This window comes from Microcaecilia unicolor, chromosome 3, assembly GCF_901765095.1.
Source record: "Microcaecilia unicolor chromosome 3, aMicUni1.1, whole genome shotgun sequence".
Classification (NCBI taxonomy): Eukaryota; Metazoa; Chordata; class Amphibia; order Gymnophiona; family Siphonopidae; genus Microcaecilia; species Microcaecilia unicolor.
In genome coordinates, this window is record NC_044033.1 from 490,153,072 (window position 1) to 490,225,160 (window position 72,089).

The 72,089-nt window shown below is 42.7% G+C and overlaps 1 long non-coding RNA gene across 1 annotated transcript; it reads right to left on the minus strand.

Annotated features, from left to right (window-relative positions):
• Positions 1-21,490: 21,490 nt before the first annotated feature.
• LOC115465229 lies at positions 21,491-41,074 on the minus strand. The gene is made up of 3 exons (XR_003941365.1): positions 41,065-41,074; positions 33,463-33,465; positions 21,491-21,564 (listed from the first exon to the last, which is right to left on the minus strand). It is a non-coding gene; the product is annotated as an uncharacterized LOC115465229 (long non-coding RNA).
• Positions 41,075-72,089: the final 31,015 nt, after the last annotated feature.

Consider the following 72,089-nt stretch of genomic DNA (forward strand, 5'->3'; position numbering starts at 1 on the left):
CCACCTCCTGCTTGTGCAGTGATAGGAGTTCATAGGAGCTCTGCTAGACATGGTTCAAGCCCGGGCTTTCCTTCTGTTAGACTATCGCCCTTAAGGTCTGGCAGAACCAGCAGGCATCGGCTTGGTGCGCAGATGTTAAAGCTGTTAGGCCACATTGCCTCCACAGTACGTATAAATGACTCATCCATTCAAGAGAAGCTGAGTGGACCTCAACTTCCCAGTGGTCTCGGGGCCTGAGGAACCTAGCAGATGTCATCTCAGGTCACTCCCAATCTTCCAGAGTCGCTGTTGTGGAAAATTCTGTCCAATATGGCTTTTGGGACTTCCATTCCAAATTCCTCCCCTGCATAGTAATCCCATGAAACCTGCGGGATTTCTTCGGGAATGGAAGAAGTTCCACAGGATTCCCATGGGCGTGTACTCAAGTCACTGGTGACTCCAGAATGAGACTTGGAAAGCACTGAAAGAGGCAATTGGAGCACCAGAATGGGGCTTGAAACATACGGAGAGAGGCAGTTGGCGTGCCAGAATGAGGCTTGAAATGCCCAAAGAGGCGTGCCAGAGTGAGGCTTGGAATACTTATTGGTTGAATGGTGAATACCATCCAAAAAAAAACACAGGAGGCTGCTTGGGATTCAGAAGAAAGAGGGTTGCAAGCAAGTAAATAATACTATTGTCTCCTGCTGGTACGGTTGGGGATGGAATGGATCTTGGGTATGGGTTAAATTCCCTTGAGAATGGGTAAAATTTCTGTCCCTGTGAAACTTAAATTCTCCGAGGATGAGCAGGCTCATACTGCTCACATGTGGGTAACATCCGTGTTGCCTGGTCCAGAGCTTATAACAAGCTTTTATAGAGCTCTTTGAAGTATGAGTTGTGCTTCACCACGCATGCTCCAGTTCCACGCTCAGTAGGCCACATTTAAGCCTTTCCCCTTTTTCGGCACTATCTAGTCCTTTTCATTTAGACACAACTGTTTCTCCATCCATGTCATTGAAGATTCCAGCGGCTTTAAGCGCTGTACTGGGTGCAATGGGGGCATCTCTGGCAAAGACACCCATTCTTGAGGCCTTATGTTTTGAGGCCTAAGCATACTCCTTCTAACTGTCTTCGAGAAACCTTTTGGAGCCAGGTCCCTAGGACAACTCTTCATTTTTAGTCAGTTATTGTAATTAGGATAAGAAACAAGACGTGCTCTTACAGATTTTTAAATACATTTCATTACCATCTAAGAAGAAACACTAAATAACTCGCACAATACATCATACAAACTAAAAGACATTTTTATATTAGGCTACGTTCCTTAATACTTTAGCAAGTTTAAAATTATTGAAAAACTCAAAAATACTAAGCTGGAGTCAGCAGTCCAGCAGCAAGAGGGGTGCTATCCAGTATTTTGCATTTAGTGTCACATGTATGATTATCTTCCAGTTGGGAAGCGGTTATATGTATGTTCCCAATGCAAAGAGCTCCTAGCTCTCAGAGAACGGGTCCATTCTCTTGAGGCTAGAGTAGCAGACTTGGTGGACCTGAGGGAGACAAGAGAGGTACATAGAGAAGACCTATAGAGATTTTGTAGAGAAGTCCCACCTCCAGTCTGGTAGTCCCTGCGCTACTTTGGAGGAGGGAGGTTTAGAAGGAGAGCATCACCCTGGTGAAGTAGGAAGTAATCCTGTAGCCAGGACCTGCCCACCAGAGGATGTTCTATCCTCTCGCACTGAGTATGTCTCCCAAGTGCTGCCCAGGAGGGAAGGGTTAGGACAGCTGTTGTAGTTGGTGATTCGATCATTAGGCATATAGATAGCTGGGTGGCTGGTGGATGTGAGGCTCGCCTGGTGACTTCCCTGCCTGGTGCGAAGGTGGCGGACCTCACGCGTCACCTAGATAGGATTTTAGATAGTTCTGGGGAGGAGCCGACTGTCTTGGTACATGTCGGTACTAATGACATAGGAAAATGTGGGAGAGAGGTTCTGGAAGCCAAATTTAGGCTCTTAGGTAGAAAGCTCAAATCCAGAACATCTAGGGAAGCATTTTCTGAAATTTACCCGTTCCACGCGCAGGGCCCAAGAGATAGCAGAGGGCTGGAGTCTCAATGCGTGGATGAGATGATGGTGCAGGGAGAGGAGGGTTTTAGATTTGTTAGGAACTAGGCAACATTCTGGGGAAGGGAGAGCCTATTCCGAAAGGATGGGCTCCACCTTAACCAGGGTGGGACCAGGCTGCTGGTATCAGCATTTAAAAAGGAGATAGAGCAGCTTTTAAACTAGAAACAGGGGCAAGACTGATAGTCGCTCAAAAGTGCATGGTTCGGGATAAGGTATCTTTCAAAGATATCACCAAAACATGGAAGATAGGGTATCCTGACAGTGAGATTGCAAAAGAGATCATAGTAGATCAGTAGGCATATTTTCAAAGCACTTAGCCTTCCAAAGTTCCATAGAAACCTATGGAACTTTGGAGGGCTAAGCGCTTTGTAAATGAGCTCCCAGGTGTCCTAAAATAAAAATCAGACAAAAGTACTGAGCATGATGTAAATAGGAATAACAAACATAGTTTGAAATGTCTATATGTGAATGCCAGGAACCTAAAAAATAAGATGGGGGAGTTAGAATATATTGCACTAAATGAAAAATTAGATATAATAGGCATCTCTGAGACCTGGTGGAAGGAGGATAACCAGTGGGACACTGTCATACCAGGGTACAAATTATATCGTAGTGATAGAGTGAATCAAATTGGTGGAGGGGTAGCATTGAGGGGCATAATCGAACGGGGCCGGCCATGTATAAGGGCGGCCATCTCTAATAACGGCCCCGTAAAGCGGCATACCCGACCGTATTATCAAAACAAGATGGCCGGCCATCTTTCGTTTCGATAATACAGTCAGGGCCGACTAAATCTCAACATTTGTGCCGGCCTTAGAGATGGCCGCCATTGGTTTTCGCCGATAATGGAAACTAATGGCGGCCATCTCAAAACCGGCCAAATCTAAGCCATTTGGTCGTGGGGGGAGCCAGCATTTGTAGTGCACTGGTCCCCATCACATGCCAGGACACCAACCGGGCACCCTAGGGGGCACTGCAGTGGACTTCAGAAATTGCTCCCAGGTGCATAGCTCCCTTACCTTTGGTGCTGAGCCCCCCCCCCCCCCAAACCCATTCCCCACAACTGTACAACACTACCATAGCTCTTAAAAGGGTAACAGGGAGCACCTATATGTGGGTACAGTGGGTTTCGGGTGGGTTTTGGAGGGCTCCCATTTACCAGCACAAGTGTAACAGGTGGGGGGGTGGGCCTGGGTCCGCCTGCCTGAAGTGCACTGTAGTACCCACTAAAAACTGCTCCAGGGAGCGGGGTACGACATTTGAGGCTGGCAAAAACAATTGGGGGGGGGTGGGGTGGGAGGGGGTTGGTGACCACTGGGGGAGTAAGGGGAGGTCATCCCCGATTTCCCTCCAGTGGTCATCTGGTCAGTTCGTGCACCTTTTCAAGGCTTGGTCCTGAACAAAAAAAGGACCAAGTAAAGCCGGCCAAATGCTCGTCAGAGCCGGCCTTTTTTTCCATTATCGGCCAAGGCTGGTCATCTCTTAACCACACCCCCGTCCCACCTTCGGTACACTGCTGACACGCCCTGCGACGGAAAGCAGTTGAAGCCGGCCAACATCGGCTTTCGATTATACCGATTTGGCTGGCTTTAGGAGAAGGCCGGCCATCTCCCGATTTGTGTCGGAAGATGGCCACCCTTCTTCGAAAATAAGCAGGATTGTATATTATGGAGAGCCTTGAATCAAATAGATTGAAAATTCTGCAAGAAACAAAACACATCTTGGAATTACTATGGATTGAAATTCCATGTGTAAAGGGGAAAAGGATAGTGATAGGAGTGTGCTACTGTCCGCCTGGCCAGGATGAACAGACTGATGCAGAAATGTTAAAGGAAATTAGGACGCAAGCAAACTGGGCAACAATAATAATGAGTGATTTCAATTACACTGATATTGACTGGGTAAATGTAACAGGGCATGCTAGGGAGGTAAAATTCCTTGACAAAATCAAGGACTGCTTTATGGAGGTACAGGAGCCGACAAGAGAAGGAAAAATTCTAGACCTAGTCCTTAGTGGAGTGCATTATCTGGTGCTGGAAGTAATGGTGCTGGGGCCGCTTGATAAACGGTTATTATAATATGATCATGAAGTAAGTATACATAGGAAATCAAATACGTTAGCAGCTGTGAGGGTCAAAAATTTACATCAGGCGTGGATGCTGTTCAAAAACACCATCCTGGAAGCCCAGGCCAAATATATTCCACGTGTTTAAAAAAGGAGGACGGAAGACCAAATGACAGCCGGCATGGTTAAAAAGAGAGGTGAAGGAAGCTATTAGAGCTAAAAGAAAATCCTTCAGAAAATGGAAGAAGGAACCAGCTGAAAATAATAAGAAACAGCATAAGGAATGTCAAGTCAAATGCAGAGCACTGATAAGGCAAAGAGGGGCGATCAGGGAAGACAAAGCCATAGCGGAGAGATTAAATGAATTTTTTCCTTAGGCCTTCACCAAGGAAGATTGGGAGAGATACAGGTGCCAGAAATGGTATTTGAAGCTAACGAGTCGGAGATACTGAATGAATTCTCTGTGAGGATGTAATGGGGCAGTTCTACAAATTGAAGAGTAGCAAATCTGGACCGGATGGTATTCATCACAGAGCACTGATAGAGCTGAAGAATGAACTTGTGGAGCTGTTGTTAGTAATATGTAATTTAGCCTTAAAATCGAGCGTGGTACCGGAAGATTGGAGGGTGGCCAATGTAAAGCTGAGTTTTTTTTTTTTTTGTGTGTGTTTTTAAAGGTTCCAGTGGAGATCCGAGAAATTATAGACCGGTGAGTCTGACGTCAATGGCGGGCAAAATGGTAGAGACTATTATAAAGAACAAAATAACAGAGCATGGATATAATATTTAAAAGCATGGATTAATGAGACAAAGCTAACATGGATTTAGTGAAGGGAAATCTTGCCTCACCAGTCTATTACATTTCTTTGAAGGGGTGAACAAACATGTGGATAAAGGTGAGCCAGTTGATATTGTGTATCTGGATTTTCAGAAGGCGTTTGACAAAGTACCTCATGAAAGACTTCAGAAGAAATTGAAGAGTCATGGGATAGGAGGTAGTGTTCTGTTGTGGATTAAAAACTGGTTAAAAGATAGAAAACAGACAGGGTTAAATGGTCAGTATTCTCAATGGAGAAGGGTAGTTAGTGGGGTTCCCCAGGGGTCTGTGCTGGGGCTGCTGCTTTTTAACATATTTATAAATGACCTAGAGATGGGAGTAACTAGTGAGGTAATTAAATTTGCTGACACAGTTATTCAGAGTCGTTAAATCGCAGGAGAATTGTGAAAAATTACAAGAGGACCTTATGAGACTGAGAAACTGGGCGTCTAAATGGCAGATAACATTTAATGTGAGCAAATGCAAAGTGATGCATGTGGGAAAGAGGAACTGATCCATGTGGGAAAGAGGAACCTGAATTACAGCTACATCATTCAAGGTTCCACATTAGGAGTCACAGACCAAGAAAGGGATCTAGGTGTCGTTGTTGATAAGTTGAAACCTTCTCAGTGTGTTGCTGCAGCTAAGAAAGAATTTTAGGTATTATTAGGAAAGGAATGGAAAACAAAAATGAGGATGTTATAATGCCTTTGTATCGCTCCATGGTGCGACCGCACCTTGAATATTGTATTCAGTTCTGGTCGCCGCATCTCAAAAAAGATATATTGGAATTAGAAAAGGTGCAGAGAAGGGGATGGGACGATTTCCCTATGAGGAAAGGCTAAAGTGGCTAGGGCTCTTCAGCTTGGAGAAAAGGCAGCTGAGGGGAATATGATAGAGGTCTATAAAATAATGAGTGGAGTTGAATGGGTTGACGTGAAGTGTCTGTTTATGCTTTCCAAAAATACTAGGACTAGGGGGCATGCGATGAAGCTACAAAGTAGTAAATTTAAAATGAATCGGAGAACATTTTTCTTCACTCAACATGTAATTAAACTCTGGAGTTCGTTGCCAGAGAATGTGGTAAAGGCAGTTAGCAGAGTTTTAATAAAGGTTTGGACGGCTTCCTAAAGGACTTGGGGAAAATCCACTATTTCTAGGATAAGCAGTTTAAAATGTTTTGTATTTTGGGGGGAATCTTGCCAGGTATTTGTGATCTGGATTGGCCACTGTTGGAAACAGGATGCTGGGCTTGATGGACCTTTGGTCTGTCCCAGTATGGCAATATTTATGTACTTATGGGTGCATCGGTCATTATGGTTGCTAAACACTGGGAGTGACTATGCATTGAGTAGTTTTCCACTTCCATACAGGAGGTGCCAATGTTTGGGTCTCCAGGCAGCCTGGACCAGACACCCACTTTGACCCCAGAAGTTCAGCAGCCTGCTTCTACACAGATGCCGCAGCTTGTCGCGATGTTGGCCCTCTATGATCGCCTCTGGGCCTTGCTCTCTTGAGCTGTTGGTGGGGTTTATACAACAGAGTACGTTGGCGTCTGGGGTGCTTGCACCTGGCATTCTGCTGTCCTGAATGGCCATTAGCCTGGGGTGAGGTCTTCCACGCCAGCACCGCTTAGTCGAGGTTGAAGGCAACACCTCGTCTCCCCCCCTCGAGGATGTGGTTCCTCTTCGTCAAAGCAGGCTATGTCTCGGCCCTCCTATGAGGAGTTCCTGGCTGATATCAATGAGGAGTACTCATGGGAGTTGGAGGAGGATTTACAGTACTACTTTGAGGAGTCTTATGGCATCCCATCTGGTCCCACCCCTCTTCAGGAAAGGAGAGAGTCTCCACCTGACAGCCTTTCCTTTCCATCTTTTGTGAGGAAATGGCGAATGCCATTCCAATTCCTTTGGATGTGGAGGTCAAGCCCAGGGGCTAAGATACTTGAGGTCCTGGACTAATAATCTCCTCCTAGAGAGGCTGTGATGAACCTGCTTCATGAGATCTTACGGGACGTTCAAGTGAAGAACTGGGAGTTCCCTCTGTCGGTCCCAGGAAGATTACACTATGTACTGTATTCAGTCTTCCGATGAGTTTGATAGGCCTCATTTGCCTCATCATTCCCTAGTGGTGGAATCTGCGCTCATTTGCCTCATCATTCCCTAGTGGTGGAATCCGTGCTCAAAGGGCTACGCCCACTGGCAGAAAAGCTAGAACAGTGGATTCTTTTGGGCGGAAGATATATCAGGCCTCTATGTTCATCTCCTGTATCTAATTGTGCCAGCTCTACAGGAGCCTGTACTTGCTATTCTTGGTGTGTAGTATGTCTGATTTTAGCAGACTCCCACTAGAGCAAGCTGAATCTGTTCACCAGCTAGTCAAGCAGGAGAAGGCGTGTTGTAAGTTCTTGGCCTGGTCTGCCTATGATTTAGCATCCAGGATCTCTTAGTATAGTGATATGCAGACTATTGTAGCTGCTTGTATCTGACTTGGACCCGTTGGTGGATACTACATGCTGGGGGGATAATCTTTTTGAAGAGAAGGTAGAAGAGGTCCCTGGGCACCTTCTTCAACTACCTCCTCACCTAGGAGAGTTTTCGGCAAGTTGAAGTGGAGTACTTACTACTCACAGAGGTGTAGGTACACCACTTGTTCTCGCCAGCTCTGCAGGCACAAACCCAGCACACTCATTTTCATCTACAGTATGTGCCTAAGACCTATACTGCTCCCTAGTCAAAGCAAGAGGTGAGCTTTTGACTGACTCTAGCAGAGCATACTTCTGTAAAAGTGACTGTCCTGTATGACTTGCTGGTCAGGGGTGGCTGAAGCTTTTTCAAGAAAGGTGGCCCTTTGTAACCTCCAACTGATGGGTTCTTTTAAATAGTCCTCCTCGGTGATGCCTTGCATTGGTGAAAGAGATCTCCAGATTGCCCACCGAGAGCAAATCACTTGAGATCTCGGCACTAACAGGTACTTGCAGAGAAACTCTCCACCCTTCTAAAGGCCCATGCAGTCGAGTCTATTCCACCAGGGGAAGAAGGGAAGGGATGCGTCCTATCCTAGACCTAAGGGCCCTGAACCAATTCCTGGTCAAAGGAAAGATCGGGATGGTTCTCTTCTCCCCATGATTCAGGAAAATGATTGGCTATGTTCTCTGGACTTATGCTTATAATCACATCCAGATACTTCCAGCTCACAGGAGATATCTTCGATTCCAGCTGGGGATACGTCACTTCCAGTACTGTGTGTTGCCTTTGGGCTCACATCGGCTTCCTGGGTTTTCACCAAGTGTCTTGCTGTAGTCACAGCATCACTACGCAGATTGCGTGACCATCTGTACCCCTATCTTGGTGATTGGCTGTGAAGAGCATGTCCAAGGCCGGTGTTCAAGAGTCTATGCAGATGACTATTCAGGTGTTAAAGCTACTAGGGTTGGTTTTAAACTATTTGGAGTCCCTTCTGCTTCCTATCCAGCAATTTTGGAGTTCATTGACACCCTGATAGATACTCAGCGGGCTCAGGCTTTCCTCCCTGTGTCACAGGCAGACACACTTATTGTCCTTACCACTGAGTCTGAACAGGTCACAACTCGGTAGATATTGAGGTTGTTGGGCCACATGGCTTCTACTGTTCATGTGTGACACCCATGGCACGTCTTCCATGAGAGCTTCCCAGTAATTTTAGGCTACGGGGAACCTGGTGGATGTCATCCGATTGTCACCAGAGCTGGTTCAGTAGTTGCTTTGGTGGACGATTCGATCCAGTTGACTGGGATTCCCATTCCAAATTCCACAGCCCACGACTGTGCTGACGGACACATGGGTGGGGAGCTCATGTAGATGGGCTTCACACTCAATATTCTTGTTCAACCCAGTAGTAGAGGCTGACCAAAGAACAAATCCAACGCTGGAGATTGTTCTTAAAAGTGCTCTTTATTACTTGCTCATACAGGAGGACCCAACACAGTCCGTGTTTCAGCTTCACAAAACGCCTGCGTCGGGTCTCGTTAATATTAGAGGATAGACGCTGTGTGAACCAAGCTGCCTGAAGGCATTCACTCAGAAAGATATATGGGGCAAACAAAACTGCTCAAAGTCTGGTGCCTTTACTCAAGTGGATGCCTTTGGATAAGCCAAGTGGATGTAAAAGATCTTGGACTATTCAAACTATACACCAGATTCTCAGAGGTCAGGCTATATAGCGACTTAAAAACAAGGCATGACACTTTAAATTTTATCCTCGTTCTAATAGGTAGCCAATGCAACTTCACCAACAAAGGGGAGGCAGTCCTAAACTTTCCTAATAGAAAAATAAGTCTAGCACCAGTATTCTGCAATAATTGCAACCTCCTTAATGATTTATCTGAGTCCACAGTACAGCGAGTTACAATCGTCCAGATCGGGAAACAGTATATGCGGAGCAATACTAAAACGCCTGAGGACTCAACACTGATCAACTTGTACACAACAGTCTCAAGCAAAAGAATTGTTTCACCAGAGCATTAATTTGAGGGTCAAAAGTTTGATTAGAAGCAATTTTAGATTTATCTTCGATCATGATCTCGCCGGAAGGCAATGTAAAATCCCTGACAGGAAGGAGTTCATATTGACCAAACCAGACTATCTTTGTTTTGTGCTTGTTTAACTTTAAGAAATTTTCTTATGCCCACAAATCTCTTTACATTAACATCTTTAAAGCAAATTATTGCATCTTCAAACTTATCTAAAGCAGGACAAAGAAGAAAAATATCAGCATATGAGAGGCACTCAACCCAGATAAATCAACTTCCAAAGTTCTCAAATAAATATCAAACAATAGGGGTGAAAGCAACAAGCCCTGGTGACACCACAGTGGGACTACCATAATGCTGAAATAGTTCCTTTCTGCACACTATATATTCTCTCTTTTCACCCAAATTGGATGGGGGCAGCCATCAGTAAATGTACTCTGTGAAATTGGCTGGCAGATTGTACTACTTTTGCTTTATGCCCAGATTGGGCTTACTCTTGAGGGTCATGTCACGGCTCACAATGTCAGAGAATTGGCTGCAGTGGGAGCCCACTTGAGGTTGGAGTCCACACATTCACCTGTCATTACTGCCTAGAGCAGAATACCCAACATGACAGTTGGGTTCAGTCAGACAGTCCTGCAGAACTTCTTAGTGTCTAGAATCCAACTCTACTCTCTTAGGCCCATTTGTATTCTGGTCCAGGCTGCACCCTCACTACAAGCGTATATAAGCTCAGATCGATTAGTTCCTGGTTGGCCTTGCCATTGCAAGTCCTATTGGCCTTGAATTGTTTTCGGTGAGCCTGGTAGCTAGAGAGCCCCATATGTGAGAATACATGTCCTGCTTGCCCTTGGAAAAAGTGAAGTCACTCACCTGTAGAAGGTGTTCTCCAAGGACAGCAGAACATGTATTCTCACATCCCCTCCCACCTCTTCTAGGAGTTGAAATACCTTTTGATACTATACTGCTGATTCCGCATGCTCGCTGGGTGGGAAGGCACTTACGAATGTGCTATGCGTTGCTATGAAAAGCTTCTTGAAGAATGCTGTGTACATAATTACATAAGCACTGCCACGCTGGGAAATGACCAAAGGTCCATCAAGCCCAGCACTCTGTCTCCGACAGCGGCCAATCCAGGCCCCAAGAACCTGGCAAAAACCCAGAATTTAATAACGATCAATGGACTTTTCCTTCAGGAATCTGTCCAGCATCCACATGGGCTTCATTCATCGGGTGTTGCCACCCATTTTTGAGAATATATGTCCTAGGTCCGGAGAACAGCTGCTACACTTTTTGTTTAAAAGCTCTCATGTGGTCTCACCACTGCTCTGAATTTACAAGCAGCAGCTGTCCTGCACTGAGCTTTGGTGTAAATTTGGTAGGCTAACGTAATAAGTAATTTTATTCTAAAAGATGTAAAATGGGTATGTTTATCCTTTTACCACAGAAAGAGTTAAGGGTTTTATGTCCTGTTCCCAATGAAGTATGCCTCCTATTCATGTTATCCTCTAACTATATCAGGATTGCTTAATGTTTAGACTGAGAGCCATGTTGGACCTCAAATTATTGAGAGGGCTGGTGGTGGTCCCTTGGAATTAGACGCTGAGTGAGGGTCTGTTCCCCTTGCAGATTTCTAACCAAATACAACTTAAAAGTACAATTGTTTAGGCTTGGCTTAACTTCTTGGTTAGGGGCACCACGACAATATGATGATTCTCCAAAAAAGTCAGTTTCTGGGTATAGATGAGAGAATAGAAAAGGAGATACTAGGCATCGGTGGTAAGAAGATATATGAGAAGGTGATGACTGGCTTTTCTAGGGAATGGTCACCATATTAATGGAGCAGCTGGGGTGAGGGGCAAAAGAGGGGGGAATCTTGAGCAGTAGGTAGAAAAGGGGTTGCTACTTCTGCTCTGCTGAAGGGCAAAGTCCTTTTGCCACTCAGCCCTACCCAATAACTCTCTTTACCTTCCCACTTACAGTCAGCAGCATCCTCTTTCACCCCATACTCAGGTACTCGTTTTACCTGTAGTGGCTCCTGCTGATCTCATGGCGCATCAGGTCCACCTTTCCCTTGTTCAGCAGCAGCTCACCCTAGCATGGCTCTTTGCTGTGATGTTAGCTGCAACAGAAAAGAAATTAAGTCAAGGTTCCTGGCATTAAGGCAACAACAGAAGATGAAACGAGGTGGATTCTTAGGAAGGCTGGTTTTGTCCCATAGCTCCTCACCTTGCATTCCCTTGTGCTGCCGATGTAGATGTGGCTAAGTTTCTTCAGGGGGCATTTTGCAGTAGTGACTGAAGTGTAGAAGTAGTTGTGTGTTCAGTAAATTTTCAGTCCTGATTCATTATACTGTAACTTATTCCTCCCTCTAATCCATTCCCCCATTTGGATGAACAAGTCATATGAGACAGCAGTTGGGGGAACAGGGGTCCTATGGTGCCCCCTCATGACACTTGTTCACTTGTCGGGGAGGAGAGAGAGCTGCTATTAACAGGACCATTGTGTGGCATGTGCTAGACAAAGTAGGCTGGAGAAAGTGTGTAGGGATGGACCAGATTTGGTCTGCCAGCCCTAGTTTGAGGTCCTCTGCCTTAGGCACTTAGTGCAATAGGAGATATCGGCATCTCCAAACTAGTGTGCCATTAAATTTTCCATTCAGTAGCCAGAGCCACCAGAAGTGAGAGAGTTGGCACAAGGAAAAGCTGCAGTAGCTTGTCTTTAGATATCCCTCTGGCTCTGCCTGTTACCTCACCTTGAGTATTGTGTGCAATGCTGATGGCTGTATCTCAAAAAAGATATCGTGGAGTTAGAAAATGTTCAAAAGCAACCAAAATTATTAAGGAGATGGAACTCCTCGTGGAAAGTTTTAAGAGGTTAAGGCTCTTTAGCATGGAAAAGAGATGGTTGAAAGGGGATATGATAGTGTTGTAGAACAGGTAAAAGTGAGTTTTAAAATATTGGGTTGTTTTTTTTTTTAACTCTTCCAAACAGTACAAAGACTAGGGGACATTTAATGAAGATACTTGGTAATATTTTAAAATGAATATGAGGAAATATTTTTTTCTCTCAACGAACAGTTAAGATTAACATTGCCAGAGGATGTGGTAACAGCGGTTATCGTACCTTTTTAAAAAAGCGGTTAAAAAAACAGCGGTTACCGTACTTTTTAATAAAAAGACTTGGACAAGTTCTGGGATGAAAAGTTCATAGTCCACTATGGAGAGAGAGAGAGACATGGTGGAAGCCACTACATGACCCCAGGATTTGTAGCATGTGACTTGATTGGTCACTTCAGGATACTAGGCAGGATGGATTATTGGTCTGAGCCAATATGACTATTTCTGTGTTCTTATGAAGGGGAGTCTGCAAGCATCATTTTGTGCTTCTACTTCTGCAGTTTCATAAAGGGCCCCATGCAGTTTTAATGGCAGAGGAATGCTGGCAGAAGAGGAAGAAGTGACAGGAACTAAGTACTGCTCACAGATTTGTGCCAGTTGTTAATATAGGGGTAGGGAGTAGAGGGAAAGAGAAGAAAGAAGGAAAAGTGAAGCCATTAGGTTTTGTGGGTGGGATGGGCTTTGCAGTGATGGAGAGTGGATTTGATTATTGAGTATAGGGCCAGTCTTAGGTAGGGGCAACAGGAGCAGTCACACAGGGCCTTCACCTCCAGGGGCCCCATGGTGCTCCCTCCTCCCCACCATTGTTGTGATCTGTCTCCTTGCCTCCCCGGGTTGCAGGGTGCCCTCCTGGCACCTGCCTGAAGCCACCCTGGTGGTCTAGTGGAGTCTTCAGGCAGGAAAGATCCCCAATCTTTGCTGATGGTACTGACCCCTCTGTTGCAACATCACTCTTTAAAAATGGCTGCCGAGACTTCCAGCAGCAGCCTCGTGAGACTTCCACTGCAGCCATTTTAAAGAAGATGCGGCAACAGAAGGGTCAGCAGCGGGCAGGAAAGATGGGGGATCCACTAGACCACCAGGGTTGCTTCAGGTAGGTGCTGGGAGGGCACCCTGCTGCTTGGGGGAGCAGGGATGAGGTCTGGAATAAGGTAGGTGGGTGGAGAGGGGGAGCATACTGTTTAAAAAAAAAAAAAAAGGTAATATCTGTTTGAAGGGGCTGGTTAAAGGGACAGGGAGGGGAAGATACTGTAAAAAAAAAAAAAAGTCAAAGTAATGATCTGTGTCATTTGGAGGGGCTGGTTAAAGGGACGGGGGAGGATACTGTTAAAAAAAAAAAAAAAAAAGTAATATCTGTGTGATTTGGAGGGACACCCTAGTACTATTATATTCGGGCAGAGATTTTTTTTTTCTCCTGGTAAAAGGCCACTAAACAGACGTTATGAGAATTAGGTGCTCAGCATTCAGAGTTTCTATTTATGGCATTTTATCCCACACTAAAAATGAATTAGATTGAAACCTGGGAGCATTTAAAATCTTTTTTTTTTTTTTTTTTTTTTTTTTTTCCTGTGCATACATCAAAAGAAAAAAACGATGGCATGTGTGAACAGAAATGAAACAGGCACTAGCAAGGTTCCAGGGCCCCCTCCCTCCCTCCCTCCCTCTCTCTCTCCTTCGAGTTCCCCCTCTGAGTTTCATGCCCCCCAACCTGCCTCCCTCCGAGTTCCAGGTCCCTCTTCCCCCCCCCCCCCCTCATCCCTTGCCCTTCAAGTTCCACAACCCCACGCCTCCCTCCCTCTCTGTCTGTGGCCTCCCAGTGGAAGCAGGACGTGTGTGGCTGCCCCTCCCATTCGTAAGTGCCGGCTGTTCTGTAAAACGTTTTACCTTCTGGTCCGCCGGCAACAGTGAAGTCGAGCAGGCACGGCGCTTCAAACTGCCTTCGCTTTTGCTTCTGTTTCACCTGTGCCTCTGGTCCCGCCCTTCTGCAAACAGGAAATGAGGGCGGGACCAGAGGCAGAGCTGAAACAGAAGCGAAAGTGAAGGCAGTCTGAAGTGCTGTGCCTGCTCCACTTCACTGTTGCCGGCGGACCAGGAGGTAAAAGGTTTTATAGCCGGCACTTAGCATTTATGAAGGGGAGGGGCTGCCGCACACATCCTGATTGCACTCGGAGGCCTCAGAGAGAGAGAGAGGGGGGCGTGGAACTCGGACGGCAGTTGAGGGAGGTAGGGGGGCATTGAACTCGGGGCCCGATTCTGTACTCACCTCCGGTGGCTGGTGCTTGCTTGCTTCCCTCCCCTCTCACTTCCCATTGGTCCGCCCTGTGACGTCATCCCCAGGGCAGACCAGTGGGAACTGTGTTACAAACCCAGGCATCCAGACGGAGGTGCAAATTATTATATAGGACTATTTCACAGAGAAGGTATTGATTAATGAGAGAAGGGTTTCCTTTGTGCAGAACTGTCCAGAGTCAGTCTAAATGTGCCAATATTGTCCAGTTCAGCACACTATTAGCAGCCAAGTTTGTACAAAGTTAATTATGTTCAGTGGAAAATAAATCTGTTGGCTCAGGCTGCTTGCTATGTGTATATTCAATCACTGTTTCATCATTGCTACCCAGTATTACATATTAAGAGGATTCATTTTAATTCATTTATTCAGTCCTTACATGCACATAATTTTGCTTTTTAAACCCAAAGGTTTTCTATGGTAGCATTTTACATATTTGAATTAGTTTTTTTGTACAAGTTTTGCTTGATTTGTCTTTATTTGAAATAAAAAAAAGTTTAAAACGCATCTTGTCAACAAGGGGCAGGGCTAGGTGGGATGGGGGGCCCACTGAGCTGGTCTGCACAGTGCCCCGCAGTTGCTAAGACCAGCCTTGATTGAGTATACCCAAAACCAGGAATGATCTTATTCCATAAAATGGATTTTGAGGCAGTGATTGTTATGCATGAGTTTGTCTATCTTGATTTTGTTGCTTTATTTTTGCCATGGAAAGTGGGGGTGTGCATTTTAGTGTGTATTCAGTTCATGTTGCTGTAAGATCTGAGGGGGGAAAGTACATGTAGCTCTAGACACAAAATGTGAATGGCTGGCGGTTTGACTCCTGAGGAAGCAAGCTGTGAAATGGAGTTGCTCTGTTGAGCAAACCAATGTGAATCATATAAAAATCAAATTGTGCCCTTGAATTTTAGGGTTCAAGATATGGAAGATACTAGAAACATGTTATAAAGAAAAGATAGAAAAATAATAAAATTCACTGAACGGAGCTTTTTATAACTGATGAGGAAGTTTGTACAGCAGTTATAGTTGAAAATTCACAGCAACATGCTGAGCAGCTGAAGTCTTTTCTTCCTGTTAAAGAGAGAAGTAAGATCTGGTATACTTGCTGTATTTTATGACCAGAGGTTTCTCACTAGCAAGATTCTAGCCATATAGTTAATACAATATAACCATCCTCTGGACCTATCCCCAACCTGTTTATATCTTTTTGATGGTGAGGGCTCCAGAACTGTACATAGAACTCCAAATGGGGTCTCACCATAGACTTATACAAAGGTATTATCACTTACTTTTTCCTTTTAGCAATTCCTCTCTCTCTCTGCACACAATCATCCTAGCTTTTGTCATCACATTTTCTACCTGTTTGCCCACCTTAAGATCGTCAGATACATTCACATTCACTCCCAGAGGTTTACATAATAATCCTTAAACTGATATAAAATATCACTATCCCAATAAAAGGGTTTACCCTTTCCATCTGTATGATTTTATTTCTTTATTTTCATATATACTGCTTGGAGGCTTGAAATATGTTGAAGTCTACATTCAGGTACATTAGTTATTTTTCTGTCCTTAGAAGGCTCACAGGAAGATTTTCACTGACCCCTTTGGATGCATTTGTATCATTTATTGAAGATAAGTGCTTTAAAGAGGAAATCTTTCAATATTTTGAAGCATTTATCACAATTTATGATTATATTGGACACTGAGGGGTCCTTTTACTAAGGTATACTAACAGACTTGGCATACACTAATGAATTAGTGTTTGTTAAATGCCATAAACACAAAGGAATCCTGTTTAGAAGGAATGGTTCCATGGAATCTTAGCGGAGATTGGGTGGCGACGCCGGTAATTTGGAAACAAAACAGGAGCTGGGCAGACTTCTGCGGTCTACGCCCTGATCGTGACTGAATAGATGGGGATGGGCTGGAGTGTAAATTTTAACGGGCTTTGACGTTAGCTTCAGAACTTAGTACAAGAACAGTACTGGGCAGACTTCTATGTTTTGTGCCCTGAGAAAGGCAAGGACAAATCAAACTCGGGTATACATATAAAGTATCACATACCATGTAAAATGAGTTTATCTTGTTGGGCAGACTGGATGGACTGTACAGGTCTTTATCTGCCGTCATTTACTATGTTACTATGCTGTCCATAGGTATACAATTGTGCGGCAATTACCATGTGCTAAGTTCACTAGTGCGCCTTTAGTAAAAGGACCCCGTGTGTGCAGTGATTAAAACTTGAAAGGGAGGAGACATAGTAGATCTGTTAATTGATGGTAGCCCCTCCATTATCTAAATGTATTAACATAGTAAATGTTAGCAGATAAAAGCCTGCATGGTCCATCCAGTTTGCCCAACAAGGTGGCCAGAATTGAATCTTGCACACTGCACAGGTCCTGCTTCATGATGTAACACTGGTATACTTAGACATCATATCGAAAATGCCCTTCTAAGTTGGACTTTGGACATTTTGCGCTAAACTTTCCAAATATCAAATGCAACCATTTCTGAAAAAAGTAAAGCATCTTTTTTTTTTTTTTTTTTTTTCTTTTCAAAAATACCATTTTGAACAAGGTTTTGTGCTTTGGCATTTATCATTTTAGGCCATTTGCGGGGGAAAAACACGCATAAGTTAAAAATGCACAAAATCAAGCCATTGGGATCTAGGAGGGACCAGCATTTTTAGCAGACTGGTCCCCCAGCCATCCCAGGAGAGTAATGGGGCAACCTTGGGGGGGCACTGCTGCGGAGTTCATATAAATGCTCCCGAGTGCACATCTCATCGTTGCTCCCTTATCTTGTACAGCGGCACCCTTCAAACCCCCCCCCCCCCCAACTGTATACCACTACAGTAATCCTTATGGGTGAAGGCATCTATATGTGGGCACAGTGGATTTTTAGTGAGTTTTGTAGGGCTCACACTTTCCACCACAAGTGTAAGAGGTAGGGGGAGGTATGGGCCTGGGTGCACCTGTCTACAGTGCAATGCACCGCACCCACCACTATCCTGCTCCAGGGACCTGCATGCTATAACATCTGAGGCTGTCATAGAGGCTGGTGATAATTATTTTTGTTCAGATTTTTGGGGGGTTGGAGGGGGCAGTGATCACTGGGGGAGTAAAGGGGGGTCATCCCTGAAGCCCTCCAGTGGTTATTTGGTCATTTAGGGTACCTTTTTGTGTCTTTGTTAGAAAAACAGGTCTAGACCAAAACGTTGAATTTTTTGCCCTAGATATTTTGGTTTTGTTCCATTATGGCTGTAAAATGTCCGATTGTTAGGCATGACTAATCCTGGCTTTGAAATGCCTCTGACATGTCCCCTTGTGATTTGGATGCACTGCAGATGAATTGCATAGATAAACACCTGCAAAATATGTTTTGAAAATATCGATTTGGATGTTTTGAGAAGAAATTTGTTCAAATGGTGCTTTGAGACACTTTCTGGATGTTTTTCTCTTTCTAAATGACCACCTTAATCTCTATAGAAGTCTGCCCGGTGCCGGTCCTACTTCCCAACTACTGGAAGTGTTGTCAAAGCTCATTGCAGCCTTGATCCTGATCTGTTTTTGCCATTTACAAGATCCAGACTCGAAGTCTGCCTGGCATTGGTCATACTTCCAACCTCTGAAGCTGCTATCCAAGCTCACTCCAGTTATCAGGCCATTTAAGTTTTGCTTTAATTGGGTTCCATCTTTTTTTCTGTATAGTGTTCCTCTGTGTTTATATGAGCACACTCCACAAAAATTTATAGAGTACTGTTTTGGTTCATATTTTGTTGGTATAATTATACTTTGGGGATCGTGAGTGTTCATTTTTGCATATTTTTGTTATATCATATTACATTCAGGGGTAGGTTTAATTTGCCTGCCAATAACAGCGGACTATCCTCACATCTCAACCAATTTTGCCCCAAAGTTTGAAACAATCTTAGGTTGTCTATACGGGTGCAGAAAACCACCGAAAAATTATCTAGTATTAAATTGAGCCCAACACTCTTGCTCATCCCTGGCCTGTTGATCCAGTGAATAAGTCGAGGTTCTCCAAAGGAGAATAGTAACTCCATTATTCTTGTTATGAACAGGAGAAAATGCTACAGTAATAGAGGAGAGAAGTCCATAAATGGTGCTAATAATTTGGAGCTGTAAAAAAATCATGATTAATGCTAATTCCTGTTCTTAACTATAGGTGCCAGACTTACACCTGCTGCAGCTTGGTGTGGATGCTGGTGCTCAAATTAGGTGCGCTATGGTCGTATTCTATAACTCGAACACCCCTGTCATGCCATGGCCATGCCCCCCTTTGAGTTACATGCCACTAGAGTTAGGCACCATGTGTTGTAGAGTAGCATGCAGCCAGCTGTGTGTGCAAATTTGAGTGCCAATTAGCTTCAATAATTGGTGGTTAGTACCTGATTGTTAAGGGCTTGTTCAACAAATTTGCAAACACAAATCTGGGCACTGTCTATAGAAGCCAGGAGCTAGTGCTGACCACCAATCCTCTCAGACTGCACATGATCTAAATGGGTCTACTGTAAATATATTACATCTCATTACTTTTTGAGGTAAAACAAGATGTTACTCTGGCGGTTATCGAGTACCTCTGCATTAAACGAGATAAATTTCTATTTAGACACCATTACAGTGACAGGGATACAGTAAAATTAGCCTCAAATAATAATGAATACAAACAGAGGAAGCATATGGCAATTATATAGGCATTTTACTCAATCAAAAATGGAAAATAGAGTAGTACATCCATATGTTGAGCAGTTTGATACTGCATTCCTTGGACACTTAGCCAAATCACATACAGACAACCACCAGCCACACACAAAACAACAATAACATGCATATCACATGATACTCCTCAAAGTTTTTCCAGGTTTGTTAGCAGTGCATCTGCTTGCGTTGTGTTAAGAGTCGCATCATTTTAGGCATCTGCTGTATGCGCTGGTTTTTTCCAATCTATTATACACCACAAGTTTTCCGTTTTTAGAGTTCCTCCTTTCAGAAGGTTTCAAATTAGCCCCTGACGCAGCCCTTGGTGGGCGAAATGCGGCCTGTGTCGGGCAATTTGTTTACATGCGGTATCTTCAATAAAATCTTTCTGATGTTATATTGATCTGCTGGCTTCTTTTTCCATATTGGATTTTGCAGATCGCTTGCCTTGTTGTTTTTTTAGGTAAGATTCAATGCCAGGAATACCAAATTTCACAGATTCAGATTGGGAACACCTTGAGGTATCCATACTTGTCACTGCTCACCAGCACCTCCCTTAAGGGGATGTTTTACTAATGTGCGCTAGCATTTTTAGCGTGAGCTAAAAATCAGCTGGTGCTAAATGCTGAGATGCCCATAGGAATATAATGGGTGTCTCACTGTTTCACTCCAGCTGATTTAGAGCATGAGCTAAAAACGCTAGTAAAAGAGCCCCTAAGTGAAAAATCAAGCTTCTAAATATATGAATGCTGTACAGTATTGCTTATAGTGTTAGCACAATACATATTTATCATACATCTGTTGTTACTATGATTTAATTTGCCTATTCCCAAGTTTACCTTGTAGTTCTAACTGTGCACTAAACTGATACTTGAGTATTTTTATTATGGTTATACTGTCTGATTGCAAATTGCCTATGCCAAGTTACATTTAATTTAGATTGCCTTGGGTGAATTTTTTCAAAAAGATGGCAACTACATCTTAATAAATGTTCAATAGCAGTGATATTGAACTGCATATGTTTATTGTGCTCAACTTTTTATATAGAGATGCAAGGTTGCATTATAGAACAAATCTTACTTCATACAAGTCAGGGAAGTGCAGAATTCACTATTAAAGAAATCTACTCCAAACACAGTTTATGTTACGTGGAGGGGCATGTTCGATAGGACATCTTAAGTCCGACTTTGAAATGTACAAAATCTGAATGGGAATCAAGGTCATTTTCAAAAAAGAAAGACGTTTTAATTTTTTTCTTTTCAAATATACTGTTTTCGAACAAGGTTTTGTGCTTTGGGCGTTTTGTTTTGTGGTCCGTTTTTAAAAAAAACAAATGCAAAATATAGAAAATCAAGCCATTGGGAGGTAGGAGGAGCCAGTATTTTTAGAAAACTGGTCCCTAGAAATCCCAGGAGAGCAATGGGGCATCCTAGAGGGCACTTCTGTGCACGTCATAAAAATGCTCGCAGTTACACATCTCACCTTTGCTCCCTTATCTTGTCCCCTGAGCTCTCCAAAACCTACTGCCATCCACTGCACAGCACTACACTAGCCCTTATGGCTGAAGGGGGCACATATATGTGGGTACAGTAGGGTTTTGGTGACTTTGGGAGGGGTCACAGCTTCTACCACAAGTGTGACAGGTAGAGGGAGATAGGGACCTGAGACCCCCACTCCATAGTGCACTGCACCAACCACTACACTACTCAATGAACCTGCATGCTTCTATATTAGACCTGGCGTATAACATCTGAGGCTTTTATTCACATTTTTTTTTGGGGGGGGGGTCATTGACCACTGGGGGGGTGTCTGAGTCATCTCTGATTCCCTCCAGTGGTTATCTGGTAATTTAAGACACCTTTTTTTGCCTTATTCATTATAAAAATAGGTATAGCTCAAAACATCTTAGGTTTAGTTTTGTTCCATTATGGCTGAAAAAACGGCTGTCTTAAGAATGCCCAAATCCTGCGCTTAACACCCTCCTGACATGCCCCCTGAGATCTGGATGCACTGCAGACAAACAGCATAGAAAAACATATGGAAAAATAGGTTTCAAAAATACTGATATGGACGTTTCTTTTTTTTTTTTTGTGAGAAAAACGTCCAACTGCTGCTTTACGCCACTTTTCAGATGCTTTTTTTCCTTTCAAAAATGAGCTCTACAGTGTATTATATACATGCACGGTGTCATGAGCAGGCACAACAGCTTTAGCACTGCCAGATGCAGCAGGCCCAACTATGCCCACAGTCAGTTGCAGTTTCACAGCAGATGGCACTACAGCCAGGGTCGTGTCTGTGTTGTGCAAATTGTGCTCTGACAATTAATCATGTACTTAAGTCCCCAGGAGTGCCTAAAGGATGACTAGTATAAATAACTGCGTTCAGACTGCTAAATTGTGCTGGAAAAGAGCGGCTGACAATGTGGCACATTCCACCGTGGAAAAATTCCAGCAGGGGGTGAAGGGTGACACCAGGCGTCAAAGCAGCCTTCATTTAAGCAATGATAGTACATTTTTCTATTTTTATTCTCAGTGTGCTAACATATGGCACAAAAATTTCCATCACATCAACAAATTTATAGAACATATCTAACACAGGTGAAGAGCCAGACATGTACAATAGAAAGAAATATAGGCAAATGATCTGAAAGTTTTGTAGTAAGATTATTTCAAAGACAAGACATACTCCAATACACTGTAGTCTCTTTTTTTTTTTTTTCTTACTTTTTCTGGTAGTATTAAAACATGGCCAAATGTGGGTTAAAAGGTTTCACTACATCTCAAAAGGACATGGTTATGCCTTCAGTGTCTTATTCTGCAACGTATACTGGAGCCTTTAAAAAAGCAATCCAGAGTTGTATAGCTCCAGATTGCATTTAGCACAAAGCTTAAACCACTGGAATAATTTAGTATATCTCTCAGGTTTTGCCAGCATGGTACTGCTCAGAAGTGGTAATTGTGAAATACATATGGGAAGTGTCTAGATTACCAGGAGTAAAGATAAAATGAACTTGCAGGTGAAGTAGTATGCAGACATTTTCCCTTTAATCAGGGACAAGTGAAGGAGTCTGACCCAGGAAAGATAGCAGAGTAACTATGGAACTTCTCCTCCTGGTGCAGTATGTTAGCAATGGCAGGAATATCAGAGACTGTTATGAGAACTGAAATTATTAAAGTATCAAAACAGCCAGATGCCAGAATTGTGAGTTTGATCTGACCCCCCCCCCCCCCACCACCACCACACACACACGCGCGCCTCCAAGCCCAACATCTACACAAAAGATTCTGGTGGTCTAGTGCCCCCTCCATAAATATCTATTTATTTACTTATTTATGGCATTTTATCCCACATTAAACATGAAATAGATTGAAACCTGGGAGCACTTAAAATCTTGTTGTTTTTTTTCCTGTGCCAACATCAAAAGAAAAAAAGATGGCATGTGGGAACTTGCTCCTTTTGCTTTGTGGAATACAATGGTATATTATAAAAATGCACTTGCCTTTTCTTTATTATTATTACTATTTCACAGAGAAGGTATTGATTAATGAGTGAAGGGTTTCCTTTGTGCAGAACTGTCCAGTGTCAGTCTAAATGTGCCAACATTGTCCAGTTCAGCACACTATTAGCAGCCAAGTTCATACAAAGTTAATTATGTTCAGTGGAAAGTAAATCTGTTGGCTCAGGCTGTTTGCTATGTGAATATTCAATCACTGTTTCACTATTACTACCAAGTATTGCGTATTAAGGGGATTTGTTTTAATTCATTTATCCAGTCCTTACATGCACATGGTTTTGCTTTTTAAACCCAAAGGTTTCCTATGATAGCGTTGTGCATATTTGAATTAGTTTTTCTGTGCAAGTTTTGCTTGGTTTGTCTTTATTTGAAATAAAAAAAAATTGTCAACAAAGGGCGGGGCTAGGTGGGACAGGGGGCTCCACTGAACTGGGCTGCAAAGGGCCCTGGTGAGCCAGTTGATGTGTATCTTTCAGAAAGCTTTTGATAGAGTTCCTCATGAGAGACTCCTGAGAAAATTAAAGAGTCATGGGATAGGAGGAAAGGTTCTAGTGTGGATTAGGAATTGGTTATTGGACAGAAAACAGAGGGTAGGGTTAAATAGTCATTTATCTCAATGGAAGAGGGTGAACAGTGGAGTGCGGCAGGGATCAGTACTGGGACTGATGCTATTTAACATATTTATAAATGATATGGAAATCAGAAGAGTGAGGTGATTATATTTGCAGATGACTCAAAACTATTCAAGGTTGTTAACACTTGCAGACTGTGAAGTATTGCAGGAAGACCTTGGAAGACAGGGCATCTAAATGGCAGAAGAAATTTAATGTGGACAAATGCAATGTGATGCACATTGGAAAGAATAATCCAAATCATAGTCCACCTTGGGGGGGGGGGGGTCAGCACTCAAGAAAAAGATCTAGGTGTTGTCGTAGATAATACGTTGAAATCTTCTGCCCAGTGTGCGGCAGCGGCCAGAAAAGCAAGCAGGATGCTAGGAATTATTAGAAAAAGGGATGATGAATAAGACTGAAAATACTATAATGCCTCTATCACTCCATGGTGCGACCTCACCTTGAGTATTACGTTCAGTTCTGGTCACCGTATCTCAAAAAAGATATAGCGGAATTAGAAAAGGTTCAAAGAAGTGCGACTAAAATGATAAAGGGGATGGAACTCCTCTCGAATGAGAAAAGGCTAAAGAGGTTAGGGCTCTTCAGCTTGGACAAGAGACAGATGAGGGGAGATACAATTGAGGTCAACAAATCCTGAGTGGTGTAGAACGAGTAGAAATAAATTTTTTACTTATTCCAAAAGTACAAAGACTAGGGGACACTCTAGGAAGTTACATGGAAATACTTTTAAAACAAATAGGAGGAAATATTTTTTTCAGCCAATGTATAGTTAAGCTCTGGAACTCTTTGCCCAAGGATGGTGGTAACCGTCGTTAGCAAAAGGTTTGTACAAGTTCCTGGAGGAAAAGTCCATAGTCTGCTATTGAGACAGACATGGGGAAGCAACTGCTTATCCTTGGATTTGTAACATGGAATGTTGCCACGATTGGGATTTTTTCCATGTACTTGTGACCTGACTTGGCCACTGTTGGAAATGGGATACTGGGCTAGAAGGACCATTGGTCTGACCCAGAATGGCTACTCACATGTTCTTATGAGATTTCACCAGTCTTCTATAGGGGCATCATCACCTCCTTTTTCCTACTGGCCATTCCTCTCTCTATCCACCTAAGAATCCTTTTAGCTTTTGCCATTGCCTTTTGTACCTGTTTGACCACCTTAAGATCATCACATACGATCACACTTGAGTTCCGCTCCTCTTTCATGCACAAAATCCCCTAAACTGTACCGTTCCCTTGGATATTTGTAGCCCAATGACCCTGCATTTTTTAGCATTTAATCTTAGCTACTACTACTACTTAACATTTCTAAAGCGCTACTAGGGTTACGCAGCGCTGTACAGTTTAACATAGAAGGACAGTCCCTGCTCAAGGAGCTTACAATCTAAAGGACAAATGTACAGTCAGTCAAATAGGGGCAGTCAAATTGGGCAGTCTAGATTTCCTGATTAGAGGTATAAAGGTTAGGTGCCGAAGGCGACATTGAAGAGGTGGGCTTTGAGCAAGGATTTGAAGATGGGGAGGGGGCTTGGCGTAAGGGCTCAGGAAGTTTATTCCAAGCATAGGGTGAAGTGAGGCAGAAAGGGCGGAGCCTGGAGTTGGTGGTGGAGAAGGGTATTGAGAGGAGGGATTTGTCCTGTGAGCGGAGGTTTCGGGTGGGAACGTAAGGGGAGATGAGGGTAGAAAGGTAATGAGGGGCTGCAGACTGAGTGCATTTGTAGGTTAGAAGGAGGAGCTTGAACTGTATGCGGTACCTGATCGGAAGCCAGTGAAGTGACTTGAGGAGAGGGGTGATAAGAGTATATCGGTCCAGGCGGAATATAAGACGTGCAGCAGAGTTCTGAATGGATTGAAGGGGGATAGATGGTTAAGTGGGAGGCCAGTGAGGAATAGGTTACAGTAGTCAAGGAGAGAGGTAATGAGAGAGTGGATGGGAGTTCGGGTGGTGTGCTTAGAGAGGAAAGGGCAAATTTTGCTGCTGATAAAGAGAAAGAAGCGACAGATCTTGGCTATCTGCTGCCAAATTCTGCTTAGCTGCCAAATTCCAGACCATTCCTCTAGCTTCACTAAGTCCTTCCTTATGTTATCCATACCATCGGGGGTGTCTACCCTATAGCAGATTATGGTATCATCAGCAAAGAGGCAAACCTTACCAGATCACACACTTCAGCAATATCGCTTACAAAAATGTTTAAAAGGACCAGCGCAAGAATCGAACCTTCTGGCACCATACTGGTAACATTATTTTCCTCTGAATGATTACATTTACCACTACCCTCTGTCGCCTTTCATTAATTCAGTTCCTAACCTAGTCTGTCACGTGTCAAAGGCTTTGCTAAAATCTAAATACACCTCAATCCAACTCTCTGGTTACCCAATCAAATAAATTAATTAGATTTTTCTGGAAATACCTGCCTCTAGTGCAACCATGTTGCCCTGGGTCCTGTAATCCACTGGATTCTAAGCATTTTACTATTCTCTGATTTAAGTGTTTCTATTAATTTACTTATTATAGAAATCAGATTTACAAAGACTAGGAGGCACACAATGAAGCTACTAAGTAAATTTAAAACAAATTGGAGAAAATATTTTTCACTTGATGTATAATTTAAAATCTGGAATTTATTGCCAGAGAATGTGGTAAAAGCAGTTAGCTTAGGGTTTTAAAAAGGTTTGGACAATTTACTAAAAGAAAAGTCCTTAAACTATTATTAAGATGAACTTGGTGAAATCCACTGCTTATTCCTGGAATAAATAACATAAAATCTCTTATCTTTTGGGATCTTGCCAGGTACTTGTGACCTGGTTTGGCCACTGTGAGAAACAGATAGTGGGCTTGATGGACCTTTGGTCTGTCCCACTATAGCAACGCTTATGATCTTAGTCTGGAGAGTCCTGACCAGTGCTTGCTCCATAAACCAGTGGAGGCAAGTACTCAACTATCAGCTTAGAAGGGCTGGTGACCACAGCCTTGTCACAGTAGACACCAGTAAAGTAATAGAACCAGACACTTATGTAAATTACTAGCTGAGGGAAAAAAGACTCTGGTGCTACAGTTTGACCTTTCTGGTGCATTTGATCTGGTCAACTGTGATATTAAACTAGATCCTGCAGTGCCTGCTAGAGGCTATCTGTTAATGCTGTGGTACAAAGTTCAAGTTTTAAAACTAAGGGGAAAAGAGTATAGAGATTAGTTGATAAAGTTTACTTTTTATATTGTTATTCTACCTATCACTAACCTACAATTCCTACTTTAAACCCCAATCTTTAAGTTCCCAAAGCACAAAGCAAAATAGTGTTCATTTACCAGAGAAATGTCCTCTTCTCTCAGAACTTCTCAGAAAGAAAGTTCAGTGGGACCTTTCTTCTTTATATAGTTATGAATTTAAAAGGACTTTTTCAGAGCATAATGTTCATCTTGGCATGTACAATTTCAATATCATAGTGACATAATCAGGTACGTCAGCATATAAATCCTTAAAGACTAACATGAGAATCTTAAACTGCACCCTGTATGTGACAGGCAACCAATGTAAACTTTTTAATACAGCCGTAATATGAACAGGTCGAACAACACCTGTAATTAGCCAGGCAACAGCATTCTGGACCATCTGCAGAGCCCGGACATGGGCTGATAACATCCCTAAATATAAAGAGTTACAATTGATATGTCACCTAAAGTATAACATACTAATGGGGATGTTGTATAGATTGGAATTAAAAAGGGCAAGTCTATAAACAAGGTGCTAACATTGTGCCCAATGGCCACATACGCATTTACCCCCCAAATTTCAAAACTATTTAACCGATCACAAATGGCTCCTGCCCGGTTAAATAGTATTAACGTGCCTAACTGGATATTCAGTAGGATATAACCAATTATCTTCCGCTGAATATCCCGGTTAGCGGCTATATCATGCAACATAGCTGGTTAGGCATGGATATTTAGTGCCTAAATGACTATGTTGAGCAGTCAAAATAGGCCGCTTAAATAATAGGCCTTTCTTTGCTAAAAAGTTTACCAGATAGCGCTGAATATCAGCATAGCTCATTAACTTTTTAGCAGCCATAATAAACCCAGATATTCAACGATGGTCACCAGATACAGCCCAGCACTGAATATTCAGGTTTAACGCTGGTGGCAGACAGAAAACACACTGCTCACTACTGGCAAAGTATCAGGCCCTCAGAACATGTGTGTACATGCCAATGTGCTACCTAAGCACTATTCTGTATATACCCACTTAACTTAAATAGCACATATTTGCAAGGAGGCATAAACAGGTGCAGAGCAGGGTGGGACATAGGTGGGGCTTCCAATTACATGAGTAACTTATAGCATATGCTCTCAGTTGATTTTCAGATGGTGGTGCAGAGTTTAGTGTTGTCAAAGTTTGATTATTGTACTCCTATATATCTTGGTTTGTCACAAACCCAGTGTAAAACCTTGCAAATTATACAAAATGCAGCAGTAAGATTGGCGGTGGAGATAGGTCAGTTTTAATCATGTCACCCCAGTGTTGAAGTCATTACATTGGCTCCCTGTATATTATAGAATTCATTTTAAATTGGTTCTTATTTCTAAAGCCCTTACTATATTTATATGACACAGGCTTAGGAAGTTTATCCCTGGATTCTATACATGGTGTCCAAATTTGGGTGCTGAAATTTTGGTGTGGATTGACTAGCAATTAAATGGATATTAGAAATCATTTATTGCAATAAATTACGTGTGATTACAGAGCTGTCCATTTTTAAGAAGCAGTTGAAAACATATATTTCTCTCGGGCATTTCTACTGTAAAATGTTCATAATGGAGTGTTAAGCTATAGGATATGGAGAAAATGATATTGTTTGTGTTGTTACATAGTAAATGATGGCAGATAAAGATGTGAATGGTCCATCCAGTCTGCCCAACAGTCACCCTCATTATCAATTCATGATTAAATCAACAATGAATGTGATATTATATACTTTTATCACAAGTCTTTGGCGTTTCTGGGACAGAGTGTAGAAGTCCACTCGGCTCTATCCTTATGTTCCACCTATTGGAGTTGCCATCATTATTTATTTTTTTTATTTTGCATGTTTTATTGAGCCTGCCTAGTTAATAGGCAGGCTAGAAATGAATAAATAAAATACTGTAAGTTATGCATGTCCCTGCTGTATGTAGATGCCCACATTTATGCCTGGTGTAAATGTGGGAACCTAAATGTTAGGCACACCAGTACCGGGTTATGTTAATGTTCTATAATGGAACTTAGGTGCCCCTAGGCTCCATTATAGAATAGGCTCCTACCAGGGGCGCCCAAGACAATCTGCTGCCTGAGGCAGAAAATGAGCTGTTGCCCCAGCTCCTCTGCCGCCACCCCCGCCCTTCCCTACCCAATCCTCTTCCCTGAAATTAGCTTTTCTATTCTTTTCTTGTTTCTTAAAAGAAGGTGGGGCAGTGACTCCCATAGGCTGCCCTGCCACTGGTCCAGCTCATTCTCTCTACTGCAAGCAGCCCATGTCTCTGATGTAATTTCCTGTTTCCTCAGAGGTGGGCCGCCCGCAGTAGAGAGAAGGGGCCTGGGTTGGTGGCAGGGCAGCCTAGGGGAGTCGCTGCCGCCGCTGCCTTTTGAAAAACAAGAAAAGCAAAAGGTGATTTCAGGGAAGGGGGTTGGGGAGGGAAGTTCTGGGAGTGATGCTGTAACATGGTGTCAGAATTATTGAGCAGTATGTCAATTGATTGTGCTGAATCAGATTCAAATATATAATAATATAAATATACAATTTTAAAAGACTTCTTGAAACTGCAGCAGAAACTGGCTTTCAGTTCAAGCCCCTCTTCCCACTCCCTTTGGAAACATTTAAAAGGACAAAAGGCACTACTTCAGAAGTCTTCAAATGTCCTCTCCCCCTCCCACTTGAAGGACTGGTAACAAAAGCATGACTAAGGTGGGTACCTGAAGGCTCATCAAGACATCTCCACCAGCAGACAGAGTCTGGAAAAGTGTAAATCCAGATACTGAAAACAAAGGAAAACCAACAAGGCATTTGCTTGGTAATTGCCTCAGATATGTATATCTACCCCCTCCCATCAGCTATCAGACATGAAGGCGCCAAGACATGTGCAGAAAGGAAAGACTTATAATGTGATCATGTGAACAGACTACAATAACCATAATGCCTTGCAAAATATTCAGTGCAAACCAGGAAGCAAATGATCCAGGACATGCACTAACTATAAAAAGCCTTTAAATAGCCCAGCTCGTGTCTTGGAGCCTGCCTCTTACTTTGGGATCTGCTCTGGGAACCTGTATCTTGCCTCCCTGCTGGGAAGACATCCCTGCAACCATGTGCTCATCAATCTGCTGGACCACAGCATGCTTGTAACAAGGACTGTAAGTCAACCTAAAAACCTTTGATTTGAACCTGTTGCTTTGTTTTATGCACAAATTCTCTGTAACGATCCTTGAAGCTATCTCGCTGCAATATTTGTATTTTGAATAAATCCTTTTGAAGCTAAAAATATAGACTTTGTGTTCTGAGCATATGGTATCTTTTAAAGTTATATTGATAGCGCATGGACACTCTTAAAACTTAGTGCCGTGCTCTGAGCACATACTTTTAAATCTTGCAGTACATGCTAGTGAAATTACAGAAATATAGCATTTAATTCCTTTGTATTCTTGCAATTGTAAATCATTCTTACCTTATAGGTAAGTGTTGGAGAAATATTAGCGAGTGCTCTTAAAATATTCCCTGCTCTTTGTTCTTAAATATCATATTAGGACTGTGACAATTTTGTAACATTTTTAATGGATATTAAGAACATTTCAATTATTTCATGTAACAATGCCGCTTCACAAGAGTGCTTACTGAAGTCCCCGCCTCAGGTGGCCTAATGGTAGTCTCACCACTGGCTCCTACTGTCCACCTTTAAGGTGTCTAAATGGAGGCACCCAATTCTAGAATTGTCCCCGTAGTTTTGGATGTGAGAAAGGTAATGTGTACATGCAGTTTGTCATTTGTTTCATAAGAACAGCCAAGCTGGGTCAAACCAGTGGTCCATCTAACCCAACATCCTGGCATCCTGAATGACTAGCAACATCCACAGGCCCATACCAGTGTTCATCTGAGTGAAGTGTAAGTATGAGCAACTGGGCCCCCATCCAATCTCATACTTGTCTGTATCTTTGTCATCTAGGAATGCATCCGGACTCTTCTTGAGCCCTTCTAAGTTATTACATCCTGCAACAGCATATTCTACAATTTAACTACCTCTCTTTTTGTATGTTTCAAATACTACTACTACTACTACTAGTTAACATTTCTAGAGCGCTACTAGGGTTACGCAGCGCTGTACAAATTAACAATTAAGGACGGTCCCTGCTCAGAAGAGCTTACAATCTAATCATGAAGTGTTAAACGCTGAGGATGTATTTCTGTGCAGATAGTCATCTCTTTTCCTCAAGTTCCTACCTTTCCTGTTCTAGGTTTTTAAGTATAAAACATTTCTGAGCTGTAAAGATTGTGAGCTCTTTGAGTAGGGACTGTCTTTTTATGTATGGTGTACAGCGCTGCGTATGCCTTGTAGCGCTATAGGTAGTAGTAGTAGTAAAGGGATATTATCCTAGAAGGAGTTGAATGGAGGTTCAAGTGTCAGATTGAAAACAGTAGATATGTATATGTAAAAAGAATGTTATTTATAGGGTAGTATGGGCAAGATAATATACACTGTACATAATAACTTCATTTGTTATGTGGTAGACTTCCCCTTAGTGCAATTTTCCTTACTCTTGTGCATCAGGCGTTGAGACCAACGTAGTGTACTAATCTGCAGAATTTCCTATGGGTTATGCAACTCTGCTACTTATGGAAATGAGCTGGGTAGCAAAATGGCAAAAGTTGGCTTGCAAAGATGTTCGTACATACTGATTTTCATGAACCTCAGAATTAATGAACTGCTTTGCATTCTTTTGTGTTGCAGCAGCTCATTAATTTTGATTTTAAATAAACTTTCACATACAGCAACCTATATGCAATGGTTTAATATCAACAAAGCAGCAAACTTGCAAATGATTTCAGAAATGGGACTTTGTGTGGAAAACAGCAACTCCCCTCCCCCCACCGCCCATCACCACCACCACCACCACACACACACACACCCTTCCAAATATTGTTGTTTTGCATATTTCAGGATAGTTTCACATATTTTTCTGAATGAAGCCCCACTCGCAAAAGAATTTGGAAGTTAATCGATTGCCCTCACTTGTCTTACTCGATTTTACTACAGTAATTCATAATTGGATGACCGCTAATTATGAATGTGAATGTGGCTAAAATGCAGATTCTGTTCTTGACAAGAACTCAGGTTGTAGACTGTCCTTCAAGTTTTTTTGTTGAATGAATGCTCTATACCAATACATGAGGGAATTCGATACTTGGAAGTATTATTAGACACCACGTTATCCATGCATGATTATCTGAAACATGTCATTAAAACTATATTCTTCAAGTTAAGACTTCTTCATAAATTGTGATCTGTTAAGAATTTCCAATTAGTGCCACAAAGCATTATTTTATCACATTTTGACTATTGTAATTACTGCCACTTGGTTTACTAACTTATGCTCTCAGAAGGTCTGAGAGATGCCTATTATATCTAATTTTTCATTTAGTGCAATATATTCTAACACTCCCATCTTATTTCTTAGGCTTCTGGCATTCGCATATAGACATTTCAAACTATGTTTGATGTTCCTATTTACATCATGCTCAGTACTTGACAGTCTTTTGTCTGATTTTTATTTTTATTTAAGGACACCTTCCTGCTTATTTTCGAAAGGAGAAAAACGCCCATGTTCGGGAGATGGCCGTCCGTTTCCCGTGGGCGGCCAAATCGGTATAATCGAAAGCTGATTTTGGTCGTCTTCAACTGCACTCCGTCGCGGGAACGAATAAAGTTGATGGGGCGTGGTGAAGGCGGGACTGGGGCGTGGTTATCGGCCGAACAGAGATGGGCGCACTCGGCCGATAATGGAAAAAAGAAAGGCGTTTTTAGTGAGAATTTAGGAGACTCTTTTTTGGACACTTTTTTTCTCACGAACAGGTCCCAAAAAAGTGCCCTAAATGACCAGATGACCACCAGAGGGAATCGGGAATCACCTCCCCTGACTCCCCCAATGGTCACTAACCCCCTCCCACCAAAAAAAACCGACTTGCAAAAACTTATTTCCCAGCCTCTATGCCACCCTCCAAGTCCGTACCCACCTCCATGACAGCAGAATGTGTTCGATCCTCTCACAGCTATTCCCTGGTTCAGATGTGGCTCTCGGGTGCACTGCAGGGTCACATCAGCATTGCATTGTGGTGGGTGTAGGATATTGGGCTCCGTGATTTCACTAGCTTGTGTTACAGTCTCACAATGTTGGTAGTTGGTAAGCTCTTCTCCCATGGTGCTTTTCCCTCTGCTTACTGGGTCAGAGTGTGTCCTGTTTTGTTTCCGGTAGTCCACGAGATAGTGACCATTTTTGTAAGTTCGTTTTAGATCCCTTTCGTGTGTTAGCCACGTTACTGAACTTAGTTCTTACCTTGAATGTTGCTGAAAGAGGGCATTGTACACCATTCTGCCAGCTCTGAGCTACTGCTAATCTTAGTACCAGGGAGACTCGTTGCCAGTGGGGCACAACCTCTGATCTGCAGTTAACTGTGAGTAAACGCGGTTATTGAAATAAAGGACGTTTTCAGCGAGATTAGTCTTACGGTGTGAACTGCTGTGCCAAGGTTATACAGCAGCAACAAGTCCTGTCCCTGGATCAGTTTTAGTGGGTAATGCAGTGCACTTCAGGCAGGCGGACCCAGGGCCATCCCCCTCTACCCAAGTGGTGGTAAATGGGAGCCCTCTAACCCCCCCCCCCAAACCCACTGTACCCACATGTAGGTGCCCCCCGTCACCATTAAGTGCTATAGTATTGGTGTTGGGTTTTTTTTTTTTGGGGGGGGGGGATTTGGGGGTCTTAGCACCCAAGGTAAAGGAGCTATGCACCTGGGAGGTAATTTAATGTTTTTTCCTATTTTTTAAAAATTCCCCCTAAGGTGCCCGGTTGGTGTCCTGGCATGTGAGGGGGACCAGTGCACTAAGAATCCTGGCCCCTCCCACTACCCAAAGCCTTGGATTTGGTCGTTTTTGAGCTGGGACGCTTCGGTTTTGATTATCGCTGAAAAACGAAAATGCCCAGCTCAAACAAACGCCCACATCTCAAAAACGCCCACATCCAATGCATTTGCCTGGCACAAACCGTATTTGCGAAACTAAAGATAAACGTCCATATTTTTCGAAAATACGATTCGGCCCACCCCTTCACGTACCCTTTCTCAGAGATGGACGTTCTTACACATGGGCGTTTGCGTTCGATTATGCCCCTCCTTATCTACTATGGTCTCTTTTGCAACCTCACTATCGGGATACCCTATCTTCCCTGTTTTTGTGATATCTTTGAAAGATACCTTATCCCGAACCATGCGCTTTTGAGCGATTGTCAGCCTTCCCCCAGTTTCTAGTTTAAAAGCATTTAGAAATCACAATGGAAATGTGAGCAGAGAAAACTAAGACCAGCATCGATCATAAGTCCCAGGATGTTGTATCCGAGTTAATAATAGGACCACCACGATGGTATATATTATTTATAGGCATAGAGCCTGAGTCATGGGAAAATATCGCCTGTGTTTTGGTGAGATTTGGTTTCATTTTATTAATCTCAATCCAATGCAGGATCTGTTCCAGTTTAGGAATCAGGGTAGAGTGGGCTGTTTGATCGGCTGGATTAAAAGACGCGAGGATCTGTATGTCATCTGCATAAAGGAGAGGAGTAAAGCCCAAATCAGAAATAAGTGAAGCCAAAGGATCCATGAATATATTGAAAATCAGTGGAGCCACCAAAGATCCCTGAGGGACCCCACAAGTTATGGAATAAGATTCAGTATCTTGCCACAGAACACAGTAAGAATGATCTCTCAAATAAGACTGGAGCCAAAGCCAGGCAGTGCCAGTAATACCAAGGGACTATATTCTCTGCATTAATTGGCACGAGTTAGCACTAATTATTTATTTATTTTGGTACATTTATACCCTCGCATTATCCCACAAGATCAGGCTCAATGTGGCTTACAAAATTACAAATGGTTACAATTCAGGGAGAGTACAGATTCAATAAAGTCAAAGGGAGGGGTAAGTATATGTGGATAAGAGAGGGGATGAGGAAGACTAGGTTTTAGAATTGTCAGAGGGATAAGCAATCTTGAATAAAAATGTCTTTAAGGATGTCTTGAAGACCTGGTGGTCAATAGTCTCTTTCAGCTGCCATGGTAGAACATTCCAATATTTCGGGCTGACATATGAGAAGGTTGATGCAAAAAGCAATTTATATTTAACATGCTTGCAACTTGGGTAGTGTAAATTGAGGTAGGATCGAGCAGCCACAGAAGCATTTCTAGAAGGTAGATGTATCAAATCAAGCATGTAGGCAGGGGCTTCCCCATAAATAATCTTTTGGGTCAACGAACAGAATTAGAATTTATACACACAATTTTCTAAGCGTATTCTCTAGAGTGGTGTGTGTAAATTCTAACACATGGATCTCAAAAGAGAGCATGGCCATGGGAGGGGCCTGGATGGGTCATGGGTGCTCCTAAAAATTACACTCACTGTTATAGAATATGCCTGATCCACGCCTAAATTAGGTGTGGTCGTTTACACCAGGTTTTAGTTGGTGTAAAAGGCTGCGCCTAAATTTTAGTCACGGGGATGGCCGCTACATCTATTCCATAAACTGCACCTAACTTTAGGCGAGGTTTATACAATAACTCTAAGTGTGTGTGTTTTTAGTGCCAATTTTGTACACACAATTTATAGAATCTAGGGGCCCTTTTACTAAGGCGCATAGGTGCCTATGTGCGTACGACATGCGTCAAATTATAACTGCTGCCAGGCCCCGGGGGATAATTCTAATTTTGACGTGTGTCCAAAACCTGCGGCAGAAAATAATTTCTATTTTCTACCGTATGGTGCTAACTGGCCGGTAATCGGCAGTGTACGCACGCTGATGATCACCGCCCAGTTAACGTGTGAGACCTTACTGCTAAGTCAGTGGGTGGCGGTAAGGTCTCAGGCCCAAAATGGACATGCGCTGATTTTTATTTTGCTGCACGTCCATTTTCAGCTCCAAAAAAGGCCTTTTTTTGTAGGCGCACTGAAAAATGGTCCTGCGTGCATCCAATATACGCGCCTACACCAGCGCAGGCCATTTTTTTGGTGCGCCTTAGTAAAAGGGCCTAGTTAATAAAGTCTACAAGGACAGAAATACTGTACTACAGAGAGATAGTTATCATATACTTGCCTCTTGTTGTTATAAGAATCCTTTATGCCTACATGACACATAAAGACCTAGCTTCCAAAATTGTGCATTTTTCTTATGCAATGGCTTTATATTAATTACTTAGAAATGATAAGCAGTAGAAGTTATCATGTTAGATTAACACCTGCAGATTATGTCCTTGTGCATTGAAAATGCCCTGACCTTAAACATGGACCTTATTTGTCTAAGCTTACAATTTTGATTATTTATAATATATGGCATAAATCCATTGTACTAGCTTATAATTGGACATATGGGCATTGCGGGATCATTTGCAATGTTGGCTTGTAACCTTTATTATTGGGTTCTGTTCTCTGAATCAGCCCCCAAAGAAATCATTAACAAAACTACATCTCCCGAGGAGCTGAAATGCACAAATTGGCAGGAAAAATACTTATCTGTTAACTGCAGCTGTCAAAATACAGATACCGCTGACTTTATTTAGAATATATTAAGACTGACCTACAGTTTTGGGGGACTCTCTTGTATTGATGGAAACAGGAAAATAATTCCTATAACCCATAACTAGGCAAAGTGTCTGTTTACTAAATGAAACACAGACTGAAAATAAAAAAACTCAATACAGATGGTTTTGCAGATTGGCCTTCCCATATTTTTGTCTCTCGTTACTTTCTTCTTCAGTATATACAGATAGATACAGATACACAGATCGAGCTATAGATAGATAATATTGTTGTGTCAAAGCTGTTTCACCACATCACTACTGAACACTGTAGTCTCATCCGGGGCGGACTGATAATGATTTGGGCCCCTGGGCACTAAGGAACATGAGTTTCTAGCCACCTATCAAAAAAAGCTGCTAAAGAACCATTCCTTCTAAACAGGATTCCTTTGTGTTTACCCCATACATTTTTGAATTCTGTTACCATTTTCATCTCCACCGCCTCCTGGGGAAGTGCATTCCAGGTATCGACCACCCTCGCTGTGGAAAAAGTAGTTCCTGTCATTATTCCTGAGTTGGCCCCCCCTTTGGAGTGGAGGAGTGGCCTAGTGGTTAGTGCAGTGGACTTTGATCCTGGGAAACTGAGTTCAATTCCCACTGCAGCTGCTTGTGACTCTGGGCACGTCATTTAACCCTCCATTGCTCCTGATACAAATAGTACCTGAATATAATATAAACCACGTTGAATGTAGTTGCAAAAAAACCACAGAAAGGCAGTATATCAAGTCCCATTTCCCTTTCAACCACAATTCATATCCTCTAGTTCTAAAACCTTCCTGTCTCTGGAAAAGGTTTGTTTGTGGAGTAATACCCTTCAAATATCTGATCATGCTTATAATGCCTCTCCTTTCATCCATGATATGCAGGTTCAGATCAGCAAATCTCTTCTCATATGTCTTGCTATGCAAACACAATACCATTTTTGTTTCTTTCCTTTGAACCGCTTCAAGTCTTTTTACATCCTTAGCAAGATATGGCCTCCAAAACTGAACACACTACTCCAAGTGAACCCTCACCAGTGACTTGTACAGGGGCATCAACACCTCCTTTTTTCTGCTGGTTATACTCCTTTATGCAGCCTACAATCCTTCTGGCCACAGCCACCATTTTGTTGCATTGTTTTGCCACTTTGAAATCCTCGAACACCATCACCCCAAGGTCCATCTCCTGAGCCAAGCTTACCAATCTCTCTCCTCCTATCTGGTACTTCTCTTTTGGATTTCTGTACCCCAAGTGCATTATTCTGCACTTCTTGGCATTAAATTTTAACTTTCATTAATTCATACCAATTATTTAATGCTTAAATCATTAACTACAAACAATTTTAATCACCTTCAAATATCTTATTTAAATTATTTTTGTGCTCAGTGTGTACTGAAGTGCAAAACCCATCGTATATAATGGATCCAGCTTATAGCACAACAATTGTTATACCATCATCGCACTGAACCCTACCTATCTATCCCTCCTATCAACACAACTGAATGCTGCTTCAAGTTATTACCAGTCTCTATTCATTATCAATTCTTCAGCTGCATATAGTGCTATTACTTATCTTATATCTTGTAGCTGGTACTTGTAACTGGTTGGTATGTAAGGTTCAGTGTCCTATTTTGTGGTGCTTGCTGGCAAACAATGTGCAATTGTGACTTGAGTGTTCAGATAAATTTTATAGATCCTTGCTGTTCTCTCTCAAAAGAGCATTGATCTCTGTTCTCAACGTGAGATCATGTTTTGCCATGACGGCATCTTCAAGAGAACGTACTAGAATAATAACAATATCACTCACTGTTACTAGAGGGGAGGGTCATAATTTGGACCATGTTGGGCACCCATTGTGGGTGGGGTAAACAGGGACCTGCAGCAGCTGAAAACCAGTATTTACATTGGCTGGTTTGCCAGGTGCTGTATACCCTCTGCTTAGGTGTCACATATCTCTTGAGGGTATGTGTACTACATTTTGGGAACCTCTGATACACTGGACACCATTAAGGGAGTAAGCATAATGGGATGTAATTTAAGAATGCTTGAAGTCTGGCTAACTGCTTGGCAGTGAAGTTTCAGTCTAAAAGATGAAGTTTTGCATTTTAGGCGCAGAAATGCAGTGGAGCGATACATGATAAAAAGTGAAATACTATGTTCATGGAGAAAGAAAGAGACCTCAGACTAATTATAATTAATACATTCAAGGTAGGGAAACTATCAATTAGTAGCAGTTCTAGTCCTCTGGAAAGCACCATTCAGGCTACGAGTCAATATTTATGGTCCCTCAGTGTCTCTCACGGAACTGCAATCCCAGTGGCAGCCAGAAAAGTACTTTTACCTCAGGTAATTACATTAATCTGCCTTCATCTACTTCTCATTAAGTCAATTCTAGATCCACTAAAATTTTAAGGTGCACAAATGAACCGGATGCCTGCTAATATACATCCTTACTGTGTGCAATCAGGAAAGACCAGAAAGAACTGGGAGACTGATATTTGGGTAGCTGCTGCTCTAATATGACATATAACATAGTAGCATAGTAGATGACGGCAGATAAAGACCTGTACAGTTCATCCAGTCTTCCCAACAAGATAAACTCATTACATAAAGTATGATGTGATACCTCATATGTATACCTGATCTTGATTTCTCCTTGCCATTTTCAGGGTATAGACTGTAGATGTCTGCCTGGCACTGTTCTTGTTCTAAAACTTCTGAAATTGTCATTGAAGCCCCTGAAAATCTCCACTCCAACCCATCCAAATCTGTTCATCCATGATCAAGGCACAGACCATACAAGTCTACCCAGCACTGGCCTTGTTCTCCAACTTCTGTTGGTAGATGTTTGGATTATTGTGGGACCTTGTATAGGAGGGGAATGGTGCTGTAAGTAAAGTTAAAAAGTTGAATCTTGCTTGCTCAATTTCTATTGAGGATGGCACACAATGGAGCAAAACAAAACTGAATTAGACAAGGAGTGACATCCCACAGGTATCACATTCTAATTGGCAGCTGAGAAGACTGGATGGATCAACTGCTTTTTTTTGCCATCAACTATTATGTTATTATGCCCCATACCAATCTTTGAAGTATATATCTCGGATGTTAAAGTAATTCTCCTTTAAGCAGTTAAAATGCATGAAACAAAAATGTAAAAAAAAAAACTAATTTCCCTGGTTTAGACACTATGGTCTAATTGATGTTAACAATATCATTTGATGAGGTAATATTCCAGCTTTTAATTCCATTATAATTACACTAGTATGCTTAGTTATAAAAGGGATTGTAATGTACACATGTTAAGAATAGAATATGGTGCACAATGTTTCTGTTCAAGTTCCTTTAATTTATGATGAAACTATACAAATTCCAATAATGTAATATTTATATATTTAAAAATTTTAACCCCACCCCAATCACCATGTTTCTAGGTAACTTACAAAATACATAAATAATCCATTGAAACAATACATAACATAAATCATAATTATTCCAAACATAAAATTAAATCCGTAAAATTGTAACTGAAGGCTCAAAGAAATAAAAATGTCTTAACCGTCCTACGAGAAGCAATAACATCAGAAAGTGTTCTAATTTCAGTTGGCGATGAATTTCAAAGTCTTGGAGCTAATACCAAAAAATCCTCAAATGTGTTGGCTGTTTCTTAGCTTTCCTGACACATACCATACATATATACAAACAAGACTAAATATTTTGCTTTTCATAAATAATTGAAGGGCCCTTTTACCAGTGGTGTTCTTAGGGGGGCGGACACCCGGAGCGGCGCCCCGCCTCCCCGGGTGCAGCACCCCCCCCCCCCCCCCGGGTGCACGCCGCTGGGGAGGGTGCCGCAGCACGCGCCTGCTCAGTTCCCTGACTTCATGCGTTCGCTGGAGCTCCCTCTGACCTGGAACAGGAAGTGCACCCGGGGCGGACCGCCCCCACCGCCCCCCCCCCCCTTGGTACGCCTTCTTTTTACTAAAGGTTGTTAAAAGCCCTAATGCACACTTAGGGCTAGATTCTATATATGGTGCCTGAAAAACCTGCGTGGAAAAAAAATTATGCCTAGGTGTATTCTCTAATTTACACCTAAATTTTATAGAATAGACTTAATTTTCATGCAGGTTATAGAAAATGTCCAGCATCTCACCATGCAACCAAACTCAGTTGCGCTCATTTAGGCCATGTTTTACTTGGTGTAAATCCCAATGCCTAAATTAGGTGCAGATTGAGTGCATTCTATAATAATGCGCATAGATTTTAGAAACGCCCACACTCCATCCATGGCTATGCCTCCTTTTCAACTATGCAGCTTAGGTGCACCATGTTATAAAATGCACAGCGACTTGTGCGTGTCAATCTCAATGCCAATTAGTGCTGATAATTACTTGATAACATCCAATTAACAGCACTGATTAGCTACCAATTAAGTTATGCACATTTTTATAGAATACAGTTTGATTTCCACGTAGATTTCTAGAATCCAAGGGTTAGTACAGGAAAAACAGGGTACCATAAACATTTTCCTGTTTGCATGTGCTAAGTGCATGTTAACTATTTTTGAAAGATATTTTTGAAGGGGTGCGCCATGGGCAGAAAGTGGTCATGGAAACGTTAATCAAGTTAGTGCACGCACGTTAGCACACACTAACTGGATAATACAGGATTAACAAAGGAGCACAATGCCTCCTAAATAAGAGGCAGTAAATGCTCCCATGGGAACATTAGCCCATGACCTGCAAAAAACAAAATAGAAAATGCCAGATGTTTATGCCATGTTAAATCTGGGAATAGAGCATTGTGAAAGTCCTGCATTAGAATGTGCTAAGCCCAGATTTTACTGCACCTTAGTGAAAGGTTCCCTGAGGCGGTCTTTTACTAGGTGCGCTAGCGTTTTTAGCACGCGCTAATAATTAGGATGCGCTAAATGCTAGAGACACCCATAAAATTATCTATGGCGAAGCCCCAGGATATATGACTGACCTCATAGACCTCCCAACCAGAAACGCAATCAGATCATCACGAACATACTTAAATCTCCACTATCCTAGCTGCAAAGGATTCAAGTACAAATCAATTTATGCTTCCAGCTTCTCCTATATCAGCACGCAACTTTGGAATGCAATACCAAAAGCCGTGAAAACAATGTACGACCACCTTAACTTCCGGAAATCACTAAAGACCAACCTGTTCGAAAAGGCATACCCTACTGACCCAACTTAAGTGCGTGAACCCTGCAACACAACGAAACCAAAGCCCGTAATGAACACTATATAACTCTTCCCTCTAAGATCCCTAATGTGTCTGTAACACATGAATCTCATTCAACTATAACATCACTTGTATTTGTTTGATTACCAGAGGTGGCAACGCCTCACGGTACCATGTAAGCCACATTGAGCCTGCAAAAAGGTGGGAAAATGTGGAGTATAAATGTAATAAATAAATATATTCCTATGGGCATCTCTAGCGTTTATAACGTCCTAATAGCACACGCTAAAAACGCTATCACACCTTACTAAAAGACCCCCTAAGTTCTTTAACCTTGATCTATCTTATTGTTAAATGTTCTAGGCTTTGGATTAGATGACTCTGGGTAAGTCACTTAACCCTCCATTGCCCCATGTAAGCCACATTGAGCCTGCCATGAGTGGGAAAGTGCGGGGTACAAATGTAACAAAAAAATAAAAATATATACCACGGCAAACCTTTCTACCTGCTTCAGCTGACCCATGATGCTTCCTGTTTGTTTTCTTCTGCTATTTCTTTAAGTTAATAATTGATGCAGAATCATAACCTACCATGTTTCAGGTTTTAAAAGTAACTCTCTAAAGCTTGCCATTTATCTTAGGATCAGGGGAGGCCCAAGGCAATTTGCCGCCCGAGACAGGGATGAGATTCCACCCTGCCCCTACCCATGCCCTGCCAGCCAGCCACAGTTTGGCATCTCCCTCCTTCCCTTCTCAACCCTCTTCCCTGCATTTACCTTATTTTTTTCTTTTCCAAAAGGTTACAGCGGCATCGATTCTCGTAGGCTGCCCTGCTGTGGTGCTGTTGGCACCGCCTCTTTGCTGTACTGCATCCCGCCTCTGAGGAACCAGGAAGTTACTTCAAGAGGCATGCCGCAGTAGGGAGAAGATTACATTAGATTGTGAGCCCATTAGGGACAGAAAAGTACCTGCAAAAATAGTATATGTAAACCGCTTTGACTGTATCTACAGAAAGGTGGTATATCTAGTGTGGAATAAGTAAGAAGAGGTTGGTGCCAACAGCAGGGTAGCCTATGGGAATCGCTGCTGCTGCCACTGTTGCCTTTTGGAAAAGAAAAAAAAAATAAGGTAAACGTGGGAAAGAGGGTTGAGGAGAGAAGGGGAGAGTGCCGCCTGAGGCCCCAGCCTCATGTGGCCTAATGGTAGGGCTGCCACTACTTAGAATCTTTGGTCATCCTTTGGTGCAGAGACTTAACTATGGAATCCCAAATACTCTTGCTCAGAGCAAGGCAAAATTTCAAAGATTTCCAATGGGATACTGAAAGAACTAGCAATGCCCATGTCTCCTTGCAGTGACCCTTTCTCCTGTGTGTTGCATGGTACTATATAAAAATATCTCAATGACAGCCTACTGGAATACTCAAAAAGGGCACGCCAGCACCAATTTTGGAAGTCATGCTAATCTTCTCTCCTCTCCTCCGCTTTCGTGCCCTCTTTAATGAAACGAGGAACAAAATGTTTTACCCCCAGCCCTTGGAAGTCTAGCGAAAAGGAAAGTTATAAATATTTTATATTGCTCTGGTGTCTTTATTATTGCTCCCTTAGGAGACTCCATTTTTGCAGTGTAATTTTCAACATGTTGTACTCAATTGACCTTTTCCCGTGTCATGAAGCGGACAATCTTCATGTGCCCTGAGAAGTACTGCACTGTAATGAAAATCATTTCCATGACATGTCGAAGACTTCTGCCAGGAATGACTCTAATAGTGGAAGATGTGCTGCTATTTTAAAAAGAATTCTAAAAGCCAGTGAGCCACAATACAGAAATGATAATTATTGGTTAGTACAAGGTATTCATGGTGTTATATCATTGTCTATTTAAAGCATGACATGATATAGAAAGTTAACAAAATATACCTGCAGTATATGAGTTTTCAAAAGAATAGCCAAAGGCTAATATAAATTCTTGTAAGCCATACAGGACACTTGTGCAAGATATGACAGCATATAAATGTCAATAAATTGAAATGGAAATTAAAGAGAAAATCCTGATGAAGAAATACATGTCACCACTAAAGGTGGGGGAAAGTAGGTTGATGTCATTGAATCCCAATCTAGACTTCATTACAAACTAGCTTTGAGCACTTTCCTAATAAGCCACCCAGTGAAGTTAGTTATTGTGTGTGGGAGGGGGGTAATTTTACAAAGGGTTTCCATGCAAATCCTGGCTTACGCACAGAAAATGCATTTTATAAAACTGCACAGCAATACACATGTGACAATAAAATGGCATGTACTTATCTAATAGCTGCATGGAGACGTTTCCTCGGGCATAGTTTGAGCAGAGCACGGATAGAGTTGTGATGTATGCATATACCCCTGGATTCTATGTATGGTGCCCAGATTTGTATGCCCAAATTTAGACATGCTCCCAAGATACACATGCAAGTGAATTGAATCACAAGCGCATAACCATCAATAATTGGGCGCTCACAACCAATTATTGATATTAATTGGCACTCATTAGAATTTGCACGGTCATCTGGCTGCATGCTATTCTATAAGGCAGAGCACTCAACTTCAAGAGCATGTAGCTCAAAAGGGGGCATGGTAATGGGAAGGGCATGGGTATTCCAAAAAGTTACTTGCATTGTTACAGAATACTGCCATCAGTGTGCGTCATGAGAGACTCCTGAGAAAATTAAGGCATCATGGGATAGGAGGCAATGTCCTTCTGTGGATTAAGAATTGGTTATTGGACAGAAAACAGAGGGTAGGGTTAAATGGCCATTTTTATCAATGGAGGAGGATGAATAGTGGAGTGCCGCAGGGATCTGTACTGGGACCGGTGCTAGTTAACATATTTAGAAATCATCTGGAAATTGGAACGATGAGTGAGGTGATTCAATTTGCAGATGACACAAAACTATTCAAAGCTGTCAAAAACGCATGCTGATTGTGAAAAATTGCAGGAGGACCTTAAGGAAATTGGAAGACTTGGCATCCGAATGGCTGATGAATTTTAATGTAGACAAATGCAAAGTGATGCACATTGGGAAGAATAATCCAAATCATAGTTACCTGATGCTAGGGTCCACTTTAGGAGTCAGCACTCAAGAAAAAGACCTAGGTGTCATTGCAGCAAATACGCTGAAATCTTCTGCTGAAATCTTACTTGTCCCCCGGTTTCTCAGGCCACTGTAGTAACCAATAGGCTACTCTTTCACTGCTAATCATGCTGATTTTGATTTTACATCCCAAAGTAGTGTGGGAGTTTTAGTCTCTGATCAGTCCTAAATATAATCCTCAACAAATTCCTTTATTCCTTTTTGATACATCTTGCACAATGGTAATAGTGCCCTTAAGGGTAAGAATGCAGCATTAGTAGGGTGTACTAGGGAATCTCCTCACAAACATAAGCAAATTTTAGTTTTTTTTTTTTAAATTCATACAGTACTGTACTTCAATGGACCAATACATTATGCATACTTCTTCGTAAATCATTTCCATAGAGACGGAGAGATAGTCTTTGATTTATAAATATGGCTGCATATGCCTCAGGATCCATGTATAACTCTATAGAATTCAAACATTCTAGTTTGGATATAGTAGTGTGGATAGTCCACAGTAAAGAATGATGAATAAAAATAAAAACAGCCCATCCCCAAGGGCCTCCGATCTACTCCAAGGACCTTTGATGCCTGAGGCCCTCATTCCCAGGGGACTCTGATGCCTGTGGCCCCCACAATTCCCCATCCTCAGCCATTATGTAGGGTATATAATAGATTAAAATGGTCCTCCTGGACACTGACTATTTGGGGGCAGTCTGGAAACATAGGGTAAAATATTTAGCTAGAAAACTTGGCTCCTAGTCTCGTTAAACAAAAGCAATCTGTTGTATCGTAGCTTAGATAAGAATGAAATGATTATGATTTATATTGAACGCTATTTTAGAAAACAAAAGCAAAAACAGGAAGAGAATTCAGAGTCCCACACACACTAATGCAACACACAGAAGCTTAAAAGGATTAAATACAGTCGTAGAAATTCAACCTTCCTGAATCAAAAAGTTTAAATAAAATAACAAAAACAAAATGGAGCATTAAGCATGAAGAAAAAGACTCAGAGAAAAAATTTGTTACAAAAAACTCCACCTCTGTACCCCATTCAAACTTCACTCATTTACAACTATCAAAAAACATACCAGCATATCCCTGCAGGGCAGCAAAATTGAACAGGTTTCAAAATTCCAAGATCAAAAAATGATACTTAGCTTCTTGCTTTTTACATCCCCCTTGACTCACAGCATTTTCACCCTTAAATTCTACTTGCCTCTGGACTTTCAGGACATTTCAGTTATCTGTCAATCAAGTCACAGGAACTGATTAAAGAGGGAAATTGAAAAGGGCCCTATTATCACAGTCATCTAAATAACACAGGCACATAAGAAGCCACACTTTGACTTCTTCTCTGTCCAGAAATGAGGACTTCCAGAGCACGACAAATCTTCATTGGTAAGTTATTTGCTGGGAAATTGCTTTTTAAAAAGGGAAAGGTAGATTTAGAGTTAAATAGTTTATTTCAGTGTCTTTATTTTTAAGTTACTCTACTTATTTAGCAAAGGCAGTTTAAGGAATGTAGGGTTTTCTTTGTTTAGCATTTAAAATCTCTATTAAAGTTTCATAGGCTAGCAGTTAAAGGACTATACTAGAGTTTACCATAGCATCAATGTAGAGCACAACTGATAGTCACAGGAAACCCCAGTTTAGAGATTTTACTTTATTTTTGTAGCACAGCTTAGTATACAGTTTGGAGTAAAGTGATGTGGTAGTCGTGTTAGTCCACTTTTAACAGATAATTCAAGTGTTGAAGTTTTGCGTTTCTATTTATTACCTTTAAAAGTGGACTTACACGACCACATCACTTTACTCCAAACTATAGTATACTATTGGGCTCATTTTCGAAAGAGAAGAATGTCCAAAAAGTGGCATAAAAGGCACATGAACATCTTTGTAAAAGAAAGACTTCCAAAGCCATTAATCAAAATCGAGATGAAAAGACGTTCTAACCACAAGGACATCCAGGTATAGACGTCTCCATAAGGGGGCGTGTTAGAGGCATGTTCTGGGCGGCGTTATGCAATGGACGTCTCCAGTGTATAACGGATAGCAAAATGCTTTCCCCTTGGCGGGAACGTGGATGTCCACAGTTAGACCTGATATAAAAGCATCTAGGGTAAGAGGTAAGTTGTCTTTAGACCCATTAGCGATTTTGTGGAATTGAAGAGTGGAGGAATAGTTGTTTTGAGAGAAAGTTGAGTTGTTCATTGCCCTGTTACCTTTGTCTGTGTGCCCTCGTCTGAATGTTTTCACCCTCACTTGCCTCTTTTGTGTTCGACCTTTTAAGCTTTCCCTTAAAGCCCCAACCTCAGCCACTAAGCTTTAGCCCCAACCTCAGCCACTACTCCTCCTTCCTCTATCTCCCCCATCTCCTCCCCATCCCTCTCCATTCACTGTCCCCAAGTTCACATTTTATTCATTACATCCCCTTACCTGTTTGTTGTCTGTGTTTCTCTCTTTGTCCTGTGTGCTGCTGCTGTGTGTGTATTTGTGAAGATTGCCGGTTGTTGCTTGGAGAGTTGAGTGGCTAGAGGGTGTGGCAGGAGAGTGTGCAGTGGGTGAGAGAGTGATTGCTGTTTGGCTGTGCTGTGTGTGACTGCATTGTTTGTTGGTGATGGGAGAGTGAGTGTCAGCTTGTGTTTGTTGGTGGTGGGTTTCACCAGGTTGGTAGGGAGAGGTGAGCACTGGTGTCATTGCGTTGCACCTGTGGTGTGGGGAAATGGAGGCACTGAATGCACAGTTGGCTCACATGTTGGAGGAAGAGGAGAGGCGCCGCAGGAGATACTCACACCCCAGAGTTTTCAGGCCCTGTAGCAGTTTCCTAGACCTTACTGACCCGCAGTGTCTCAATAGGTACTGCTTTGACAGGGCTGCCATTCAGCACTTTGTGAGCAGCTACAACCCCTCCTGCAGGCCAGGACCTGTAGGAACAATCCTATCCCTGTGCACCTCAAGATCACCGCTTCTCTCTCTGTTTTGGCCACTGAGAGCTTCCAGTCTGTGCTAGGTGTCAACACGGGCCTCACCCAGCCTGCCATTTCTAACTGCCTCACCCAGTTCCTTGATGCCTTTCTTACCCACACCTCAGAGTACATCACCTTCTCCACCACCCCCCAGGCCCTGCAGTACAACATGGCTCACCACTATGCCATAGCTCGTTTCCCCTCAGTCATAGGCATCATTGACTGCACACATGTTGCACTCAGCCCCCCCCCCCCCCCCCCCCCCGGGCACGAGAGGCCACGTATAGGAACAGGAAAGCATTCCACTCTATCAATATGCAAGTTGTGTGTGACGCCCAGGGAGAGATTGTAGACGTGTGTGTCCGATACCCAGGTTCAACCCATAACGCCTACATATTACAGCACTCAGGAATCTTCCGCAGGTTTGACCGAGGGGAGATCACCGGCGGATGGCTCCTAGGTAAGTGCAACATGGATCAGCCAAAACTAGACCTCCTCCACCGGCCAACCCTCAGCACAGTCTTTCTCCAGGTCACTCCACAACCCACTATTCCCACCCCACCTCCACAAGGTTACCCACTCCAAACAATACACACTCATGTTTCTCATCCTGCTTCTCCCCAAAGGTGACAGAGACTACCCACAGCGGAGTTGGCTCATGAACCCCAAAGTGCATCCGCAATCAGGGCCGGAGGAGAATTACAACAGCAGACATCGGACCACATGTGGCATCATAGAGCACACCTTTGGACGACTGAAAAACAGGTTCCGATGTCTAGATCATTCTGGAAGGGAGCTCCTGTACAGCTCCCAAAAGGTGGCTAAGATCTTTATGGTCTCCTGCATGATACATAATTTGGTCCCGCGCAGAGGACAGGCCCTCCAAGAGGAGCCACAGCAACCAGAGCAGCAGGCCCCAGATCAAGATGATGAGGAAACCCCTCCACCTCCCAGCCACAGAGCAGAGCAGAGTACCCACCAGCTGGGTTCCGAGCCAGGCAAAGACTCATCGAGCCAAGTTTTTTTGTGACAGTAAGTAAAAATTTATTGCAATCACATACTAGTTACACACCACCACCACACCCTCCCACCACCATCACCCGCTCTGTGCATATTCCCCTCCCTTCAACCCTCACACTCCTTCCTCCCACCTCCCAGCATACCCCAACCCCCACTCCTACCACATCCATACTCCCCCACCCCCCAGCATGTCCCATCAAATGCACTCTTGTCTACTTTCCCTGCCCCCTCCCCTGGCCCTGTCCCATCCCTGTCCCGTTGCCTCCTACCCCTCCCACGGTGTTCCTGAGTAGCTGGTGGCAGTCCAGCTGTCAGTGCTGCTGGGAAACTCTGTTTAGAATCCTCCCCTGATGAGGTCCTTTGTGTCAACAAGGCAGCCTGCTGACTCGGCTGCCCTCTGGAAGTCCATCCACCTTGTGGTCTGTGTTTTGCCCTGCAACCTGGGCATAGGACCCAGAAGGAGAGCAGGTGTGCTGGCTGCTTGTTTCTTGTGTGCTGATGGGCCAGTGGCTGGGGGGAGGTTGAGGATCTCAACCTCCTCTGCTTTGCCGGTGGTTGCTGTGCACTGGTCGGAGACAGCACTTGTTGCTTCATCAGGGCTCTAGTGTGCATTGGAGATCATGACATAGGCCCTCGATGCTCTGCTGCAGCGTTGGAGCTGCTGTACTGCTTCCCATTGGGCCTGTACCTCTTCCCTTTGCAGCTCCCATTTCTGGCGCCAGTAATCCTCAAGCTGCACATTGTGGCCCAGCAATTGGGTTGCAAGGTGCAGCAGCTGCATCCTCTGGCTGGATGGTCTCTGCTCATGATGTGCCCCTCCTTCTGCCTCTTATTTCTCTGTGGCAACATCGGCAAAGGCTGTGGGTGGGGGAGGGAGAAGCTCTCCTGCTGCTGTGTCCTGTGGTTCCACCCCATGTTCCTGCATGGTTTCCTTTGCAGTCACACTTCCAGGCCCACTGGTTTGCTGCTCTATCTGCCCTTCAGTGTGCTGGGGCTGGTGGCCACTAGGGCCAGCTTCTGCATCTGACTCGCTGTCATCACCTGATTAGCAAAAGGGGAGGAACTGTGTTGGTAAAAATAACCCACCTTTGTTTTTCAGCCTTCATATACATAGCCACACATGTGAAGACCCAGCAAACAGATGGTGAGGAATGGCATTGGCAGGCAACCCACAGATGTCATTGTACATGGTACGTAGCTGGAGACGAGGAGCGCAGTGTGCTTCAGAGACTGATGTGCAAGACCACGGAGGTGTAGAAAGCAGGTATGGACAGTTTGCTGATGGGAAAAGAGTGGGGAAGACCCCAAAGCTGTGAAACAGTGGTATCCTAAACACACATAGCTGGAAACCCTACCCCCTCCCTCCACCTGCCTACTCTCTGTGTCATGGTCTCTAATGAGTAGTTATTTGTATTACGTGTGGTGTTCTCACCCCCCTCCCCTACTTAGGAGCACCACACTGTCCCCCGCTTGTGGAAAACAGAGTGCAGCACAACAGATACCACAGCTTCCTAAACCTACCTGAGCCCTCAGGCTGTACTGATGTGTCCTGGGACCCAATGGCATGGATCCCCTCCTGGAGCAAGAGCCCATGAACAATGCGCTCTAGGGGGTTAAGGTAGCAGTGTCGTCTGCTGGGGGGTTGACACCAGCCTTATGCCTCACATCGAGCTGCAGCTGGCGCCACTTCCGCTTGCAGTATTCTACATCCCTGCCACAGTGGAAGACTGCGCTGACCCGGTCCCTCACTGCCTCCCATTCTTTCCCCTTTGTTGAAGCAGCCATCCTCTGCCCCCTGGGAGCAAACAGATTGGTGTTCCTTTTTGCAATTTCTTGCACCAGGAGTTCTATTTCAGGTTCATTGAAATTACTCTTGCGGGTGGGTGCTTGTTTTGGTGCCATTTTGACAATGGTATCCAAAAATTCAAAATTACTGAGAAGGACGTTTAAATACTGCCCAAAAGACATCCAAGTGAGGGCGGAGTAGACGTCTCCAAGATGGACGTCTTAATTCTGATTATGGGTGGAATCTATAAACGTCCACAGCTGCTCTGCCGGTTTGGATGTCCTAATTTTGATTATGGGTGGAAACTATAAACGTCCACAGTTGCTCTGCCGGTTTGGACGTTTGCATTCCCATTATGGGTGCCTCTTTAAAACATCTTTCTCTGTGCTCGCACTTTAGATGTTTTTCTTTAGATTATGGAGTGGCATTTATAAACGTTTTAGGTTCAGTTATAGTAAACCTTCTTTTTGCCGCTGTATGCTTATGTGTACACCTTTGGGGAATTCTTGAAAGATAACTGGTGTGTGGGCTGTGTACCTTTCCTTTGAAAAAGTTTCAGACTGGGTGTTGGGCAGCTTATCATATACTCTGCATTTTCTACATCTGACCAACTCTCCATTCTCTACCCTCCAGGAGCTGTTTGCTGTGTTTGATGCAGTCCCATTCTCTCTCCTTAGTAGAAGCAGCCAGCCTCTGGCCCCTTGGAGCAAACAGATTGGTGCGTTCTCTGGCAATATGTTGCACCAGGAGTTCAAGGTAAGCTCACACCTCTCAGCCACCTCTTCCCCTTCTGCTATGTAGGTGCTAAACAAACACTTCTTGCATCTTGCAGGACAGGTTACAGCACTGCAGCTGATCAACAGTACTGCAAGGGACAGCAGTGGACTCTAATACATTGGACTCTGATAGTGATGATTGTTTCTACCCACATCATTGTACTCTATTGGACACACTCAGTTGTGGCTGCCTATGTGGGGGGAGAGGCCCTGAGAATGGATGTGTGCATCCCTCATGGTCAAGGGCTCCCCATTCTGTGCATGTTCTGTGGATTCAAATGTTACCCCTATTTTCACCAGGTTCACGAGTATCCACATCTGGTAGTTTTTCTCCCACTTTGCACCTCATGTGCCTCCCCAATAGGTTCCATCCTTCTTTATGTGGTGAAACCCAGGTCCCTTTTATGAAGTGGCCACCCATTCTCAAGGTGCTGGGGGTGGAGAGGGGGGGAAGCATATATGCACTGAATGTCTTTTCCACATTATTTATTTATTTATTTTTATTTATTTATTTGGTACATTTGTATCCCACATTTTCCCACCTCAGGCTCAATGTGGTTTACATAGTATCGTAAACGGCGTTAGCCGATTCTGGTATGAACAAATACAAGGTATGCACAATTACAAGGTGATATTGTGGTAGAATGAGGTACATGTATGGTAAATACAATTGGGGGGAACATTAGAGAGGGAGAGGAAGAGTTGGGATATGTCCATTACGGTCTTTGGATTTGTTAAGTCGCAGGTATCCAGGTTTTTTAAGTTGGGTCAGTGGGGTATGCTTTTCTGAACAGATCTGTTTTTAGTGCTTTCCGGAAGTTTAGGTGGTCGAGCATAGTTTTTACTACTTTTGGTAGTGCGTTCCATAGTTGTGCGCTTTAGTAGGAAAAGCTGGATGCATAAGTGGATTTGTATTTGAGTCCTTTGCTGCTTGGGTAATGGAGGTTTAGGTATGGTCGGGCTGATTTTATAGTATTTCTGGTTGGCAGGTCAATGAGGTCTCTCATGTATCCCGGTGCCTCGCCGTAAATGATTTTATGAACTGTCGTGCAGATTTTGAAAGCAATATGTTCTTTAATTGGAAGCCAATGCAGTTTTTTTCGGAGTGGTTTGGCGTTGTGAAAACACGTTTTTCCAAATATAAGTCGAGCTGCTGTGTTTTGGGCGGTCTGAAGTTTCTTTATGATTTGTTCTTTGCATCCCGCACAAATTCCATTGCAGTAGTCTGCATGGCTTAGTACCATTGACTGTATCAGGTTGCGAAATATTTTCCTTGGGGTTTCACACGTTTGAGTTAATAGGTATGTTGTCTAGCAATAGCTATCTGCAAAGTGCAAACTTGCAGATAAACATAGGCAGTGCCTAGACTATTGTTTGCTCTCTGCTCAGCAGACAACCTTACCCACAACCAACCAACATTGGTGAGGGCCAGGAAGGACCTACAAACAGCTGGGTCATCTTTTCACATTGAATGTATCAGCAATGGTATATACTGTTGAGGTGAAAATGGAAAACAGTGAGAGCATTAGATGGATGTTTACTTCATCACAATTGCAATATAATAAATCAGGTACAGAAGGGCACAGGCTAGGAGAATTATATAGGCACCACACTAGCCACCTGCAGGTAATTTAGAACAGGAACTGTAATGAGAGCCCCTCTCCCTCACCATGACTTAAGGGCTCAAGCCTGTGGTAGGCACCAAAGTAGCCAGATGGGTCGGTTTCCGACCCAATTGGGCTGGTTTTTAAGTGAGGATGCGGGAAATTTTCGAAGGCTGCGGGCTGCGGGAAATTGGGCTTCTTTTTCGCTGAAGCTGTGTGGGTTTCGGCGCTTTTTCCGGGGCTTCTATTGGTCCAATTTGGTCCAATAGAAGCTTTTCCGGGGTGGGGTTGACATCGGGGCAGGGTTAATGACATCAGAGGTGACATCAGGGGCAGGGTTAACGACGTCAGAGGTGGGGGTCGATGACGTTGGAGGCGGGGTTTGGGCTGATTTTGGGTGGGGAAAATTTTTCCCATCTGGCAACCCTGGTAGGCACGCACCTGTGGCCACCTAGAAAATGGTTTGCAGGATTGAATTTACAAATATTTTTGTTCTATAATCCTGCTCCTCTCAACACCAGTGATGTCAAAGGTTCACTCTGATTAGCACCAATGATTGTTAGGGCCCAATTATCAGTGCTAATTGTCTCCATTCAATTAAATTACATATGCAAATTGGGTGCATGCAGTTTACAGCACCATTGTAGAATTCAGGGGATAGTGGAGGCAGTACATGCAAATCTATCTCATGTATATCTTTATTGTTGTGGCAATCCCAAAACCTTAATTTGTCAGATAGTCTTTGGGGACCAGGCTAATAAGCACTGATCTAATCAGCTCTCCAAAAACTGTTTTTGTTGTTTTGAATATACATGTTCTAGGCATATTAATAAGATGTCATTAAATTGAGAGAAAGGGAAAAAGAACTGCTCAGAAGAGAGATTTAATGCAGGAGGCAGAAAACTTAGTTTGATTTCCATATCTCATTCCACTGATTTATTTTGTTTTGCTGTGATTAATAATTACATAAAGGTTAGTAGCTCAAACGGCTAAAGGCTGCAGAAATATTCATCATTTTTTAATTGTACTCTTCCAAGATCCAGTAGTTTATTTTGGAAATTATGATTCGTTGTGCTATTTAACATAAGCAATGCTTCCTGCACTTTGTCCTGGTTTAGAGTGCTCATAATTGCAAAAATAGCATAGGAAGAATATGGCAATGGGGTCAGATAGACTTTTTTTGGGCAATTCCTAAACTCTGTGGAATGCTGCTATTGTGATAGGGAATATCCTTGCAGAGTTTCCCTTTGAAAATTCAGAGTCAACTAGAGATTTTGCATCTGTTATCAACCCCTTGAATGATGCATGGGGACCTCAAAATGAAATTCCCACATGTTGTCAGTTGCCCTTTTTCAGTACAGCATCCGCAAAGAGAAAGTGAAATTTTAAGCCCTCCGTTTTACCTGGGTAACTATTTAGGGGCATAGTTATCAGCAGTGCTCAAAAGATAGGCCACCCTTTTTGGGGGTGGGGTGATCACTGAGGGACCCACCCCACAATAGCCAGGCCCCCTGCAACCAGTCACAGAACCTATGACAAGGCAGAATTGGTGTGTAGAGCCTGAGCTCTTTCATTAAAACTTGGGATCCATGGGTTAATTTTAGCAGACAATGGAAAAGTTGCCGGTACTCAGTACTCCCCAAGTACCCCCTCAAAAAATGCCCTGGTTATCAGCATAGATTATCATTAAATCATGTCATTTTACCATGAACTCATGCTATTTTAGCACAAATCTCATTTTATGCATTGAGACCTGATTACTAATAAGTGGGGTTAATGGTAAAATAATACATCATAACAGTAGCCTACATTGATAATTAGATCCCTTAGTTACCCAGGTAAGATCTTGTGAAAATCACCCTCTTATTTCTGAGTAGTGTAAACCAGAACACTTACCTTAGTAAGTTCATGAGTTAACAAACCGAGCTGCGGATTCACTAAGGGGTCCTTCTAATAAGCTGCAGTAAGTGGCAGTGCAAGCTTACTGCAGCTTAAAAGGTCCTCAGTGGAGCGCATGATCTGGTGCGGGAGGTAATGGTGCTGGGGCCGCTTGATAACAGTGATCATAATATGATCAGATTTGATATTAGCTTTGAAGTAAGTATACATAGGAAATCAAATATGTTAGTGTTTAATTTTAAAAAAGGAGACTATGATAAAATGAGAAGAACGGTGAAAAAAAACTTAGAGGAGCGACTGCGAGGGTCAAAAATTTACATCAGGCGTGTATGCTGTTCAAAAACACCATCCTGGAAGCCCAGGCCAAATATATTCCGCGTATTAAAAAAGGAGGACGGAAGACCAAACGACAGCCGGCGTGGTTAAAAAGTGAGGTGAAGGAAGCTATTAGAGCTAAAAGAAAATCCTTCAGAAGGAACCGACTGAAAATAATAAGAAACAGCATAAGGAATGTCAAGTCAAATGCAAAGCGCTGATAAGGAAGGCTAAGAGGGACTTCAAAATAAAGATTGCGTTGGAGGCAAAAACACATAGTAAATTTTTTTTAGGTATATTAAAAGCAGGAAGCCGGCAAAAGAATCAGTTGGACCGCTAGATGACCGAGGAGTAAAAGGGGCAATCAGGGAAGACAAAGCCATAGTGGAGAGATGAAATGAATTCTTTGCTTCAGTCTTCACCGAGGAAGATTTGGGTGGGACACCGGTGCCAGAAATGGTATTCGAAGCTGACGAGTCGGAGAAACTTAATGAATTCTCTGTAAACCTGGAGGATGCAATGGAGCAGTTCTACAAACTGAAGAGTAGCAAATCTCCTGGACCGGATGGTATTCATCCTATAGTACTGATAGAATTGAAAAATGAGCTTGCGGAGCTATTGTTAGAAATATGTAATTTATCCTTAAAATTGAGTGTGGTACCAGAAGATTGGAGGGTGGCCAATGTAACGCCGATTTTTAAAAAAAGGTTCCAGAGGAGATCCGGGAAATTATAGACCACTGAGTCTAACGTCAGTGCCGGGCAAAATGGTAGAGAATATTATAAAGAACAAAATTACAGAGCATATTCAAAAGCATGGATTAATGAGACAAAGTCAACATGGATTTAGTGAAGGGAAATCTTGCCTCACCAATCTACTACATTTCTTTGAAGGGCTGAACAAACATGTGGATCAAGGTGAGCCTGTTGATATTGTGTATCTGGATTTTCAGAAGGCGTTTGACAAAGTACCTCATGAAAGACTACAGAGGAAATTGGAGAGTCATGGGATAGGAGGTAGTGTTCTATTGTGGATTAAAAACTGGTTAAAAGATAGAAAACAGAGAGTAGGGTTAAATGGTCAGTATTCTCAATGGAGAAGGGTAGTTAGTGGGGTTCCCCAGGGGTCTGTGTTGGGACTGCTGCTTTTTAACATATTTATAAATGACCTAGAGATGGGAGTAACTAGTGAGGTAATAAAATTTGCTGATGACACAAAGTTATTCAAAGTCGTTAAATCGCAGGATGATTGTGAAAAATGACAAGAGGACCTTACGAGACTGGGCATCTAAATGGCAGATGACGTTTAATATGAGCAAATGCAAAGTGATGCATGTGGGAAAGAGGAACCTGAATTATAGCTACGTCATGCAAGGTTCCATATTAGGAGTCACAGACCAAGAAAGGGATCTAGGTATAGTCATTGATGATACCTTGAAACCTACTGCTCAGTGTGCTGCGGCGGCTAAGAAAGCAAATAGAATGTTAGGTATTATTAGGAAAGAAATGGAAAACAAAAATGAGGATGTTATAATGCCTTTGTATCGCTCCATGGTGCAACCACACCTCAAATATTGTGTTTAATTCTGGTCACCGCATCTCAAAAAAGATAAAGATCATCCCAAACTTTCCTCAACCTTCACTTCCCTAATTGCAAAGGCATAAAATACAAAACGCTACACGCATCAACCTTTTCTTATATGAGCACGCAATTCTTGAATACACTACCACGCAACCTGAAAACGATCTACGAACTAACCAACTTCCGCAAATCATTGAAAACCCATCTCTTTGATAAAATTTACTGAAAGGATCAAAATACATGAAGTCCACACATACTGTTAGTAATGCAACAATACATTCTCTTCTGAATTCCCATCCCCCGTAATTTTACCACATTTATACCTCTACTCACAGAAAAATGTTATACCGAATTGTTCTCCTACTATTGTTTAGTTGCCCTATCAGTTTCCCGTTGTTTCTTTCCATTGTTCCATTGTTCTTCTCCATTGTTCTATTCCCTTAACGATACTTTGACTTTGTTTTCACATAACTCCTCACAATGTAATCCATAACCGAGTTGTAACAAATTGTATTTCCACCATTCATAATGTATTGTAAGCCACACTGAACCCGCAAATAGGTGTGAAAATGTGGGATACAAATGCAATAAATAAATAAATAAATATGGTGGAATTAGAAAAGGTACAGAGAAGGGCGACGAAAATGATAAAGGGGATGGGACGACTTCCCTTTGAGGAAAGGCTAAAGGGGCTAGTGCTCTTCAGCTTGGAGAAAAGATGGCTGAGGGGGAGATATGATAAAGGTCTATAAAATAATGGGTGGAGTTGAACTGGTAGATGTGAAGCGTCTGTTTACGCTTTCCAAAAATACTAGGACTAGGGGGCATGCGATTAAGCTACAATGTAGTAAATTTAAAATGAATCTGAGAAAATGTTTCTTCACTCAACGTATAATTAAACTCTGGAATTTGTTGCCAGAGAATGTGGTAAGGCGGTTAGCTTAGCGGAGTTTAAAAAAGGTTTGGATGGCTTCCTAAAGGAAAAGTCCATAGACCATTATTAAATGGACATAGGGAAATCCACTATTTCTGGGATAAGCAGTATAAAATGTTTTGTACTTTTTGGAGATCTTACCAGATATTTGTGACCTGGATTGGCCACTGTTGGAAACAGGATGCTGGGCTTGATGGACCTTTGGTCTTTCCCAGTATGGCAATACTTATGTACTTATGACTTACTGTGGGAGGTCCTGCAGTAAGTCTGAGATTTGGTGTTCACAAACCACGCACTAAAAATATTTTCATATATATGGCAGAGGGAGTGTGTTGGGGGAGAGGAGAGGGGGGCGTACCAGCATTAATCAATTAGCACATTGCGAGCTGATTAGTGTGTGAGCCCTTACTGTCTACAAAATAGGTGTTGGCAAGTGCTCACATGCTAATTTGTTTCAATGGGTGCAAATTAATGGTAACACTAGTGCCTGGCCATTATTTTTTTAAGGAAAACAAATGCAGAGTGGAAGAAAATCCAATCCAAGAAACCAGTCAGAATTCACGGAATGAGAACTCCAAATAGACTTTATTAGGACCCTACATGGGAAATCAGCCATTTTACTGCATTAAGGCCACTTTTTCCTGCTCCTTTGGAAAAGGACTCCTAAGACTTTTTCCCATATAAGTGGAAATGGAAGAAAGCCCTTTATTTAGCAAATCAGGCCCTGAATATTAATGATCGATTTTTTATACTTGTCTTCCGCCCTACAAAGAGCCAACAAGGAAAAGAATATTCACAAGTAATGTATCTCACCTGCATTTAAGAAAACAGCAAGGCAAATGATCCGTAAACTCCAGAGTGGAAAACAACGAAGCAGATCAATGGTAAACGTAAACAAGCTTTATTAATAAAATGATATAATATAGAGAGTATACTGCCCGACACAGGCCGTGTTTCGCCCAGCAGGGCTGCATCAGGGGTTATAAAAATTGAATAAAACATACAAACAAATTAAAAACATAGATAACATACTTTGAAACAAATAACAGCTGAAAGTACCATAACACCATGACAAAAAACATATATATAAATATCATAAAATCTAGAGCATATATGTAACTCTCTCTCTCTCTCTCTCTCTCTCTCTCTCTATATATATATATATATATATATGTATGTATGTATGTATGTATGCATGCTACACAATAAATCCTATCAAATCAAACCGATGTAAACAACTATATCTCTCAATAGGCTTTTAAAATACCAGAAAAGATAGATAACTAATAGTTCTATACATATAAAAATAACAATATTAAAAAATATATAACAAGATAAATTTCCTCCTTTTACACAAGCTTATTATCTACCGAGAAAAGCAGTGGAACAACAGCAAAATTCTTTGGATGTTTCCGCTTTACTGGATACCTCAGACTCAGCAGTGACTTTCGTTGCTTCGGTGGCACTATCCCCTGATAAACAATGGTTATTTCGAATGTTTTTTAAAAAAAACAGAGAGAAATTGTTTCTAGGCTTTAAGATTCAATTATTTCCTGACGTATCAAGAGATACTCAACGTAGACGCAAACAGTTTTTATTATTGAAACCTGGAGTTCTGCAAATAGGTGGAACTTTTTTCTTAAGATATGCAGGTAAATGTATTATTAGATATAATGCTGTTAAATATGTCTTCACTGAATCTTCTCACTTTCAGCTTTTATAGCAACTAAAAGAGTTTCAGGAGATTAAGTAAAGCTCTGTATATAATTAATTTCTAGCTCCTATTCCTCAGGTATAATATTGCCTTTAATTTTTCCTCAATTTCTCCTTTTTCCATTAGTCTTGGATCCTTATATTGTGGACTTGAGTGTTTATTATATTCTCTTTAAAAATATTTCTTTATGAGAGGTTATAATTTTCTTGTATAACACTTTTCTGAACAAGTGAAAATTGATTGGATATAATTTGAAAAACTTATAAATAAAATATAAAAATATATATATAATAATAAAAAGTAGCCACTAGATACATAAATATATCAAACAGATTAAAGCTAAAAACTTTGTCATTTAAAATACAAGAACACTTAATGGGAAACTTATGACATAAATTTATAAATATATGTCATTTAAAATATAAAAATAATGAAATGCACAATGATAAATGCATAATATGACATAAATATATTACTAAAAATAATTAATATTGCATCTCTCAAATACGTACAAAATGTAAAACATTAAATACATATAAATATTATCCGAAACTTATGACATAAATATACTTAAAAGAATGAATCGTTTCATAAGTATAGTAAAAATATAATAAAAACAGTCAAAAGATAGGACACCTACCTACTCAACAATGCTTACTATAACTTTTGTATAATGTTCTAGTAAATTATACTACAAAATAGAAATGAATAATAATATTATAAGTGAAAGTATAAAAAATAATAAAAATGAATAATATAATAATGAATAACAGTGTAAAAATGAAAATAAAATGAAAATCTGTACACTCGCATGATCAGAATACAGACATAACAAATAATAATAATAATAAAATTGAATTCACTCACGTGCTCATAGTACAAAAAAAAAACAGCACAAACCATATTAAGGGAAAGGGAAATGATAAATTGCCTTTCTGAGGTTTTTGCAACTACATTCAAGGTGGTTTACATATATTCAGATTCTTATTTTATACCAGGGCAATGGAAGGTTAAGTGACTTGCCCAGAGTCACAAGGAGCTACAGTGGGAATTGAACTCAGTTCCCCAGGATCAAAATCCACTGCATTAACCACTAGGCTACTCCTCCACTCCACGCCACATTAAGCAGAGGGCAACCTAGAATGAGAAACAAAATCATTCAATAATCGTACATGTACCTAGAGACAACTTTTATAATCCCTGATGCAGCCCTGCTGGGCGAAACACGGCCTGTGTCGGGCAGTATACTCTATATATTATATCATTTTATTAATAAAGCTTGTTCATGTTTACCATTGATCTGCTTCGTTGTTTTCCACTTTGGAGTTTGCGGATCGTTTGCCTTGCTGTTTTCTTGGACCCTTCCTGTGTGGTCATGTGTGGTAAATAGGGTTGAAGGAGAATTTGCTATGTTGGCTACAGAAGGAAGCCTTGATTTGACAGGGTTTATGGAAAGCTCAACTGATATGATTTCTTCTAGAGCAACCCTTTTAGTCACATTTGTCACTTTTGCCACTGAGAAAGTTGAATGAGAGTTTTGAAAAGAATATTTCAAAAAGAAAGAGTTTAGTTTTTGTATGATAGAGTACCATAAAAGTTGTTAGATATCCCTTGGTAGAATCCAGGATGGAGAGGGGTACCATGTTGTCCCCAGTTTTTCTAATAGCTAATCTATCCTACACATAGGATAGGCACCAAACTTGAATATAGCCTTCACCTGCCTAAAGTCAATGCAAAACCTTAAGGCCCTACCTGCTTTGGGGACTATGGTACTGGACCAAGGGCTTATGGATGCCTTACTGACCCCCATTTCCTCCATATCCTCTATCTGCTTTAAGACTTCTCTTTGTTTAGCTTATGGGAGTTTATAGGGGTGCTGATGGACTACCTTCCCCGACTGGGTCCGAATCTCATGTTGTAAGATTTTAGTCATGCCATGAATGAGTATCATGATGTCATATAGCCCTCTTAGCATAGCTAGCACCTCCTCCTTGTTTGGAGCTCAGCTGAGGGTTAATTTCCACTATCCCCTCCCACTCTACTTATTATCTGTTAGCTGAGGTCCAAAGTCCTTAAAGTTCTTAGTAGCTGAAATTAACCCCATTTGGGAATCACTGGTGTACAGTGTGCACTAGTATTGGGAAAGAGTGTACATTTTTTTCTGAAAAAGAGTCGTTCTTTGCAAATAGTGCCCACTTGTGCCAGAAGTGGGCACTCTTTTGAAAGAACATACAATCTTTAAGAAGAGTGCGATAGTGCTGGGCAGACTTATACGGTCTGAGCCAGAGCCGGTGGTGGGAAGCAGGGATAGTGCTGGGCAGACTTATACGGTCTGTGCCAGAGCCGGTGGTGGGAGGCGGGGCTGGTGGTTGGGAGGCAGGGATAGTGCTGGGCAGACTTATACCGTCTGTGCCAGAGCCGGTGGTTGGGAGGCGGGGATAGTGCTGGGCAGACTTATACGGTCTGTGCCCTGAAGAACACAGGTACAAATCAAAGTAGGGTATAAACAAAAAGTAGCACATATGAGTTATCTTCTTGGGCAGACTGGATGGACCATGCAGGTCTTTTTCTGCCATCATCTACTATGTTACTATATTGATGACAAATGAAAAAAACACAACATTTCTGTTTTTTTCTGTTTGTTTTCATGTGCCACTCATTTTTATTGACATTTCCCATGTTTCAAATGACTGCATGTCCCTAAATGTAGGTCCTTTACAGATAGGTAGGTAGAGCTGGAATGTGAGAGGATCTTGTATTGTTGACTGCTTTACCTTTTTCTTTAGGCTTCTGTACTATCCTCTTCATGTTGGCTGGGATCCTTTATTTTGTGAAGGTAACTGTATATATTGGTGTTTATGAATATAAACTTTGAAGTTTAAAATGAAAAAAAAAAAAAGCTTTTGTGTAGTTCAGTATTATGTAGTAAAAAAAATCAACCACTCTCAAACGTATGCTACATATATATGTTATGATTTAAAATTGGCACCCACCATAATAGCCTGGACAAAATAGCTCCAACAAAATAACCCAGACAAAATAGCCTTGTAACAAAATCATCTATGGTGATGCCCCTTCCTACATGGACGCTCTCATTAACCTGCCGCACAGGAATTCCCGAAGGTCGGCCCGCTCGTACCTCAATCTCCACTACCCTGCTCCTCATGGCCTCAAATATAAGACCATCTATGGCTCCTCTTTTCCTTATCTCGGCACTCAATTGTGGAACGGGTTGCCCCGAGAGGTCAAATTCACTTCAGATCACCCGACCTTCAAGAACCGGCTCAAGACCTTCCTTTTTGGCAGTGCATACGCTAAGAACCCAACAGGTGCCATACCCTTTTAGCCTGCGGCTCCCTCCGTGATAATTTGTCACCTCCCCTCTCTTCCTCTCCCTCCTTCGTTATTTCTCTCTCTCTCCTGTGACCTTGTCCACTGTACTTTGTACTATTGTTTGCTTATTAATTATTGTACGCCACATTAAGCCTGCCCATGGGCGGGAATATTGTGGGATATAAATGTCATAAATAAATAAAATAGCCCTGTGACAAAAATAAAAAGTGCATGCATTTATACCTGCTTTTTTCACACGCAATTTCCTAGATTAATTTTTTTGTTTAGCTGCTATGTGTGTACAAACTTATGTGCACATCTGGAGGGAAACTTTTTAACAGCTTATTTCTGAACTTAATGTACCGCTCTACATATAGAAATGCCTTTTAAAGTTACCCTAATAGAGGATTGACAGGGGTGCATCTGTGATGCCCTTGAACAATAAATTTAACAGATGGTGACAAAACTATCAAGTGATCTGAGAAGCAGAGACATGACAAGAACAGAGGATTTTAAAAATGCAGAAAGGACGTGCTTTGGAGTGGGGAATGCTTGGAAAAACCGATAACCTTACAAAAAGACAGCATAGAAACAGCGAATTGAAAGTCATTCTGCTCGCCTCCCCATGAGGAAAACTGAGTAAATATAAATGTATAAAACCTGTACTCGATAGGTCAGAGAATGGAAATAGAATCTCATGGCACTTTTGTTAGTGGAGATATTCTTCTTTGTGTGACTCCTGAGTCAGGAGGAGCCCTGGCATTCCAAGGGTAAGGCCCCTATTATGCTCCCTGTTTGTGAAATGGTATGTAGTAGGGTACTAGACAGGGGGAGAACTTATCTTGTGGCACACTGCATGAAAATATAGCCTGACCTTTACTTGTAGAGGATCCATGTATTTGAGGAAAACGTATCACCAGTCAACCCCAGAATTCTTATCTCTATTGCTGCTGCCTGTTACCGCATAGGTGGGACATGGCAGAGACCAGGGGCATAACCAGACTTCAGCGGGAGGGGGGTCCAGAGCCGAGGTGAGGGGGCACATTTTAGCTCCCCCCCGGCGCCACTGCCGACACCCCCCCCACCCCGCCCCACCATTGCCGACACCAACAACTTTGACCCCCCCCCCCGCCAACGACCCTCTCAACACCCCGCTCCCACTGCCAACCCGCTGTCGCCGTCTGCTACCTCTGCTGGCGGGGGACCCCAACCCCTGCCAGCCGAAGTCGTCGTCTTTCTGTTTCTGTGAGTCCGACGTCCTGCACGTTGTACGTGCAGGACGTCAGACTCAGAAACAAAACGAAGAAAGAAGACTTTGGCTGGCGGGGGTTGGGGTCCCCCGCCAGCAGAGGTAGCAGACGGCGACGTCGTCGTCTTTCTGTTTCTGTGAGTCCGACGTCCTGCACGTTGTACGTGCAGGACGTCAGACTCAGAAACAAAACGAAGAAAGAAGACTTTGGCTGGCGGGGGTTGGGTCCCCCGCCAGCAAAGGTAGCAGACGGCGACGGTGGATTAACGGTGGGTTGGCGGTGGGAGGGGGGTTGAGAGGGTTGTCGGCAGGGGGTCCAGGGCCAAATCTACGGGGGCCCAGTCCCCCGTGGCCCCATAGTAGCTACGCCCCTGGCAGAGACAAGGCAAACACAAGACTTCCAGAGTCGGCTGGTGATCAGTTCTCCTCGAATACAGGGATCCTCTACAAGTAACATACGTGGAGGGGGCATAATCGAACGGCGCTGGCCATCTAAATGGTCGGCACCGCAAACAGAGGTCCTGAACCGTATTATCGAAAAAAATGGCTGGCCATCTTTCGTTTCGATAATACAGCTGGGGCCAGCCAAATGTCAGAGATGGCCGGGTTTGAGATGGCCGGCATCGGTTTTCGTCGATAATGGAAACCGAAGCCGGCAATCTCAAACCCGGACAATTCCAAGGCATTTGGTTGTGGGAGGGGCCAGCATTTGTAGTGCACTGGTCCCCCTCACATGCCAGGACACCAACCGGGCACTCTAGGGGGCACTGCATTGGACTTCAAAAATTGCTCCCAGATGCATACCTCCCTTACCTTGGGTGCTGAGCCCCCCAAATCCCCCCCAAAACCCACTCCCCACAATTGTACACCATTACCATAGCCCTTAGGGGTGAAGGGAGGCACCTACATGTGGGTACAGTGGGTTTTGGGGAGTTTTGGAGGGCTTAAAATTTACCAATACAAGTGCAGCACTAAATACTGCTCCAGGGACCTGCATACTGCTGTCATGGAGCTGGGTATGACATTTCAGGCTGGCATAGAGGCTGGCAAAAAATATTTTATTTTATTTTTTTTGGGTGGGAGGGGGTTGGTGACCACTGGGGGAGTAAGAGGAGATCATCCCCGATTCCCTCCGGTGGTCATTTGGTCAGTTGGAGCACCTTTTTGAAGGGATCAAGTGAAGCCGGCGAAATGCTCGTCAAGGCCGGCTTTCCTTTTTCCATTATCGGGCGAAGCCGGCCATCTCAAAGCACGCCCCGTCCCACCCCCGACCCGCCTTCGCTACCCTACTGAAACGCCCCCTTGAAGTTTGGCCAGCTCTGCGACGGAAAGCAGTTGGCACCGGCCAAAATCGGCTTTCGATCATACCGATTTGGCCGGTTTTAGGAGATCGCCGGTCATCTCCCGATTTGTGTCGGAAGATGGCCGGCGATCTCCTTCGAAAATAAGCTGCATAGTGGGTGACAGCAGAAAAAAAGACCTGTATGGTCCATCCAGTCTGCACAACAAGATAAACTCATATACGCTACTTTATATGTATACCTGACCTTGATTTGTATCTACCAATTTCAGGGCACAGACCGTAGAAGTCTGCCCAGTACTAGCCATGCCTCCCAACCACCGGTGCTGCCACCCAATCTCCATTAAGCTTCTGAGGATCCATTCCTTCTGAACAGGATTCCTTTTTGTTTATCCCATGCATTTTTGAATTCCGTTACCGTTTTCATCTCCACCACCTCCCGCAGAGGGTATTCCAAGTTTCCACCACTCTCTCCGTGAAAATATACTTCCTGATATTTTTCTTGAGTCTGCCCCCCTAAACTTCATTTCATGTCCTCTAGCTCTACCGCCTTCCCGACTCCGGAACAGGTTCGTTTGTGCATTAATACCTTTCAAATATTTGAACATCTGTATCATATCACCCCTGTTTCTCCTTTCCTCCAGGGTATACATGTTCAGGTCAGCAAGTCTCTCCTCATACATTTTGTAATGCAAATCCCATACCATTTTTGTAGCTTTTCTTTGCACCGCTTCAGTTATTTTTTTACATCCTTAGCAAGATGCGGCCTCCAAAACTGAACACAGTACTCCAAGTGGGGCCTCACCAACGACTTGTACACGGACATCAACACCTCCTTTCTTCTGCTGGTCACACCTCTTTCTATACAGACTAGCAACCTTCTGGCTACAGCCACCGCCTTGTCACACTGTTTCGTCGCATTCAGATCCTCAGATACTATCACCCCAAGAGCCCTCTTCACGTCTGTACATATCAGACTCTTACTGCCTCTTACCTATGTCTCCCGTGGATTTCTACTCCCTAAGTGCATCACTTTGCATTTCTTTCCATTGAATTTTAATTGCCAAACATTAGACCATTCTTCTAGCTTCTGCAGATCTTTTTTCACGTTTTCCACTCCCTCCGGGGTGTCCATGGGCAGATCCTCTTGCAGTGAGCCGCAAGGTAAGTTCTCCCTCTGGTACTTTTCTGGCTACTTTGTCAAACGCTATATTCTGGGCAGCCTGGTTGGGCTCTTTTGTCAGGGGGCTTTATGGTGAGCAGGCCGTTTTGACAGTGACTGTTATGTCGGGAGCTTTTTTATTTGTTTGTTTTTTGTTTGTCGGGACTATTTTGTGTGGGGGCTTTTTTATCGGTGTCATTTTGTCAGGGCTTTTTTGACTGGGCTGTTTTAACCCGGCACCACTTATAAGAACATAAGAATAGCCATACTGGGTCAGACCAATGGTCCATCTAGCCCAGTATCCTGTTTCCAACAGTGGTCAATCCAGGTCACAAGTACCTGGCAGAAACTCAGATAGTAGCAACATTCCATGCTACTAATCCCAGTGGCTTCCCCATGTCTGTCTCAATAATAGACTATGGACTTTTCCTCCAGGAACTTGTCCAAACCTTTTTTAAACCTAGATGCACCAACTGCCATTACCATATCCTCAGGCAAAGAGTTCCAGAGCTTAACTATTTGTTGGGTGAAAAAATATTTCCTCCTATTTGTTTTAAAAGTATTTCCATGTAACTTCATTGAGTGTCCCCTAGTGTTTGTAATTTTTGAAAGAGAAAAAAATTGATTCATTTCTACTCGTTCTACACCACTCAGGATTTTGTAGACCTCACTCATATCTCCCCTTAGCCGTTTCTTTTACAAGCTGAAGAGCCCTAACCTCTTTAGCCTTTCCTCATTTGAGAGGAGTTCCATCCCCTTCATTATTGTAGTTGCTCTTCTTTGAACCTTTTCTAATTCTGTATTTCTTTTTGAGATATGGCGACCAGAACTGAATGCAGTACTCAAGGTAGTACTTATGCAGATCCTGGCTGAATATTGGCCAGGACCCACATACAGGGATCAGTCTTCATTCCCCCCTGCCCCCATCTTTGGTGGGAGAGGATATTGCATGCCCTGGAGGGCAGGCCCTGGCTACAGGATTACTTCCTGCCTCTCCATGGTGATGCTCTCCCTGCAGGTGTTCTCCTTTATGGCAGTACAAAAGTTGTCAGACTGGAGGTGGGACTTCTCTACTCTGTCCCTGTAGGCCTCCTCTCTCTCTATATATATATCTCTGTTTGCCTCAGCTCCTCCAAGTCTGCTATTCTAGCCTCCAAAGATCAGACCCGTGCCCTCAGAGCTGCCAAGGGGTCCCAATTTTTGAGAGGGAGATATTAGTACACGCCCCCAGTCCCGCCCCGCCCCACCTTGCATTGGCTCCACCCACTATATATGGCTCTGCCCCCTGGCACACCTCAAACCCACGGCCATTTCAGAAAATATTTTATTTAATAGTCTAATACCCTTGTCAATGATCTTTCAGAGGCTAAAACCTCCTGCCTCAGGTCAGTATAATGCTGTTATGGTATCCTCGCCTGACCTGAGGAAGGAAGTGTTGGTCTCTGAAAGCTAATCAAAAATGTTTTAAAATCAGTGAAGGTATCGCCTTATTTTCTATTTTGTGTTTTATTTGCATTTGTTAAACTTATTATTACAGCTACATTACTTTATCCTAAATTAAAAATAAAATTATTTTCTTTACCTTTGTTGTCTGGCCATTTACTTTTTCTAATTGTGTCGCTCCCAGTCTCTTGATTCTGCTTTCCTTTGTCTTCTCTTAACTTGCCAGGGTTTCCTGTCCATTTGTCATTTTTCTCTCCTTTTTCTTTGTTTTCTTCAATATTTTTCTGCCTCTCTCTCTCTCTGTCCAGATATTATTCATTCTTACTATCCATTCTTTAATTTCTTTCTTTTTACTTGATCTATCTATGGCTTTTCATCTTTTTCTCACCATGCCCCTTCCTCTTATTCTCCAGTCTTTCACTACTTTGTCCTCTCCCCCTCTTCGTCCAGCAGCTCCTCTCTTTCTCTCTGCATCCTTCCATCCATCTCCTCTTTTTCTCCCTACCCTTCCATCCAGCATCTTCCCTCTTTCTCTCCCCATCCTTCCACCCATCTACCCTCTCTCCTGATCCTTCCATCTAGTGTCTCTCGCTCTCTCTCACCTCCTTCTATCCAATGTCTCTCTATCTCTCTACCCTTTTCTGTTCATTGTCCCCTCTCTCTCTCCACATCCTTCCAGTCTCTCCCCTTTCTCTCTGTATCCTTTCATCCATCTCCCTCTTTCTTTCCCTATCCTTCTATCCAGAGTCTTCCCTCTTTCTCTCCCTATCCTTCCATCCAGCATCTTTCTCTCCCCATTCTTCCATCGTTTTCCCTCTTTCTCTTCCCATCCTTCCATCCGTCTTCCCTCTTTCTCTCCTTACCCTTCCATCCATCTGCCCTCTCTTCTGATCTTTCCATCCAACATCTACCCCCTCTCCCGATCCTTCCATCCAGTGTCTCTCTCTTTATCCCCTTCTTTCCATCCAGTGTCTCTCTCTCTCTCTCTCTACCCTTTTCCATTCATCATTACCTCCCCCCTCTGTCTCCCCATCCTTCAATGTCTCTCCTGTTTCTCTCCCTACCCTTCCTTCCAGCGTCTTCCCTCTTTCTGCTTTCAGCCAGGATCCCCCCTTTCTCCCCATCCTTATCTTCAGCAGCTTTTCTCTTTCTCCAGCCTTTCTCCATGTCCCCTCCTTCTCTTCCCATCTTCCGAACTCTCTCCATTCTACCTCCTGCCTGCCACTCCCCCTTCCACCCAATATTTGTTTCCTGGCTACTGCTGCTCTTCCTGTTGAGCAGCAGCGGCCGCAAAAAAAAAAAAAGAGCTAACAAACAAAAAAATTAAAAAAGCAAGCACGGGACCACAGCAGCCTTCAAGCATGGGCTGTCGGCTCTGCAGCTGCTCCTCTCTCTGTTCCTGGAGCAGAGCAGGAAGTCGATGTCAACTTCCTGCTCCTCCAGGGGCAGAGAGAGGAGTGACTGCAGAGCCGACAACCCATGCTTGAAGGCTGCTGCGGCTCCGTGCTTGCTTTAAAAAAGGTTTTTTGGTCACGGCTGCTGCTGCTGAACAGGAGAAGCAGCAGTGGCCAGGAAATTAATACTGGGGGAAGGGGGGAGCTGCTTACAGTGTCTCAGCGGGAGTCTTTCCCGCTTTGGCGGGAGTGCGGGAGATGACCCGCCAAAGCGGGAGACTTGGCAGGTCTGGTTCCTTGTGTGCTAGGATTTCTTTGCACTGAGTATACACATACGACTTCTCACCTACTGAGAGATAATCAAACATGTGACACTCAGTACAAAAGACTGGATAGCCCCCATCTTGCTGCTGGGCTGCTGCCTGCATCTTATTATTGGTGATTTCTTAATTAAATTGCTACTGGAGTAGGAATGTGTAAATTAAAATTCCCAAAGATTGCTAGTTATATGCTAGGCTATGCTAATATTTAGTCTTTATTATTATTATTATTATTATTTTAATGTTATTAGTAGGTTCCGCTCTATGGATCTAAGTAGATTGTATTTCTAAGAGCTAATTACTGGCTGACAGAGATGCCCTAATTAAATTTATAGCCTCCAAATTGGTTCAAGGGCCTATAAATCAGAGATCATGCCAGGGGTGGTTGGGAGTTGGTGTGGGTGAGAGAGAATTAAAGTCTAAAGTGAGGCTTCCTGTGCCTATTAGCTGTGCTTTTTATACTGATACTGTAGTAACTCTAAAATAGCCCCCTTAAATGCTAGCCTGTGGAACTGTTAACAGAGACTTTATATGGTGAGAAAAACTATTCCTTAAACTCCTTTGCTAAGTAAGCAGAATAACTTAAAGTCCCCGAGGTTACCTGTTTAATTCTAAGTCTATCTTTCTCCAAGTTTAAAAACAATTTCCCAGCAAATTCTTACCAGTGAAGATCTCTCCCCGTCTAGAAATCCTCTCACAGCACCAAAGAACCACCAGCAGGTTATATTGCCTTCAGCTTCAAGTAGGCTTGGGGTCCCAGGGCAGTTTCCACCCACGGCTGCACTGCTTCCTCTAGCCAAAGAGCCAGCATTGGGTTTACAAAGATAAAGACTCCAGGTCAAGTGCGACAGGAAGCCTTATTCAGAGTACAGTGACATAGTAACATAGTAAATGACGGCAGATAAAGACCTGCACGGCCCATCCAGTCTGCCCAACAAGATAAACTCATAAACAGAATAACAGATTTAATAACCATAAAATAAGCAGGAACCTGGGGTTGCAAGCAGTAATGTTTAAAGACAAAAAGCAACTTCCACCTGGCCCCCCTGACTCACTTATGCCTTCAAATTTTGCTGCTAATTGAGTATAACAAGCAAACAGCAGCAATAGAAAATGATGCCCCCTCTTTCTGGAACCAGTGTCGAACTTCCCAATAATCTAGCCTGGTGCAGATTATGATTTTGTTCCTTGCAACAGAGAAAGGCCTCCTGGAATTATCTGTAGCTGTTCTTCATGACCTGTCGTACGCAACTACATTCCGCTAGACAAGTGGAAATTAGACTCATTTTTTATGCTGTGCCTTTGAACAATAGAGTGAACAGTAATTGGCTGGAATTATGCTCCAAAAACTGCCTAGCTACTCAGTCAATGCCTCCTTTACAAAGGTTACCCTTGTTCTTTTTAAAAGAAAAAAAAAAGGCTGCCTTTCCGGTAATAACCTCTCAGGATCAGCAGCACAGAAATAGCAGTGGTACCACACAGAACCCGAGAAAAGCTGTCTGTACAAACGCAACGTCCCTCCATAGCAGAGCCATTTCCTGTTCCCTAGAGAACTGTTACCATTACATATTTCCAAGCTAGCTGATATTTTCTGTATGGTCCCCTGTCATAGCCTATAGAGCCATTTAACAGGCTAAACCAGGACATAATTTTATCTTTATTTTCCAGAAATGAGCTTCAGCTCCCGTCCCTAGGGTAAAAGTCATCTGTGTAACTCTTGCCAAAGAGCACAGCAACTGAGCTCGTCACATAATTTATTTGCACATCAAGAGTATAAGCTGCTGGAAGATAGCCATCGACGCTCTTGCATATGAAAAATGAAACAATGTTCCGAGCAAAATGGAAATATGATCAATCATATCCTCTGTCATTATGCTGTACACAGTAGATGCCCACATGTTCGTTTTACCATGATGAATCTTTATCACAGAAAGACTCCTCCGACTGCAAAAAGAAAAAAGAAAAACAACAGTCTTCCTCTTTTGAAATTTTAACACTTTAAGAAGGTAATTCTGTAAGGAAGGTGCTCACAATTATGTGCCGGTTACACTAATGTGCAGAAATGTCAATACACCACCTAGGTTTTATACTGTAACTATGCGTGTTTGGTGAACCTCTTGTTTATTAATGCTGAGGGTTACCCCACAGATGGATACATAACATTTACAGTAAACTCTATAGTCAAAATTGTACTCCAATACTCTCGATGGCCTCATCCATGGCACACAGAAAAGTAAAAGGTCCCCTATTAGGGGGCTTATGATATTAGGTGGAATAGTAATTAGGCACAGTAAATCCAAAAAGGCAAAAAAAAAAAAACCCAAAAAACTGAAGGCTGTTTTGGCTTAAAAAGAAGCCAAACTCTCTTTTAATGAGTGCTACAGTAATATATAGGTATATTCAAAATTTTGAAAACCAGAAAGCAAACAATCCATAAAAACAAGGCAAATTAGTTGCAAAAAGAATCACACATCTTCATTAGAGTGACATCTCTTGATCTCCTCTGTACAGTACTATACATTTCAAACTCCAACATCATGCAGACTCCTTCACAGTCTGGATAGC